This window comes from Micropterus dolomieu, linkage group LG07 (genome assembly GCF_021292245.1).
Source record: "Micropterus dolomieu isolate WLL.071019.BEF.003 ecotype Adirondacks linkage group LG07, ASM2129224v1, whole genome shotgun sequence".
NCBI classification, from domain to species: Eukaryota; Metazoa; Chordata; class Actinopteri; order Centrarchiformes; family Centrarchidae; genus Micropterus; species Micropterus dolomieu.
The window spans coordinates 9,001,786-9,073,874 of record NC_060156.1 but is presented as its reverse complement, the minus strand read 5'-3'; the positions used below and the strand labels follow the sequence as shown (position 1 = coordinate 9,073,874).

General features: G+C 40.3%; 4 protein-coding genes across 5 annotated transcripts; 3 read left to right on the top strand and 1 right to left on the bottom strand.

Annotated features, from left to right (window-relative positions):
- The first annotated feature begins 10,971 nt into the window (after positions 1–10,971).
- On the top strand, positions 10,972–17,268 carry htr1fa (5-hydroxytryptamine (serotonin) receptor 1Fa). Of its 2 annotated transcripts, none has more exons than XM_046054211.1 (2): positions 10,972–10,985; positions 16,113–17,268. In XM_046054211.1, the coding sequence occupies exons 1-2, from the start codon at positions 10,972–10,974 to the stop codon at positions 17,266–17,268; spliced, it is 1,170 nt and encodes a 389-aa protein (XP_045910167.1). The 2 variants fall into 2 exon arrangements, with proteins under 2 accessions (XP_045910167.1, XP_045910166.1); XM_046054210.1 differs by lacking the exon at positions 10,972–10,985 and adding an exon at positions 15,649–15,707 and having other exon boundaries at positions 16,068–17,268.
- A 4,673-nt stretch (positions 17,269–21,941) lies between these two features.
- On the top strand, positions 21,942–34,375 carry LOC123973883 (zinc finger protein 654-like). Its single transcript, XM_046054240.1, has 12 exons — positions 21,942–22,080; positions 23,814–23,959; positions 24,542–24,623; positions 24,907–25,042; positions 26,969–27,171; positions 27,567–27,703; positions 27,958–28,099; positions 28,281–28,565; positions 28,646–29,800; positions 30,075–30,865; positions 31,676–32,757; positions 32,870–34,375. Exons 1-12 carry the CDS (start codon positions 21,955–21,957, stop codon positions 32,872–32,874), a joined length of 4,290 nt encoding a protein of 1,429 aa, XP_045910196.1. The 5' UTR covers positions 21,942–21,954; the 3' UTR covers positions 32,875–34,375.
- A 122-nt stretch (positions 34,376–34,497) lies between these two features.
- Positions 34,498–46,531, bottom strand: zgc:152951 (uncharacterized protein LOC569013 homolog). The gene is made up of 11 exons (XM_046054572.1): positions 46,376–46,531; positions 44,661–44,900; positions 44,390–44,504; positions 42,587–42,748; positions 42,220–42,414; positions 40,822–40,895; positions 40,472–40,669; positions 39,860–39,997; positions 39,678–39,767; positions 39,075–39,218; positions 34,498–38,578 (listed from the first exon to the last, which is right to left on the bottom strand). The coding sequence occupies exons 2-11, from the start codon at positions 44,898–44,900 to the stop codon at positions 38,450–38,452; spliced, it is 1,485 nt and encodes a 494-aa protein (XP_045910528.1). The 5' UTR covers positions 46,376–46,531; the 3' UTR covers positions 34,498–38,449.
- Positions 46,532–47,497: 966 nt separating this feature from the next.
- On the top strand, positions 47,498–50,988 carry lg07h3orf38 (linkage group 07 C3orf38 homolog). Its single transcript, XM_046055119.1, has 4 exons — positions 47,498–47,693; positions 48,200–48,375; positions 48,962–49,197; positions 50,221–50,988. The coding sequence occupies exons 1-4, from the start codon at positions 47,567–47,569 to the stop codon at positions 50,582–50,584; spliced, it is 903 nt and encodes a 300-aa protein (XP_045911075.1). The 5' UTR covers positions 47,498–47,566; the 3' UTR covers positions 50,585–50,988.
- The last annotated feature ends 21,101 nt before the right edge of the window (positions 50,989–72,089 follow it).

The window sequence follows — 72,089 nt, the reverse complement described above, 5'->3', positions numbered from 1 at the left end:
AATATTAGTTTGGCCCTGTCCAACAGACACACAGACAGCGTTCCAGTGAAACTGACTGACAGACCGGCCGGCATTAATTTAATCCAAACTGTGCTACCATGTGAAGTGACTTGGGGGTGGGTTCATAATGCAGCCAGAACATAATATTAAAATAATTTTCCAGAACAACACAAGATTTTCCAGGACATTTTACTTTTTATCTTATTTTCCAGGTGTTATCCATGACTGGAAAATTGGTCAGCTGTTTTCCAGAACGCATGGGAACCATGATATTTCACCCAAGCTGGAAAGAGTCTTTGCAATGCAACCAAAACAGTAATTTAGAAGTTCACTACTCCCAAGAAGAGCGACAAGAGGGAAAAATGTGTATGATCTGACTGACTACAGCATTTTGTACAAAAAGCTCTGAAGGACATGGATGGGATGTGTACATTGTGAAATTGAACTCACAAAAGGAAACAGAACCACGTCTGAGGCTTGTCTTAATCACAAATCTAAATTCAGGCTATAATTTTGAGTGAAAAAAATCCAAAACTTTCTGAAATAAAATGTAATGTAAATGTAATGCTAATCCTTACTTTACATTTAAAAAAGAAAACAAAAACGTAATGTACATCATGAATCTGTATGCGTAATATAATATAATGCATGAGGCCCCCGGCCTGACCATGGCTTTTCATCTGCGTTAGGAACATTTTCAAGGTATATTATGAGCTGCCAGTGGTGAGCTGAAGAAAAGGGATTTGTTCCTGGACTAAATAAGATTTGAAAGCCGGTAATCTCAACACCTGATAACGTAACATCAATTGATCATTTGCAGTGTATTCAACCCCTGTGGCTATGTTAAAGTCATTCTCCAGCATATTTCAAGTCTAAACCTGCATGCTGGTGGACTCAAAGCCATTTCTCTCACCTCGCAGGTTTTAATCACTCATTATTATTATACACTATTAAACACTATTTCAGTGTTCAGTGGAGAGTCAACAGCATATGAGAAGAAAATTCTGTAATTTAATTTACCTTTCTGAGAATGTTTTATGTATTTTTTTCTAGAGATCCACCTAGATTAATGTGTGCCAAGAAACTGTTCATTTTATTTTTTATCGTCCAGGTCCTGTCCTGCATCAGTACATTTTCCGACATCACTTTAATTAAAACATTTCTTACCAGAATGAGGCTGTAACTTCTGCCAGTCTGACCTTTATATGCACCAAATAGCTGCAAGGAGTCTTACTGAAATGATTGTTCCATTTCCGAGCAAACTCTGATGTTGAACAATGCACCGTATTTGTGAAAAAGTGGTGCTATTACATGGCAATGGTGTTGTGAACAAGGACTGTTTTTCGTATAACTCTTCCTGTTGTTGCATTCAAGGACAACTGGACATCAGAGTTCAGTGTTGAGCAGCAACATTTTAATTTAAGAAAACATTTCAATTCACACCATCCTTCTCATAGTGATGATGTTGGCTTAATGTCGGTATGAAGTGCGTTGTAGTGTAATAGTGGGATTAAAGAGGGCATACCACTGAAAATTGCATTTCCTGAACAATGTTTTTCCACATGGACCTCCAATCAGTTTAGCCATTTGCTTCATTGCCTCCTCCCAGTCCATTTACACTAAGGTGCCCTCGTTACCAGGTGTAACTCTTGTGGAAATAAGTGAACACTTGCAGAGGATATTAGCTCATGCTGGTTTGAGGAACTATGCATGAGGTGCAATGAAATGAAATTCATGTGGCTAAGTATGTGTGTGTGTGTGTGTGTGTGTGTGTGTGTGTGTGTGTGTGTGTGTGTGTGTGTGTGTGTGTGTGTGTGTGTGTGTGTGTGTGTGTGTTTGGAGGTTGTTAATGTTATTTTCAAATAATGCATAAGGCATTTTTAAATTAAGCAAATATAAGTATGTGAGTGCATGTGAGTTACAGTTATATGTAATTCTGTTAACATACATCCACAGTGTCTTAATCTGACTGAGAGAATGGTTGAGCTAGGTGTTCAAAGTCAGTTTTCAGAGTAATGTGAAAGGGCGTGGTTTCTCATGAAATCCCAGAGAATTATGACTTACCTCTGCAGTTATTTGGACAATGTTTGCGCCTCTGTATCTCTCTTAAATATACATATATATATTTGTGATGTAAACAAATACACTGAACATATAGCTACCTTAAAACTTCAATTAAAAGCCTAGTCCCAATTTTTGCTTGTTTGCCCTTTTACTGGCCTGGGGTCTCATTTATAAACGGTGCGTACATACAAAACAGTTTTGGAAATGTGCGTACGCCACTTCCCAAACAAAGGTTGTGATCTACTGTATAAAAAACAAACTTGATGGGAGAATGTGTGGTCCTGTAAGTAAACTCTGAACCATGCGTACACACATAAAGAGGAGAAATGAGAAACGTCGACTCACATGGCAGAGGCCGTTTTATTGACTTTCCCTGAAGTGCACAAAAAAAACCCCAAAACACAATTTAAGATCATTTGCAGCGCACACAAAAATATCCAGATTTAGGATAATAACCACAAATGGAGATATCTGTTTCTGCAAAAGAATGCCTCAAATATGTTATACAGTTTTATCAGGAATCATATTAATTAATAGGCTACTTGCTTGCAGTGCAATTCATTCTCATAAATAAGGTGAACAGGAGGACAAATTACATTTAAATGGATGCAGTTTCCAGTGCGTCAGTCAAGCAAATAGGAGAGCATTGTTTCAAATATTGTTATCAGATGTTTGTTGCCTCATTGAGCCAAACGCTGTGCTCCAGCGTGTGTGGATGTGATACAACAAGTCATTTCTTTTAACTCATCGGCAGCCTCTTTAAGTGAGTGGACTGTTTGTGTAGCCTAAATAAATGTTTAAACACAAGTGGAATGCATTTGGTTTACTCTCTTTTCAAACGGGGGAATCCAAATTAGTACCTGGGTCATCCCATCTTGCTTGTGTGTGTCCCCCTCCAGCTAGCGACGTCACTACTCAGCGGGGATGCCTGTTCCTGCAGATCGGTTATAAAGGGGTGGAGCTCCGGTGCCCCCTTTCCTCCGGTGCACAAGCGTTGCATGAAAGTGCGTTTTTTACCCACCAAACAACATGTTTCAGCTTCACCAAAAGGAACGTCAGTGTCACACGGATTTAAATTTCGCTTTGTAGCTTTTCTGTCAGAATTAGCCTCCCTTTCTTCATGCAGTCAGTATGTATTAATATTAATGAGGGGTGTCAATGACGATTTATAGGCAACTATGTGTCATAATGCAAGAACTTAAGGACTCAAAGGCAGACTCGGAACAGTTCGAAGGGGTAACAAAGGGTTTTATTGAAAAGTGCAACGGGAGACTGGGTAGTTGGTTCCAACAGGGCAGAATGGAGAACACGGAGGAGGGGAGTTTGTCCAGGCAAGATGTGAGCTGAGCGGGGTGTGGCGTTCAGCAGAGTTCCCGGAGGTAGTGTGATCCTGGGCACAGAGAAAAACAGGTTAATCCAGGGAGAGACAGAAATTACACAGAATCTTACTGGAGTAGATAGTTGGCCTTGACACATGTACCACATGCAGTTAACTGACGATCTGGCGAAGAATGTGAGGAGGACTGGGGTTGAAATACTGCAAGAGCTTGATTAGTGGAATGAGGACCAGGTGCGCTGCTGGAGCCAGAGCGTGTAGCCACGCCCAGACAAACACAGACAGGGAGGACAGACAAAAAACACAGGGAAGGGGGGAACAAAAGAACACAAGGTAGTGGGGAGATTCTGCAGTACCACAACACTATGGGCGTTTGAAGGGTTGGACATGGAGCTCCCTCACATGCGCCACGTTTCAAGTTGATTGTGATTTATAAAGGGAACTTGCTTACAGACACTTGGTTTTATAAGTCTGAATATTTTTTGGCGTACACCATTTTTGGCTTTTGGGCGCACGTACACTTTTAGTGAGGATTCTACGCAGAGTTTCGTAAATGAGACCCCTGGTGTGGCTACATGTTTTGAGAAATAAATGCAGGTCTCAATTAGACGTCTCAGAAGTTCTTTGGATATATAAAACCTGCACAGGAATGCCGTACCGGGAATAAAAGTCGGGAGGAATGGAAAATCGATTCAGTGTTTTTTATGGGGGGAATAACTGTTTTACACTGTTTGTAAAGCAGTAAATCCAGCTACTATCCATACAGCCAGTAGGAAGGTGTGACATTGCCGGGATGCTGGAACCATTCCTCCAAGCATCGTTTCTGTGTCAGCGTTGTCATTGCTACCAGCTACAAGTGTGCTGGAAGCTGCATTGATGTTGATAAGTACATCTCTTGCGATGCAGTAAACTCACTATTGGCAGACGCTATTTTCCCCAGTGATTATGCTAACGCTACATTGTGAACAACAAATCTGTGTTGAAATTATAGAAATGTTGCCCTCTGTGAGCTCCAACACAAACACACACACAAAGCAAAGTCATTGGTCAGCAAAGAGGCCACGTTGGAGAAGTGAACCAGGGGAAGTGTAGATAACACCCAAGATAACTCGAATTGATGATGGATATGCATGTTACTGTAAGTAGCAATAAAACCTTCACAAGTAAAAAGCCAATATTTAATCAATACACCTGTTCAACAAGCATAAACATGTAGAAAGCATAGTATACATAGAGTATACAGTGCCTACTGTTGAGCAGTAGTATCGATATAATCCTTATGATACCCATCCCTGAACACCACTACAGTTTGTCACAAAACACATTTTAATGGGGACACACTTAATTTCCCGAGAATCCACTCAAATTACAAAATCGATGATGGCTTTCTAATTTCCTCAAACATTGCTGGAATCTAATCTATTTAATGTAACTTGAATCTGGAGTATTTGAAAAAGCATGTGTTTCTTGTTGATGTTGGACATGAGAGGAAAGAATGTAGTGGAGAGGAGAGCAGAGCAGGAGAGGAGAGGAGACTGCATGATAAGGCTCCTCGATTATGGCAAAAATCATTATTTTGGTCATAACTGAAATCACGATTAGTGACACGATTACTGATTGACTTTGTTCTCCTAAGTCAAACAGTAAGTCATTGTGCATTTGAACTTGCATTGAACTTTTCAAATTGTGTGCTTCAATTTTTTTTACAATGATTATGCATTATCTCAATTAGCCCATGAATTAAGAAATAGTAATCAAATAGTCTTTAAACAGCATTTCAGGGTTTCTGCGCATGTGTGTGTGTGTTTGTGTGGTTTGTGTACACACAACTTGTAGAAGTTAAAACCCCATCATGTTTTCTCGAGCTGAACTAAACATCGCAAGACCTGATGAAAGTGCGTTGTGAAGGAAAGGGTGCGCTGGATGTGTCATTGCAAAACAGCATGCTGCACAATATTCGTTTTATTTTCATTAACTTGCTTTTATAGTCGTTGAAAGCCAAAATCGAAATCGTGATTAAAATTCTATTAATTGCACAGCCATAGTTCTACGGTACACTACCAGGCTAGCAATAAAAAGCAGACAGAGACTAGCTGGTGAACTCACATCTAGCAAACTAAAGACCCAGATATTTCCCCCTAAGAGCTGTTGGAACAGATTTTAGACAGAACTAAAAGAAAATTGCTTATCACACTTTTGTAATCCAGTGGGCAGAAAACAACTCCAAATAAATGATTAGGATGATAATGTGCATCTGCATATTTTGCCAGCAATTTGCTCAATTAATATTTTTGGCCGCTGATATATAAATGTATCATCTCCTGTCATGCCCACCTAATTTACCATATTTAATATCTTCTTCATCTTAAATTTAAAGAAAAATGAAATAAAATATACCTTTAAGCTACATTATGTGATAAAGGCAAAACAATGCAGTACACTCACCTCTCCTTGGTTTTCCCTCAAGCTACAGACTTTATAATTACTCTTTTCTTAATAGTTTTCTGCTTCAACTCAGGTTGCTCAGTAATTAATAAATAGCTGTACCTTTCTATAATGGAAGAATTGGCTGCTGTCAAAACACATTTTAAAGTATAATGTATCAATATCTATGGTGGCTACAATTCAATAAATAACATATCACACTGTATTCATTCATGCAAACTGAATAAGCAGAGAAACAAAATTAGAAATGTGCCAGCGTTTTGTAATAAAAAAATAATTTATTGGAGTATATATTTTTCATTTTACTATAGCAACTTTTTCCATTTCATAGGAACAGTTTTGGGGCGGCTCTGGATCAGGAGGAATTGTGGGTTGTCCATTTACCAAAATGCAGTCTATTTTCCCATTGACATACAATTAAATGGGCACAATCTCAACAGCTAGGTCATGTGCACAATAAGGTAGTATGCAAGGGCACCAGCCTTTTGGTTGATTCATCAGCAGCACAATATGCATAAAAGATGTTATGCCCAGCTCGTGGAAGAACATAACAAAGAGGCAAGGTCCACGCAGAAAAACAGCTTAAATTAAGAGATTTATTAACGTTACCTTAACTTAGAATTAACTCAAAACACAATTAAACTCAAACTCATCATACTCAAAAACACAACCAAAAGAAAAAGGAGCTCCTGAAAGGCACCCGCCTTCCAGAAGAGAGATCATGAGGAAGAGAGCGCCATCTTGGTTCACCACAACTTTTAAAGACTTGAACAGGTGGCCGCAATCACTGCAAGGTGGGCGTGTCTGACCAAACAGGAAGAAAGACATGAAAGAAAAGGAGAGAAAACAGGCCAACACCACAGGCCCCAGGCCGTCACGAGTTGGGGTGACCCTTTAAGACTTAAAGTGGTCTAAATTTGTGATTTTGGGATATATAAATAGAAGTGACCTCACTGAGGGGTAGTGTAATGTTCTGAAATATCCAAGCATTTTTACAGACCTGTCCTGTCCTGCACACAACAACCAAGATGTCTTTAGCTGACAAGTTTTGCTTTAAAATAGGCCCTGTTGGTCTCCATTCACCTCCATTACACCTGGATGGCAGCAGAAGTCTATAGAATCTAAAATAAGGCACACAAAGCGGTTTCCCACATTAAACTGTTGATTAGGATGAGGACACACAGAGATGATTTGTGGAGCTTGGCAGTTATGATGTAAGGATGAGGAAGTCATTTTGCATGCAGCTGTGTGTTTCTAGTGCCTTCCCACAATGTCACCATCTCCTAAATAATGGTTTGCAATGTGAAAACTAGGAGAATACAGAGCATTAACTGAATAGTTTGCTGTGTTATGTTTTTGCTGTACCTTGATTTAAAGACACATATGTTTTACTGTGTGCCACAAAGTTAAACATGTTAAAATCCTGTAGGGGCTTTAATCAAGAGAAACAGTGGATCAATGTGTTCACTGACAATGTGCTTTGATGCAGTACTTTCAAATTAAAGACCGCATATGAAACATACTACGGGTCATACTGCCTTCAATGGGACTCAATCAGTTTAAAGGGAATGCCTTCATTAAGTCTGGAAGAAGTAGACAGATGACATAAATTACTCATTAATTTTAAACTCATTACAGACTGCTTTTGGCATTTATTGGTATAGTTGCATTAAACCCTGATGTGGATCCGAATACATGCAGTGGTTGGAAAATCTCTATAATTCACTGCTCAGATAAAGGTTTGAGCAGATGCTTTTTCCTATAATTATTGATAATGTCTAATCAATCAGTATCTATTGAGATAAGGAGGTCAATCCTATTACTTAGCATAACATTGGAGAAGTCATGCCAACCCTGAGCTGTCATTTGTGTCTGACAGACAGTGATTGTACATTACCTCCTCTTTGCAGCCTGATACAAGCCATATCAGTTATCCCTGTGTTACCGCTGCACAACTTAGTGAAAACTAACCTCATCCTGTTCAGCAGTGATTGAGGCATTCCCACCCCATCATCTGTAACAAGACAAGGTGCAATTCTGCCATCATGTTTTGCATCTACATAGAACACAAAGTGCTCTATCAAGTTTGCTTTCTGCAGACAAGCAGTTCTGATCAGGACTCAAATTTAATGGTGAAATGAATGTCTTCATGTTGACAAAATAATAAGCCTCTGCACTTATTAAAGCATTTATTCTGCTCTGTAAATGTGCTTTTTACTTTCTTTCTTCCCATACTCATGTATGATCAGACAGCAGCAGAGACAAGACTGACACATGATTATAGTTTCTATACTGTAAGCTATATTTTCACATGCCAGCAACATTCCAGAAACAAAATGTAATAGTCATTCACAGTGTAGAGTTTTATAACGGCTACATGTGGCTTCATTCAAATTAGTACATAATGCACTTTTCCATGTATTTTCAACATAGATATGCGACCTCAGTGTGTCTACAGACCTGCAAACTATGAGAAAAAACATCCTCTCCCCTTTTTTGCACCATCTTTCGGTAAATGTATGCAAATACGCCATTTGAATTTGGCCCCCTTCATGACATGGAATGGGAGTGGACATCAGAGGGAAAACCAGAAAATATTTTCTCTATAAAATTTGGTCCAGTTTTCTCTAAAATCAGTGAATAAAGTTATAAAATTGTGTTTTTGTACTTTTGACTGTGATGTCTGGCTACCAGAAGCACTCCAGCAGCATCTTATCTTTATTTATTTATTTATTTTTTGTATTATTCTTTACACTTGTTAAAGCACTTTGTAACTTGTTTTTGAAAAGTGCTCTACAAATAAGGATTATTATTATTATTATTATTTTTCCAACCTAATGTTTGGGTTTGATAAATGCTAAATTCATTAAATTCAGCTCCCCATATCGCTATTTCCCTAGCTAAGTTACTGTAGCTATCATAACCATTGAGCACACCAGGAAGAGAATGAGACGTTGCAGGCCACAAGCATTGGTTGCTGTCTTGTCTCGCAAAGCCAGACCTTTCTCCACCATGGATGTATAAGGAGAACTCTATCTGCTCAGTGGCACATGAAGCCAAAAAAGTTTGAGGTCCAAAATGCATACACACAACTGAATGACATACCAAGGTTCATAACCCGCACAGACAGACAAGCACGCAGATACCACAGACAAAGCAGACCAGTATAACTAAAACAGAACAGAACGATCATAATCAAATAAATACAAAACTGGCAGAGATTCAAACTAAAAGCCAAAACAAGGATCAAAATAGCAAAACTCAAAAGCAGACAGAATCGAGTTATTTCATGGGGGTTGTGGTGCTCAAAAAAAATGTATCCACCGGTTTACAGCTGCTTCTTTCACAATGTAAACCTTTGGGAAAATGTCTCTTGGGGCCAGTGTGCAGAAGTTGTAATTCCATGGTTTGGCCACTGTATCAAATTGTGTTCAAAGTATGGCACACTCGCTAGGGGCTTGATTTCTGCACATCGTTTCAGCGCTGTTCCAGCCAGTTGCTGCCCCTTGGGAGGCTATCCAGAAGTTGGTGAATTAAGAAAGTAAGCTTTTAGGGACGGGAACCTTAAAAAGACAGGAGCTAAAATGAAGTGTTCAGTCAAAAGGTGAATGGAGGAGCTAAAACAATGGACAGTACAAGAAAAATTATGTGTTTTTTGAACATTAAAGCATGTAAAACATTTTCTAGTAGATATCCCAAAAAAGTATGAACCTGAAAATCAGCATAACGTGGGACCCTTAATGTATGAATGTATATATCAACCTCAACCCAAAAGTATAGTGAATTCAAGTCTATACTGCATTAACTTCCAGTGAGTTTACGTCTTAAAAAATAATTCCCATCCAAGGTTGAGTGTAGGGGCACGCATTAAACCAACTGCACAACAGCTACATGACATAGAAATACAGACCTAGAACAAGGACCAATAGACCCTGTTCAGCACAATAGGCTACTGATAGATAATTAAAGGTTTCAGCCTAAACAAACATTAGGCTTTTTATCATAAAACAGCTCTTATCAAAGTAATCAATGACTTTACAGTCAACAATGATGCAAACAAACTAATCTAATCTACTATTGTTAGACCTGAATTCCGCTTTTAACACTTTTGATCATGATATTCAACTGAATAGACTGGGAAATTGTTTTGACTTATCTGGAACTGTTCTTCAATAGTTTTCAACATATTTAAAAGGAAGGACTTCCTCCGTATCTATTGGCATCTTCACTTCTGAAGAAGTCAACATTTTCTGTGGGGTCCCACAAGGGACATTTTTTTGTTTCACTGCTATTCAATCTGTACAATTTCCACTTGGTACCATCATATGGTGTCACACCAGGGGTCAGCAAATAAGTCTGGCATTGGGCCAAATTTTTTTCAAGCCGTTATATGGCAGGCCATTGACAAAGTCAAATTATTTCAAATCATGCGTAGCCTATGTTTAGCTCAGTCTGTACTGTGCGGGGCTCCAGTTAAGTATGTAGTAGGATTGATTCCATCTTACAGTGGATATTATTTCTCCCTTGTTAAACAAAAAACAAAAATAAAAGGACACTTCTGCACATGCTCACAATAAAGCATGTGCTGCAGTGATGTGTTTGATCAGCATTCATAAACCTATGGACACTTATTTTCATTTCCCTGAGAAAATTCAGGGGAATCCGATCACACGATTACTGAAAGCTTTTTCAGAGGTGTGTCAAGCAGGCCAGAGACTCTTTTGAATGTCCTTCAGAACTCTTCAAAGTAAAAGGTCTTAATAAACTCGACATTAAGCATTGCTGCAAAAGAGGCATAATCACTTAAGAGGAAGTGATTGTGAGTAACTCTAGCTGTCATGACTGAGATCTATTTCAGCACCAGCCGTTATCAATTTATCTATTTTTTATTTTTCTGCTATCAAAGCAATATGGCCACAGGCCAGATATTATTGCTGGCGAGCTGGTTCTGGCCCGCGGGCCGCCTATTGCCGACCACTGATGTACACTACCGATGCCAGTGATACACAGCGGTGTGTCTGACTTTCCTTAAAAAACCTCAGTCCTGCAAATGAGCTTGCCAAATGCATTGATGACATCAACCACTGGATGTCTCAAAATATTCTACAACTTAACAAATAAAAAAAATGAAATTCTTAAAGTAAACCCAAAAGTAAAAAGGCAAGAGATTGTATCCATATTATAATGTTATTCTCTAAAGGACAGTGAGCATGTCAGAAACCTGGGTGTTATTGTTGATGCCAATCTTATCTTCCTTCACATCACATCTATTTTGATGACAGCTTTCTACCATTTGAAAAAAAAAACATTTCCAAATTTAGGAGCTTCCTGCTTCAGTCTCACTCCGATAAACTGGTCCATCTGTGGAACAACCTGCCATTCCATATCAGAACCGCCCCCACTCTTAAACACTTTAAATTGTTGTTAAAAACACATCTCTTTTCTTTGGCATTTCCAAGTTATTATGTTAGGTGATTTTATTATCATTATATATCATGTAGTCTATGATATACTGTATATCCTAATTAATGTCTTATTGCTGTACTTTTACTTTGTAATCCTTGTTTTATTGCCTTTTACCCTGTGAAGCACCTTGGTCAACCTTGGTTGTTTTACAGTAAGTGTGCTAAGTTGATATTGATGTTGATTGAAATTGCTGCTGCCGCCACCATGTGGCACTCGGGTAGCTTCACGTAATTCACTTGGTGTCTTGTGTTTGATGCACTGATGTGTCTTAACACCATATCATTCAACTCTAGATATCACTAAAAACGACACAACAAAACAGGTAACTATAAAAACAAATGTGTTCAATATACTGCACATATCATCTACAGCAATTGAAGCACTGAAACACTAACAGCATTAAAATAATTAACATTATCTGTCATTCATATTCAGTATATTCTTTGGTGAGTGAGCAGCGAGATATCCACTTTATGATACCTATCATACCAGCGGGTACCTGTATATTCTGTACCCAGTACCTGTAGTAGTAGCGAATAGAATGAAACACACAAATAAACAACGCGCCACCTGTGCCCCATTTGGATCTGGTTGAGTGCTTGAACCAGTTCCATCAAATTGGGTCCTCAGGGGACATCTCACCAGCTAATACTTCTATCTGCATGAAGCAGGTAGAGAGAGCTGATGGTGACATGGTGTGCATCTACTTGTGCAGTGAAACCCCAGCTGTGATACGCATGAAGTGATCCAGTCGTGCCTGAAACGAGGACACAGGCCAATGAGTGACAAATACTGACTGCTGCACAGTGGACATGGCAGTACTTTAGCCCACTCAGGGTAATTGGAACTATATCAGCCTTTTATGAAATGCAGGTCAGTGAGTGTGAGTCACTATAAATTAGACACACATTAGTTTTGTTTTGTTTGTCACTTGTCTTTATAATCTCATTTTTAAAATGAATCCTTGATACAGGGTAACATTTTCTTGCTAGTGGTCTTATCTAAAATCAAAATGTAATTAAGAATGAATAACAGTTGAATAATAATACATTTTTAGTAAAAGAAGTCAGCCCTACACTGAGTCCTTTACTTATTCATATCATCCCATTACCATTCGCCCCAAAATACAGTTTATTATGTTACGTTATCATGATTGTGTTTTAATGTGGGATGTAGAATGGCAGAATTCATCTTTGCTTTCACTTATGTATGACATTTAATTTCAAGAGAAAAAACAAACATTTCATCACCTTAAAGGGAGCCCTTTGCAGTATTCCCTCTAGCCAGTTTTGCCATTTACCCCCACCTCGAAATCAGATATTGTACATATAGTTGATGAAAATAGATAAACAGACAGGCAAATGAATTAGAGTTTCCCTGGCCCTATTATGGTGCTACAGTTAATCATCTATTGTGCATCTTTTCAGAGCAGTCAGTCACACAATCAGCTTTGTCACAACTCCCTCAGCCCCCCCCCCCCCCCCCCCCCCCCCCCCCCCCCCCCCCCCCCCTCCTCACAACAACACTTGGCAGCTTGACGACCTGCCTGGGCCCAAACTGTTTGTGTTTCAGATGTTGTACTCCAAGTGACAGATGCAGCTTCCCTGTTCTTGTAAGAGGAGAGGGAGAGAGAGATTGAATGTCAGAGGGTCAACACTCTTTTCTGTGACTGCAAACCTTTTGGAAATACAGTATCTGTGTGTGTGACAGTATCTGTGTGTGTGTGTGTGTGTGTGTGTATGTGTTTACAGAAGACATGTGCTTGTCAAAGGTTGCTTTCTAATTTGCATTTGCATATATGTGTGAGAGATGCTGGCTGTGGATGGATTAAACTAATCTCTACATCTTCATCTTTGAAAGCCGCGGAAACATTTTAAACATGTTGCAGTTTTGTCAGCCTCCTTGTTATCAGCACAACCTAAATCTGTTTTTTTGTAGACTGCAGAAGCATTATCATGCAGTATTTCTTTTGAGTGCTGAATAAAACTGCTAATATTGCTGATCATGGAGCCTATTAAAAGTTACTGAACAGTATTCGGGTGTGCTGCTTCTTATCTCTTATCACCCTATCCATAATGAGTAGATAATTAATAATGTCACAATACCATAAAAAACCAAATTGAAAGTTGCTGTATAATTTTAAAACAATGTGGATATCAGTCAGTAAATGAAGCTGTATCCCTGTTCGCTGAATTGCCTGCAAGGGAACTGGATTTTGTTCTGAATATAAGCAGAGAGCAGACTCACAACGGCTCACTGGAGCTTATCTGCAGATGGCCTTGAACAGAAAGCCTGTGTTTTAGAGCATTTCAATACAAAAGCAGATGATTTCTTTGTTGCGCATAATGACAGGCTGACACTGTTAATGCATAGTGTCAAACACCGCATATACATACAAGCATGCACAGACACAATCTCCAAAAATATGCCCCACTATACCCTATGCATGTCCTATTTGTCCACAAACATTGGGAAAAAAACAATTTTCAGATGCACAGCTCAGAAAAACACCAGTTCAGTGCAGTGACATAGAGCACAAGTGCAGCAGTAATTTCTATCTGTGCAAAGTAATCTGCATGCAATATAATAATAAAGTATTGTTGGGTTTTCTTGCAAATTTATCTGGGATGGGAGTGTAGAATTTCATCATAACACAGAGGACTACAGATTACTCGTCATTGGTCTTCTTCACAGTGGCAAAGCAATTTGTTCTGGAATAGCTGTGAAACCATTAGTATTTTAAATGTATTTTGCAGCCAGTGCAGCATAATGAACTGTACCCGACTCTTCTCAGCAAAGAGCTTTATTAGAGTGTACGGTGAAACTTCACTTTAGGAAGTAATTTTCTTGTACCGAGCCTGAAAATCAATTTAAAAACCTTTGCTAGTTTTCAACACTAGGTCTGGCACTATTAACAGTGAGGTAGAAAAGCAAACACGACTTTTATCTCGTACAAACTATGTGTACAGGAAAAAATACAAAGTAAACATAATTTGTAGTTAAAGAAATACAATTTAGAAACATGTTGCTATGTTTCTTCATTAATCCAAAGCTTTTTTTTTGACAGAATGTTTTATAAACAGAAATAATATGTTTGTATTTTTATTTTAATACAGTAAAACCATCATACTAAGCAAAGAGCACCAGGTGACTCGTTCTGGCTAAGGTATGGCCAGTGCCCACACCTTGAATGAAGCAGTGAACATATACTCATTTTATGCCTCTGCACTGCTCTCTGTGAGTTTCACTTACATTTATACTGCAAGGTGCTCAACATTGTAATGATGATCAAAAGAGATTTCAAATTGTGTGCGTCCTGGAGCTTTTATAAAAGGGTACTATAGCATACCAGTAGGAGTTAGTTATGGTCCAACAATAAAAAACACTTTTGGTTCTATGCAGTACCCTTTTAGTGAAAGGGGGCTTTGGAAGTTTTCATGGCAAATTATATTAGCAGGCACTTTGCCATGTGTTAGGGTTAAGTGAACTGTAATCTCTTATCTCATTCAGTTGTCATGTAGCCTTGCCACCTCGCTCACCCACCCACCTACTCCCAGACATACCGCCAGGGAATCGAACACTCTCAGTAGAGAGACAGTCAGAGTTTGGCTGATTTTGCTCCATCCCCACATAAAGTAAAAGTACTGTACTTCTTGTGTTTCTATAGCAACAGTTCCCACTCATGTCTTCAGGATACTGAGCAATGCGGGGAATGAAGAAGAGCTGCAATGATGGCATTCCTGAGCATTTTGATTTAACCATATGGCTGTTGGCAAATTAATGGTTGATCAATATAAAATAGCCCCAACATAACTGATGTTTTTGGAAAGGAGCAGCCGAAACAGAATATTTCTGTTTGATTTTGTATGACTTTAAATATAAGTACAATCATGCCAATAATTCCAAAAAAGTTCACCACCAAATTTTCATCTTCGAGTTTGAAAAGCCTCTGAAACATCATTTATCAAGTTATAATGAAAAGAACTCAGAATGATCATAATAATAACCAAACCAGCTCTCAGAGAAATCATCAATTCATTCAGTCATTTAAATTCAGACAGACATGTAAACATTAGCTTCTGAAAAACCATTCACTGCGTCTGCAGTGATTTGTACTGTTGCGTAGGTGTACTCGTCCTTGGCTGTAGCTACCTTGACACTTTCTTGTTTCTTTTAAGTGCATCTGTTTTCTCAACTCAATCCTCTGTCCCGCCCTATGTTGCTTTATCTTTTTCTCACAATCTGTCTCTCTCTTGTCCCCTTTCCCTCTCTCTCTCCCAGGTGTTGATGAGTGACCAAGGTGATGTGATGGCTGAGCTAGCAGGCGGGACAGATCACAGCAGACTGTCTGCCACACACTGAGCCAACTGGATGCAACGCATTAGAGCCTAGACAGGTAGGACTGAGTTACAAAATTTTTTCTTTGGCAAACTTTTGTGGGCAAGTTGAAATGAAGGCTGTCAAAGCATTAATATTTCAAGACCTTGAACAAGTCCAGTATCTTTGAAAGCACATTTTGAATGGAGACGGTATGTCTGAAATGCAGAAAGCAAAATCAGTGGCCATAAATGTTTGAAAGTAGTAAAGTGAATTTTATTGCACAAAAATGCTGACTGACAGATTATAATGAGACTGAATAACAAATTATAGCCTTTACACAGAAGTCTCAAAAAATATTGACATGACTCAATTAACTACATTTATCCTAACCTTGCTTTTTGTCTAATGCATAACTCTCTTTCCATTCTGCTTGCAGAATGGATTTCCCCAATTGCACTGAAGGGGTGTTTGCCACAAGCAGCAGTGGCAATGAGTCACTGGAGACCACTAAACTTCCTCCCAGTAAAGTCCTGCTTACGGTGACCCTGTCTGTACTGGCTATCCTGACTACATTCTTCAACTGCCTGGTGATCACAGCTATTGCCGTCACCCGCAAGTTGCACCACCCCGCCAACTACCTCATCTGCTCATTAGCAGTGACGGACTTGCTGGTGGCTGTGCTGGTCATGCCCTTCAGTATCATGTACATCCAGAAAGAGAGCTGGGTCATGGGCGAGGTGGTGTGTACCATATGGTTAAGTGTGGATATCACCTGTTGCACATGCTCCATCTTGCACCTTGCTGCAATCGCCATCGACCGTTACAGGGCCATTACTGATGCAGTGGAGTACTCTCGCAAACGCACCGGGGCCAGAGCTGGGGCGATGGTGGCAGTGGTGTGGCTCCTGTCCATCCTCATCTCACTTCCTCCTCTACTGTGGCGGCACTACAGCGGAGATGCAGAGCATGAAGGCCAGTGCATCATCATCCACCATCACATGGCCTTCACCTTGTACTCCACTCTTGGAGCATTTTACATCCCCCTGCTGCTCATCCTCATCCTCTACTACAAAATCTATCGGGCCGCTCAGACCCTCTACATGCGCAGAGAGGCCAGCCGGGCTAGCCGTCACTCATGTATGACCAATGGGAGCATGATCCCGTCGTCCTACCCTGCCGGAGAGGGCGACGCCGATGGGGGACCACGAAGTCCGGAGCCCATAAGCCCACCAGAAAAGTCTTTCTCTGAACCCTCAACTGAGGAACCTCCACCCCGTGAACGGGTGCGCGTATCGGTAAAGGCTTTCAAGTGCAAGTCGCGCAGGCATGACTCACGTAGTGAGTCACGTCGGAGCCAATTATACCAAGGACCACGGATCTCAGGCTCACGGGAGCGCAAAGCAGCATCCACATTGGGCTTGATAATAGGGGCCTTTGTCATCTGTTGGTTGCCATTTTTTGTCAAGGAGGTGATCGTCAACACCTGTGGTTCTTGCAGTACTTCAATGGAGATGGCTGACTTTCTGACATGGTTGGGCTACCTCAACTCACTGATCAACCCCCTCATCTACACCATATTTAATGAAGACTTCAAAAAAGCTTTCCAAAGACTCATTAGATGCAGTCATTATCTCTGATGGTTACAGTTATGCATGACCACACCCATACAACACCATACACATAACACGTAACAAGGAAGGGATAAACTAAAGGCACGAGGTCAGAGAATATTGACTGGATACTGACTCAATGTGCCTGAGACAGAATAATCGCAAAGAGGAAAAGGATTGACACCCGTTTATAGACATTTCACCGGGCACTCCAACAGCCTAAATGGCACCAGTTCAGCAATGAGCTTTGCAGCAAAGTTCCACGTTGAAATCCAAGTCCTGCTATTAATAGGACAGCCTGAGATTTCCTTGATGTTAATTGGTGTGTTTCAAGGGACACTGACATGTTGGTTGTTAGAAAATGGGCCATCGCTGACCTTTTTGAAGTCTGGGTTCTGAGCATAAGTGATCAACCCCATTTGAAGGTCCTGATATAGCTGGCCATTATGTCTTTTCCATCTAATGACCTCCCCTCTATCCAGTCCAAGCTGCTGGCTAAAATACAGAACATAAAGTAAAATACCACAGCATACCAAGTTGTGACTTTCTGCAGCCATGACATTATGGAAGGCTTGATGACTTTTATCTGATTAACTGTCACAGTGATTGTTGATAGAAATAGTTGTTGAATGGGGTATGTCTTCAGCTCCATAAAACATTACAACAAATATAAAACATAAAGATGGTAGACTATTGCAGGGTCTTGTCAGGTTATGACAATGATATTGGCTTAATTCATTTCACATCCGAAAGCATGGAGTTATAGCCATTTCATGATCTGGGACCACATCATACTATTAATTCCTAATTCTAAAACAAATAACTTTGGGGACCAATATAATATTTGAGCTTGTTTTAACTTTCACTACAAAAGGTTACCTTTTGGAGAAGATATTAGAGTTACAGGTTCTATAAGACACTGCCACTTTAAATTATATTTTTCATAACCTTTTATGTAAAGTATTTATTTATTTATCTATGTATCCAGCGGCCATTAAACACCCAATCCCATCCCACTCCCACGCCATAGTGAGCAGTAGGTTAATGAATGTGAGAACCACCGATGGAGAAATCCTCATTACATTAATCCCACTCAAGTACTTGGAATAGAACTACTATTTCTTTACTGCCTCCAAGAGGGCACATGATATGTTGATGGAAATGTTGTGGATGAGTCAAGTGCGAAGGTGTACTGTATGCTAGAGAGATAATACAAGGTTGGTCATGTGCTTACATACATTCCTGACAGTATGACCAGTATTTGTATATTGTTTCTTTTTTGTCATCTCACTGTCTCAATAATTAATAATAAACAATCCACATATGAATTATGTTCCTCTGTATTTCTCTGACTTAATAATACTTTTCTGAGTAAATATATGGTAAGTGAATGACATACATAAAGTATATCCCCAATGATAACTCACTGATGATACATTTACAATTTGTATTTGTAAATGAATTTTGATATGATTTAGCCTACTGCAATCCCATATTTCAGTCTAAATGTGAACGGGACATTTTCATTATTCTGATGTGATGGCGCCACCTTGTGGCTAGCAGAAAGACTGCAGACTTTCCAGTTGGTTTTGATAAACTACATCACTCTGTCACAGACACAACAGAGAGATTCATGAATCTGGAAATATGGTATTGTTCATTTGGCTTCACCAATCAAACAAATAAAAGCAATAAAATGAAAAAAAAAATGGGTTAATATTCAAGTCATCTCTGTCTCACAGGCTATGATTCATGGAAAACAAATGTTTGCTCATAAACAAAATACACAAGAAGAATTTCAAAAGAAAGCATTACACCAAAGCACTGAAAGCCTGAATTCACTCTAGCTTATATGTGAATGTTTTACATTGCATCCACATTTTACCCAGTCCGTTAAAAGCTGTAGTAAGCCTTCATCAACACAGACAACTTTTACTTTTTCTAATAGAATCAGAATCAGAAGAATCAGAAGGAGCTTTATTGCCAAGTAGTGTTTTACACATATGAGGAATTTTCTGTGATGATAAGGTGCTACACGTAGACAAACATACAGCTGACACAAATAAATGTAGAAATATATAAATATGGAATGGAAGAACAACGTTGCAGATATATACATGTGCATACATATGAATGTACATGAGGATCATTTTCAAATACTGTTGTCTAGTTTGAAAATGAGGGAAGAAAAATGGCACTTTTACTCCCTTTCTCATCAGTTTGAAATTTCCAGTTCCGGCACACAGTTATTGTGGAGCAGGGGCAGACAGCAAAGTTCTTTCTTTGGTACACATGCTGTGGCCAGCCGTTTTATACCTGTCGGTCAGGAGCTTCACTAAGGGAAGCTGTATGGGTGGAAGTTCATTAAGGTCCACCATGCAGGAAAACTGTACAACCAGCCGGCCTCACTAACAATGAGTAAGAAAACCAACTACCGTGGAGGTAGCCTAGTTACAAGAATAGAGCCTGGGTCTCAGCTGTGGTTTGCAAGTGTTTTGCCCCTGCACCACCCATCAAGGCCAAAACCTAAATGGCAATTTGTTTTAAAAGTTTTCACAGAGTTTGAAATATAAAGTGTATAGGGTATAATAGCATTTGGTCTATGTCCATGAACACACAGGCTTGTGAAGTTCTTTCACAAAACCCCTGAGCTCACATCTGTTATGAAAGGGGTTTACTGCCCAGTCTGTCTGCGTAGCACACAAACAACTGAGCAGCATAGCTTCATGTACACCCCCAAGGGAACATCGGTGCAGGCATCAGGCACAAACAAGGCAAAGAGTTGTCTCTTTTTCCTGCATGGTGTGGAGATAGGTTACCTCTAGCTGAATCACCCAGGCCCTAAAAGATGTTCTCAGAGGTAAAGAGTTTTTGCCCCCAATCCCTAGCCACCAATAGTAAACAACTACAAGGTACAAAAAATATACATACATAAATAAAATATACTTGCCCGTCAGATCCACAGACCCTGGAATGCTGAGTTCACTTAACAACTGCCTTTGTGAAGTTAAAAAATGGATGTCAAATAATTTCCTCCAACTGAACTCAGACAAAACAGAAAACCTGGTCATTGGGTCCCAGCAGATGGCAAAACAAATACTGCCATCTGCTGGTTTCCTAGTAAATCACATTAAGCCTGTGGCAAAGAACCTCGGTGTTTGGTTGGATAGTAATTTAAATTTCGAGCAGCACAACCCCAAAAAAGCTTGTTCAATCATGTTTTTATCAACTTAGAAATATAGCAAAAATTCGATCTATGTTAACTTTTAAGTACACCGAGACCATTTTACACGCCTTCATCACGCCTGGATTATTGCAACAGCCTTTTCACCTGTTTAACCCAAAAATCTATTGATCGACTCCAGACTGTCCAGAACTCAGCTGCCAGGCTTTTAACCAGAACAAAGAAATATGACCACATTACTCCTATTTTAGCTTCATTACACTGGCTCCCAGTATGTTTTAGAATTGGCTTTAAAATTCTATTGATTACTTTTAAAGCTCTTCATGGCCTCTCGCCTTGTTATATTTCTGAACTTTTAGTCCCATACGCACCAGCACGTACCTTGAGATCCTCGGGCAGAGGTCTGCTGTCTGTTCCAGAGTCTCGACTGAAAACTAAAGGGGACAGAGCGTTTGCTGTCAGGGCCCCGAGGCTCTGGAACAGCCTGCCCGAGGAAATCAGGTCAGCTGAGTCAGTGAACTCTTTTAAGTCCCTTCTTAAAACATACTTTTATAGGAGAGCCTTTCCCGATCTTTTTTGACTTTATTTTATCCCTTTATTTAAATTGTATTTTACTAATTTTATATTTATCTTAAACGTGTATTTTAGTCTTTTCAATGTTTTCATGCTTTTATCTTGTATTGTTTTTGTATTATTGTCTCTTGGGTATTATTGTCTTTACACTTGTTAAAGCACTTTGTAACTTGTTTTTGAAAAGTGCTCTACAAATAAAGATTATTATTGTTATTATTACAGCGATGATGCGCACAGATAGGGCACTCATGCTGATGTTGGTGTTACCAGTAGTAGGCTATTTTAACTGACAGCAATTAAAGATACATTTGCTTATTATGTATAAATGACTCTTTGGAGAGGGATTTAGAAACTGAAGGCAAGAGACTCTTTCAAAGAGGTAATTTTTACATGTCACAGTAGGAAAAGCACAGATGTTATCAGCCTAATACAAATAACAGTTATTATTATTAATAGGGTAAACAAATAGTTCACTCTGTGATCACTGTGAAGAAACAACTAGGCTATCTCAAGTTTCAGATCTCAGCAAGTTGATTTTCAAAGGGAACACAAAGCTTAAACAGTGTCTGCAAGGTAGGGAATCAACTAACGTAACTTGCTTTTTTTTGTTGTTTTTTTTTACGGTGGATACTCAAGTTATTTACAGGTTTCTCTCAAGATTATTTCTGCTATGTCGGTGTTCACGTCAACTAGTAGGCTATCTAAGTTATCTATTCGATTATTTACTTATCTGTGGAGGTAAATAGTTTTATTTTTATCATCCAACCCTCGAGTTTTTAAGCTTCGAGGGGCATTCAACATTAGAGGTTACTGTTTGTTATATTTTGTTAATAACCTTAAAAAACTAATTATCAGTTACGGTGTTGCCAGGTTGGGAGTTTTTTGCCGTGGGGGATAGGAACATACTACGTTACAGACCTGGCAACTGTGACTATGCGCTGGATACAGGGGACAGTATGGCGGACAGCGAAAGTGATTTGGAAACAGACGGGCTTGAATTAGCTCTGGACACGTTGTGTAATAGACACTGCAGCAATCAGTCGTCTCTGAGCAGCAAAGGCTATTGCTCTGAGTTTTGTGAGGTATGTTACACTTCATTTTGTTAAATGGTCTACCAAGTCTGTGTGTGTTTGTGGCTAACGCTACTAGCTTCACTAGCTAACGTTAGCCCCAGACTAGCTCTATTTATGCAGTTGTGTAGCTAAGACTGTTGCATAGCCCGTCAGAAATACAACACACGGTCAACAAAATGTAGTTGGACACAAACTGTGCCTCTTGCTTAGTAATGTCATGTACTAACAGTGTTTTTAGAGATATTTGCCTGACATTTGATAATGCTTAGCTTGATAGCTAGTCAGGTAAGCTAAGCTAATTAACGATAACGTTAACGTTATCAGGTTAACATAAGTTAGCTGTTTGTTTCAGTAAACTGTTGGTCAACACTGTGTTTTAACAATTAGGGAAAGCACACTATAGCCTGCTCTCAGATTCCACTAGTTGAAATGAAATGCCAGGTTAATAGTTAGGTAAATAGAAGATTTAACTGTAACGTTAGTTACCAATCATAACACCAACACTCTGTTTCCATCAAAATTTACTACTATACAATATACAATTGTTACATCGGTAAGTTAGTTTGTCCCACCTTCCCGAGAGGTCTCTGTTATCACGGAGAAGTCACTCATAACAGAGTTATAGCATGAGAAACTATAAAACATTACAATATATCCCACCAAAGTAAAATGAAGCTCTACAGCCTTAACACCTGTTAAGACTCTGAGAGTATGAAAGTTAGTGAAATGTTTTGATAAATTAGTTTGTGTCATCATTAGAGATGAAACGGTATGAAAATTACATATCACGATTTTAGTGAGGTTATCAGTATTATCACGGTATTGTTCAAATGTGCTAAAAAAGATTAAAATGTACTGACACACACACTGAAACCATTTCAACAAGTTTTCTATTGAAAACCACAAATAAAGTAAACATTTTGTTTACATAAACATTAAAATAATAACAGCCAATACCTCATGTAAACATATGAAAACCATCAAAGTGTGAATTATCATTAAAGATTTTATATTATATAAGTAATGCAATGACCCACCCAGGCAATTTTCTTCAATCATGTTTCCCTCAGCACTCTTATAAAATCCCAAACAAACCCAAGTTTCATACTGCAAATTTGCGCCTGCTTCTGGGGGACTGTCATGACTTTTGGTTGATTCTGGACAGTGTTTTCTTTGTTTCAGTTTGTCAAAGCATAGTAACCGAACACAGTTATCATGGTAATGTGTATGGTAATAATAACCGTCGGGAATTTTTACCATGGTCATTCAACCGGTAACCATTTCATCCCTACTCGTCTTGTTGTGCACAGGGGGAGTTGTAACAATAAACAATCATTTTGAATACTTCTTCAGCATGGACACATTTTGAACACTATTTGCAGTCAGTGTGCATTAGGGTTTAAAAAAGGGTGTTCAGTTTCCTTGGTCATGGCATTGGTTAAACTAAATTAGACTGACATAACAGTTATTGTCAGCATAAAGGTCCAATGTCATCAGAGTTGATAACTACAAATATGTTTCCACTGAAAATCTCTGTACACTCAAGTAACATTCACATTCTCTAGCAAACTGAAACAAGCCATGTCTAAATATGCAGAATTTTTTAAAATCAGATGTTTAATAAAAAAAATGTAGTGAGCAACTGCAGCCTGTTTCTTTTAAGAATAAATGTAGTGTTTGGTTATAATACTCTTATTTTACTGATGTTAACAGATATTTGAATGTTTTTGTGGTATGTTCAGTTAGTAGAGGAGTACACGGGGCAATGGCAAGTTCCTCTCCCTCAGCTGAAAGTGCTGCGGACTGCACTGAGCAGTTTCACCAAAGCCACTGCTGCCTTCCCTGATGACTGTCAGCACATTCACTATGTTCTCAGCAGTCTGGCCTTGTAAGTAGTTTGTTACTTGGAATCTGAATGTTGTTATGGCATTTTGTATTCAGGTTGTCTGTTCAGTGAATATATATTGTTGAACTGATCAACAAACTCGAGTGACTCCTGTTAACAACATGTTGTTAATATGCATGTTTTTGTTGGCCAGTTATCTGTTGGTCTGTTATCATTTTGATTGGAATATCAGATGCTTTTATTTAAAAACTAGTTTTTTTTTTAATGTCCCATCATTGATTATTTTATAGCCATACTGCATAGATTTGTCTTTGTAACTTTGTAGCTGCTTACGAGAAAATGAAAAGGGTCAGTGTAAATTATTAGCGTTTACGTTGGGAGAAAATTTTTGTTGATGTTTTAGAGGGGTAAATAAACCTTAAGGTATGAGTTTTCCTGGGGAATTTGTAGGCTGCACCTTGAATATGAGTAACTTAAAATTTTGTTAAGTGAAATGCTGGAGATTACCATTTTAGGTACAGTGTTGGCCAGCAATAGCATACTAGTATTATCTTTTGATTCAAGTAAAAAGCAAAAAGCTTTTTGTTTGCTAAGCAAACTAATGTTCCTCTCATTGTCTTGCAGGAGCTTCTTTGAACTGATGCTGTTTTTCAGCAAAGAAGAATTTGTGGAGAAGCCTTTAAAAGACATCCTTGATTCCTTTCAGGTGACAAATACCGACCCCGTCTCAATCCCAGCTGCCATACCTGCCATTAGTTAGCTGTTGAGTGCAAAGGAAAAGTTACCAGCACCTCACAGCCAGTCTTACCCCAATGTTTAATGGTCTAAATAACAACTACTTCAGTGATTCCTCATGTTACTTTATCTGTTGTAATTTCTGTTGTTTTAGTTGGCAATTATGAACCAGCTTTTTAATGTCTTAAAAGTCCTGGTTGAGATTAGTCAAAAGTCTTATGTTCCGAACCCGTTTTTTTTGCCTCTCTTTGCAGGTGTGCCACTCTCAGCTCCTGAGGCACAGGAACATCTACCTTCAGCATGTGAAGCAGATCGTCAAAGTAGGAGGCCCGTGGGAGAATCCAGTGTTGCAAGGAATCCTGAAGGAGGCAGACTTGCCACTAAAAGAGGGTAGACTTATGACCATATTTGATAGCTGATACTGCATACACACAGAGAACATTTCATTGTGTTGTGGGTCACCCCACTCCTGTGACCAGACTCGCTATTGATAAGACCTACTGATTTTGTGTCATCAGCAAACGTCATCAGTTTAAAGGTACAGGTAGAAGAGGAGCAGTGAGAGCTAGGGTTGGGCCGATAGACGATGCCGTCGTCCATCGGCGATGCCTGACAGACATTACGACGTTGAGCCGGCATCGTGATTGTGAAAAACCCCGCCCCCCCTGCAAAAAAATCTCAAATTTTCACATTATACCACCCTGTGAAAGCAGGTTTTAATGACCACGAACATTCTTATTATTGTTTTTAAGTATGCTTTGCACCTACCTCGGAATTCTCTTCTCCCCACACTCTTAACACACTCACACACACCTACACCTCAGGTAAACACCCTGGCTTGCCCCGCCTCTCTCTCCCCCCGTCTGCTCCATTTTTTCCATCAGCAGTATGTTTTATAAAGTCACCTAAAAGACTGAGAACTCGTCTGTTTTCCCGCGATCCGTTATCACGGCATCAGGTGAGCTGCACTTCGGCTTATTAATGACGTAGCCTATCAAACAACGGAAACCAACATCTGCACCCTGTGTGTTCACTGTTGCTTTACCTGGTCTGTGTGTAAAATATCCACCATGACTTGTAATGTAAGTTAATAGTCTACCACTTTTTTTTTACCGAGTGAAGTCTGAACACATGAACATAAGACGACTAATTCATATAGATTCACCGGCGATACCGCCATGGTACAAGAGTTTCATGGCTAAAAGTTATCAGAATATTTTTGGTTCCTTAAATAATTTGACTACCAGTCATATAATATACAGTGTTTGGTCAAATCTACAGTAACTCCAGTAAAGTCCAGTGTCCCTTTAAAAATGTATCGACCTCATCAGCAGTTGACAAAATGTTTTCACCAAAACTAGTAAAAAAGATACAGATTGTATGCTGTTTATTGAAATGATGTTTATGTTATCCCTAAATAATAAAAAATCTAAGATTTTACAAACCATCAAATCAGAGATCAACAGAACTCACGGATGAGTGTAGAATTGTCACGACATCAACACTGTCATTGATGCTTGGACTTGTCGGGAGAGAGTGGCGTTATATCACACAGTAGTAAGTAGAGTAGCTAATATTACTTTTTTAAGGGAAAGTAACTAGTAGGTAATAGCTATATTATTTCTGAGTAACTTGCTCAACACTGAGTTGACAAAAAGATTGTTGCTTGATTATTAGATTATTGCTTGTTATAGGCTATGTCTAATGTTTACTTTGACTTTGTTGTCGATTGATCAATCATATAGGCTAAATAGGCTACACACATGGTTGTGATGAGGTTTATAGGGCCTTTTCAGACGGCTTTGATCCGTGGGGTCGCTCTGCGCTCCTCATCAACAGACAGGCAAACAAACGCTCTGCGAGGTAATCGTGACAACGGCTTCTGTTCTCGTCTCACGCACACGCCCGGCCGCTGCCAGAGTTGAAATGTCAAACTTTATCCTACAGTTTATCAACAGACAGAGACTGATCTGCTGTTTGATACCAATAATATAACTGTTTCTTTAACAGTTAGGCCACCAGGTCTTAAACAGGCAACGACCTTTGCTGCTGTCTCTTATTCATTAAAAATAATCTATTAACTTCTACTGAACTAATTTGAAGTTAGTAGTTATATTATTTAGTTATAGACTCAGCTTTTTCATGATTCATGTTGCACATTTAGCTGGTGAAGTAGGAAAAAAAAAAAGGAATACAAACTAATAAATATTATAGAGAGGTTGCGATTTGATCGGGGGGGGGGGGGTATATTTTCAGGCTTTTTTGCCCTTTGCCAATCACATGCCTGATTAACACATGTAATTCCCTCCCATGCAGTTGAGGACTACTTAAGCTCAGAGTTGCCAGTATTCTTTGAGCTGCGGGTTCGCTATCTGCAGGCCTGTGAACGAATGCAAGAGGCCAAGGCCCTGGCTAAAAGCTTCCTGGAGAATCGCGAGTCTGGAAAGCATCTGTACTTCCATCAGGCCTACCTGACCTGCCTCTACAAGGCCTCACTGCATGAACACCTTCACAAGGAGGTAAGGGACAAAGAGTGGCAAGGTTTAGTAAGATTGTGGGGCTGTGTAGACGAATATGTTAAGAAGTATTCACACAAGTCAAAATGGGAAACGGACAAATTGCATTCATTGCTCTTTCTAAAAAGTTGGACTATGATGTCAGTGGTCGACTGTATAAATCAACCATTTATAATTTATATAACGATTAAAACTCAACTCATTATTAGTGATGCTATATTAAAATAAAAACAAAATTTATTAGGACTGTGCGATTTAGGTGAACGGACCCTGAAATTATGAGCATATGATTCTTATATTCCTGGTATCCCTCGTTGATTGTAATGCATTTTGTTTGACTTTGTATTTGCTGTATTTTTATATTGCATGTGTTTGCTTCTACATGTCTTATTCCACAGATGGCAGAGATCAATGGCCGTGATGCAGTGGAGATCATCTGCAACACGGAGAGTGTTGAAAAAGATGAACTTCTATTGTCACTGTGTAAAGCTTTCCTTACCCAGCAGCTACACAATGGAGACATGTATTACATCTGGTAAGAATGACCATCAGGCATGTACATCACACTAATACTACATCAGCCTATCATCCTTCGTGTTTGTAGGTTCTGTAAATTACCCAGTGTTTGTTACAAGCTGTGTATGATCAATTTTGTTGTAAAGGGAGATGTTGGCAGGGTGTTTGTTTCAAACCCCTCTGTTTACTGACGTAGAAATCAGAACAGTTGTTGCTTAATTAACACGTAACTGAGCTAGATGTCTTTAACTTGACATTCACTGCCTCCTGCAGGGACCTGGTTTTTATCTGGAGCAGGTTGCATCTTAGGGCCCATCCCTCCCGACAAGGCTTCTTGGCTGAGTGTTTCCAGTTGGCGTCCTCCGCCACTAACGTCCGAGCTATCTTCCCCTTCATCAAACTGGTCACCACAGAGGTGCGACTGACATCACGCCGTCATCTTTTTCCTTGTTGTGTTCCCCAGGACAAACAATAAGAAAAGTTGAAACATAAATTACTATTTTGTTTTTAAATATTGCTAAATTTATGGTTCCCTTATGTAAGAGTTTCATATTTTGACTGTGTTATAATCACTTGTTTGTTTGTGTTTTGGTCAGCTGGGGAGTGAAGGAGTCCAAGTCTGTGTGGAGCTTTGTGCCAGGGCCTTGCAGCTATGTGACATGGCGGCTGACAGTGTAACCCGGTCCTTGGTCTGCAAGACAATTGCCTTCCTGCTGCCTCATGACCTAGAGATCTGTCGAGCATGTGCCCTGCTGGTCTTCTGCCAGGAACGCAGCCTGGAAGCTTACAGAACAGTCTGCCTGCTTTACATGCATCCTGACCAGGAGCCGCATCCCCACAACAGCCCTGTCCGAACCAATGTTCGCTTCCATATTCTGCAGGTCGGAGGGGGTGAAGAGGGAAAAATATACAATATTAGCATTTTATTTGAGCCTAACATTTTTACATGTTTATTTCCCAGATGCTCAAGGAGCGCCTGTGTTTTGACCCTGAGTTTTGGAACCTCCTGACCCTCAGGACCCATTGCTTGGAGTTAATGAGTGACAAGGTCATGAAAGCTGCTGTTCTCAGTGAGATGGAGGAGGAAGAGGAGAAAGAACACAGTGAAGAGCTGTTAATGAATAATTGTGTAAATGACTTATGCACTCAAGGTTTCAATTCCTGCCAGTGCACTGAAGCTGCATTTGTGAACCTTCCAGAAAAGCAGAGTACAGAGGGAAAGACAGAAAAGTGTGTTCCCCCATCAGATAATCCTCTTCAGAAGAGGAGGAAATGGAGTAGGAGGCTGCGAAGGAGAAAACAATCTATGTCTGATGATGAGGCCGACCTTGGTGATGATCCAGAGATCAAATACAATCTCAAATCCACCTCTTTAGCCAATAACCCTATGTATTCACTAAGACGCAATCACACTAACATGGAAAATTCTGCTTCTGTAAAGCTCCCTCTAAACCGCAAGAGAGAATACTTGTCTAGATGTGTGAAGAGCCAGATTTTGAAAAGGAAAGGTCAGAAGAAAAGATGGTTGCAGGGTCTTCCACGGCTGGAGCAGGCGCAGACGGTTAAGGAGAAGAAGATCAAAGTTAAAGGGAAAAAACGGGGAAGGAAGCCTTTATCGAAACTGGAACTCTCCTTCCCTGATAATGAAATATTACTAACAGAGGAGGAGTCTGGTTTTGAGGAGATAACTGACACAGAAGACAAAGAGCAGGATATGCCTCACCTGGAAAATGAACTTGAACAAACAAGGGAACTTCATGAGAACCAGCATGAGCTGATGGATGATCTTGTGAAGGAAAATGGACTTGAGGAACATACTGACATGGTCTGTGGTAGTAGTCTCAGTGAAGAAACCCGAGGGGAATCTCAAACACTGTTAGGTCCCAAGCTTTGTGAAGGTCTACCTAGCGGTCCTCAAGCTGCTGTTCCTGCTGTTGAAGCTGACCCTGAACTTGATGGTCCACCTTTAGAGTTATTGGATTGTCCGATAAAACGGTTACACAGCTACTCCAAAAAGCCTGACGGACCTCCAGAATCTACAGCATCAGATGAGCTTAATGGCAGCACTGAAGAGGAGCCCAAACTCACAGTGGAAACAGAAGTGTCAAACACAGAGGTCAGTTTGTAATTACCCTCCCATTACTGGGCATATATATTTCAAATACATTTAGCTTTATTGTCTCTTACTTGCTAGATGGTCCACTTGTTGACTTTTGCTTTAAATAAAAAAAATATTCAGGAAGAATACTTTGACACTGCATAGCAATAAAAATAAATAATAGAAAGACATGAGGGTGTTCCAGTTTCCTTTTCTTGGAATCCTCTGATATTCTGCTGACTTTTTGTGTTCAACTTGTAGCACTGATTTCACTGGTTTGTCTTTTCTCCAGGTGATAGCCAAGAGAACGTGGAAGGACAAAGTACTCCGTACTCAACAATATGCTCACTTGATGTACCACTGCAAGTTCTGCCACAAAGACTATAAAGGCTTAAATGTTATGAGGCACGCTCTCTCACACCTTAAGAGTAGGAAACTAAGATGTATACTCTGTGGAAAACGCTTTAAACAGTTCCCTTTTGCCAAAAAGCATATCCTGGACCACATTGATGAAATGTGCAAGCAGAAACTGCCTGATAAGGAGCCATGCACTGAGGACACTCCAGCTGCTAATGGAATAGTAGATAATGTGGAAAATCAGAGCCAGCCTCAGGATGAAAAGCAGACTTCCATCGTCAATGAGGAAATTCCTGAACAGAAACCCGGAGGCAAAATTAAATTGTCAAGCCTCAAGAGGGAAGATCGAATTATCAGGAACCTCCGCACCCTCATCAAAAAGACATCAGTGGTTCACAAAAAGTGCAAGAACCCTAACGCAAATATATTCAAACAGCTAGACTTTAAGGATGAGCAGGTAGTCATTAAAGATGGCCTGGTGATGGTAAGAGATCCATCTGTGCTGGAGGAGGAGGGAGAAGGAGAGGGGAAGGAGAAGCCAGCAGGAGAAAATGGCTATGGTGTGGACATCATGTATCACTTGTGCCCCTCAGAGTCCTGTGATAGAGTATTCTTGAGGATCAGCACCACACTAACAAAGCATGCTATCAAATGCCATATTAGCGAAGAGAAGGTGCTGGAGAAGACGTTTGTTTGGGCCAAACACAAGTGCTCCGTATGCCTCAGGTAATGCGTACAGTATGTCTGGCATGTAGAGTTGAACATGACCACCTTCACATGTTTATTATTTAAAAAGTATTTGACTGTGTACATCAGCAACACACATCTTTCTTCTCATATCTTACACGTGAGGCAGATAAATTAAATCACAACACACCAGAAGAGATTAAAGCAGCTGATTCCAACATTTGTTGGATTCCAGACTAACTAGTGGTTGTAAATTGGCAAAGTCACGCAATACGAATACAGGATCACAATTAGAACATGTCTGCTTGTTGGGGGAAATAAGAGAACATGATTAACCTGCCATGTAGAGGTCTAATGATGGTTAGTTGATACACTCACTGGCCACTTTATTAGGTACACCTTGCTAGTACCATTTTGGACCCCCTTTTGCCTTCAGAACTGCCTTAATTCTTTGTGGCATACTTTCAACGTGGTGTTGGTATCATTCCTCAGAGACTTTAGTCCATTTTGACACGATAGCATCGCGCAGTTGCTGCACTTAAATCCCCTTCTGGATTCTGATGCCCAACCCTAACCCCTAACCCTAACTTCAGCAAGTCTACATGCCGAAATGCATTGAGTTGCTGCCATGTGATTGACTGATTAGCTATTTGTGTTAACAAGCAATTGAACAGGTGTACCTAATAAAGTGGCTGGTAAGTGTACAATACAGTGTTCAGCCTTTGATGTGCTGAGTTTTAACAAATTCAAAACCAGTTATTTTTATTATTCTGTCTTGCTAAAGATTTTTTGCTGGAAACTATGTTTTTGAGGAGAGCTTATTATGCTGACTGTGCTTTCCCCCAACAGGCAGATACAGTTTCTCCAGCAATATAAGGACCACATGAAGCTCCACGATACTTCTCTCCAGCACTTCTGCTACCATGTAGAGTGTAACCAGCGCTTCTTGACACAGCAGGAATTAAAGGACCATGTCAATACACACCAGCCATTCAGACCTCAATGTTCGTTCACAGACTGCGAGAAGCTATTCTCAAACCTTCAAGGTCTGTATGACCACGAATGGAGACACTATGTCCCAGCGCCTCAAAGAGAAGAGCTGGAATCGGGACCCAGCAGACAGAAGCAGCAAAATGCTGAAGCTCCGTGGAAGCAGAGAGTCAAGGTGGAGGAGATATGGCTGCAGGGTAAAAAGGGGCAAAGGGAGAGTCCCAGCCTTGATCATGATGAGGCCTCTAATCTTGAGGATTTCAGGGAAATTAACAAAACTGAAGATTGGCCTGGTGAAGCAAATGTCAGCAGCCAAGACCTGTTAAAATCGGATAATTGTTCAGAGAAAACAGTCAGTTATGAGCCCACGGACGACAGCAAAACCGCCATCAACGGATATGAGAATGAGACAACAAACCAAGTGTCAGAGGGAAAGATCTTCTCTGCCCATATTAGTGCTGCCGCAGCAACTCCAAGTAAGAGCTGTCGAAGGAAAAGGACACCCATCGAGTGGGACCCCTTGAATGTCCGAGACCTTGAGGATTTGTCCACGATGGCTGAGGGAGTCCAGCAGAAACTGGGAGAGCCACACATCACTGAGCACAAAACCTTCAAACCTGAAGACCCCGTCTATGCGACTTTTGTCAAAGCCCCGTTCATCCGGCCGCCACCCTCCACCTACCTGGATGAATCTGTGCTCTCAATGCGCAAGAGGAGGACCACAGTTGACGCTGCTCCGAAGCATAATGTTTACTGGGCCAATAAAAAAAAGAAAGAGCCGGCCCCAGAAAAAGAGGAGGTGGAAGTTGTGTCACCTGAGCAGAAGATCAGGCATCGCTGTGACAAATGTCTTTCCTCCTTCAGCAGCTTGGAAGAATTACAGAAACACCAAGCCCTTAACACCTGCTCTGCACTCTTTGGCTTCGATTCTGACGATGAAAGTAAGTATGCTTGATTCAGTGATTATGAAGTGTATTGAGCCTTCATTGTATGACTGTTTCTAATACACTTGAAACAATGTATTATCAATTTTGTTTTTAATTTTATTTTTAGGTTAGTGCTAAGGAAGAGGATCTGTAACTGGAGTGACCATTGTACTCTGCCACCTGGCTCAGGACAAGCATTCAAGACAAAGGAACACTGGAACCCTTTCTTAATACTCAGATACAGTACTTATTTAATTGTTGAATACCAGTTTGTAAACAAAGAGGAAATATGTGCCAAAATGGTTAATTGGAGGACTTTTTGTCTCCTAATTTCATTGATAGAAGCAATAAACAATCATTTTGACAGCTAAAACTAGTTCCACATCATCAGTGTGTGCTTAGTCACGTAGGTAAGTCCCATGACCCCCCCCTGTCCTTTCAGCTGAACTTGGTACAGCTACAAATATGAATGACTTGTCTAGAAGCCATTTTTTTTCAATTAAGTTTGACATTGACAATTGCATAACCATTTCAAATACAGTCAGGTAAAGAGCCTGAATGAACCCATTTAAAAAAAAAAATCAGATATGAACAAAATCTTTTTTGTGGATCAGTTGGATTTAAATAATTTCACTGTCATCTGTTTTAAGCCTCATTTTTACAAAAATTTATAATTATTTTTATAACGAATTTCTTTCATGGGCAACAATAACTTATTTTACACTCTAAATAATCTGTTTTGGGGAGAAAATGGGTTTGCATAAAGGATCTTACTAGTTTTTGCTCATTCCTTGGTGGCAGAGGGTGTCTCATCACACATTAATGGCTTCAGCTTATGATTTCAAAATCCTATCCTATTAGAGTATGGATTTTACACGCAGTATATTGTAAGCAGTGTTTGCTGTATGAAATACATACCATGTTAACTGGTGGAAAAGAGCTCATTGCCCTTTCTCTTTAGCACATTTCCATTATTGTAGTCTTCCAAATGAGTCATGTTGGGTTTTGGTCTTTGTCGAGAGGATGTATACAGAGCTAGAGGTGACAGTAGGCAGCAGACATGTGGTGGTTGTGTCCTCTTTCTACATCTCTAAGTTAAATTATGTGTTTTCAACATAATCTGTGTGAGCTGCTGTTTTTGTAGGCATTCAGGATTGGGTTTGCCTTTTGTTAACTAGTCTTCTACTCATGTTATGACAACATGAATCAGTCTGCCTTCACACTGTAACACTATTATTCTGTACAGTATATGAATTATGCACAATTTTAGTAGTGCCAAAACAGAATCAGTGTTAGACTGTAGGTAAAGATAAACATTGGAACCAGTAACACAGTACCAGTTTGCGTTGAATTTCAAGATGTTAGCGTTTTCATTCTTGGGCCGTTTAACTCCACGACCATACATTTCAGTATGTAGAATATTTCACATTGGTTGTTTATGTATATACTTTTCAGATGGTTGATTTGTTTAATAACTTTTTAATGTAATGTTTTTATGGGACTGTGCCCTCAAACTTGCTTATTTATTTGTAAAAATGTTAATAGACTGGATTTGTAAAGGTGATGATTCCCTATCTATTTTTCTTAAATAAAAATTGATTCAATTTGTTTGAATAAACAAATCAAACTAAAAGTCTGTGGTTATGTAATTGGTTTGTAATGTTTGCACATTATTCACAAATGAACCACCAAAGAATAATCTGCTTCAAAGCAGAGATTTCATGCAGTAGGATTATACAGTAACAGAAACAGCAGCCAAACTCATATTTTATTTTTAGTTCAGCATTGCATATTTACTATACATAAACATATTGCTTCATTGTTAACCCCAAGAAAGAGGAAAACAGAATATTAGTTGCTTGTTTAAAAAAGTTTTTGCATCACATTTTCCTGATACACGAGGTAATTTGACAGCGGACAGGGATCTAAAACCCCTTTATGTTCATTTTAGCCCACAAACTGTCTTCCCCTTTAGTTTTACTCTGTCAATGAATGATGGAGTTTGTAAGTGTAGTAAAGCCAAGGGTGCACTTGTCACTGAAGGCATGTATTCATAGAAAAAGTGCAGTGTATTGTTTAATACTGAGTTATGTTTTAAATCTGACCAAACTTGGGCTTGCACTATCGTATTCCAATATTAAATAACACATGGTCTAATTGGGGGAGTAAGTGTTAAGGTCCAACTACTTCTTATGGCTGAGCTTACAGGCTAGAAACAAAGCAGCAACAGAGGGTGTGCTGCTTGAGGCCTGCATTCAAGATTGGAGGGTTGTCCAGTATCTCATGCAGCAAATTGCATTCCAGTTTTAATGCATGCTAATTTAACCATATGCTTTGGTGCTCTTTATAGCTGAAAGACAAAGTTATAGTAATGTGCATGACACAGTGTTTTTGCAAAGGAATGAAACTGTCAAAGACTATACACAACATGCCGCATGACATCAAACAACTTAATATTGTTTCCACTAACATTTTCCTTTGACCTGAGATAAGAAAATCTTTGAATTATGGAAATAGACCCTTAAATAGAGGTTTTTCTAAGTCGCACACTACCCATAATCATATACAGTATTATATGTGTGGCACATCACACTAAAAAATGTATCAGGTTCAAAATAAAGAAGTCTTACAAAGTAAAATGGAAAACCAAGCTGAACTACAGTTTTGAAAGGGAATAGTAAAAGGATACTATAGAGTTTTGTAGGCAGAACCTCAACACACCAAAAAGCTGCAAAGTCTAATCAAAACCTTAACTGCTACATTGAATTGTATTTATGACTACCTCTTTGGGGTAACGAAAAATATTTTCAAAACAGGTTTTTTTTCCAGTTCTTGCAGACACCCTGGAAATATTAGAAATAGAGGGATAAACACAGCCCGTTTTTATGTCTTTGTCAAAAAAGTACAAATCTGTCTCAACAGCATTCAGAGGTGGCGATAAACATGCAAAGTGTCAAGAGTGCATCCAAATATATAGTTTTAATTGATAGTTCAATAATTCACAATATTCCTATATCTTTTACTAAATAACTGTGCCAAAACACAGCAGTAGCACTTTTCTGATTTCAAATGGAAGACCTGGATCAAAAAGTGGGGTGAACAACCATGTGGGATCACATGGAGAAAGGAAGAAACAAAATACCGCCAGGGGTTATAAATAAAAATTTAAAATACTGATCAATACATGCAAAAGTCATGCTGCATCTGTTTGTGTGCTCTAAACAAGGACACCGTTTTTATTCAGGGACTGGATCCTACTGAGGCTGTTGTCTGCAAAGATGAGGACATCAGAGGATACAGCCCCCTCACAGCTCCTGCTCCAAGCTACAGTCCCTGTCCAACATGTGCCAATGCTTTGAGGAGATAAGTGGCAGTAGCAGCATCAAACCAGATGTTGTTTGTCCAATGAAAAAGATCTTGATACCTGGGTCATAGATGCTCAGAAAAGGAAATGTTCATACTTTTCTTTACAAAATCTTTAAAAGGCAAACATCTGGTGATTTACAGCCACAAGCAGAGTTGTGTTTATATTTTAGCATTTAATATCCCCTGGGCGCGGTGTTAAAACTGCAACAGCTATTACTTTCTTCCCCTGTAGAAAACCTCAACTTGTTTACATCTGCGGGTTAAAAAATTATGACTATAAATGACGGAGCAGCTTTGTTGAAAAGCTGCAGCCCGCTTAACGTGAATTACTAGGTTCTGTAAGTTCAAAGGGTTTTGATATGGCTTGTCAAGGCAGTGTGTTTGAATCAGCCAAATTATCATCTCCAGCAGCTCTGATTAAATTCTCCACATAAATAGCCCAATGAGTGTTGTGTTGGACAGACACGATTGTGATAATCTGTGACTCCTGAGTGGCTGACACGGTGTTTAAAGACTAGGACTGGTGAACATTGAAGCCATACTGATGATTGTTGTTGTTATTATACAATATGCTTTCCGTTAGCATTCTCTGATAATTTACTCAAAATTAATTTGGGAAATATGTCAATTTTCAGGCTGTGACATTTTACATAGGGCATTAATAATGTGCATTTCATCTTACTACAACCCCAATTCCAATGAAGTTGGGACATTGTGTAAAACACAAATACAAACAGAATACATTCATTTGCAAATCCTTTTCGACCTATATTCAATTTAATACACTACAAAGACAAGATATTCCATGTTCAAACTGATAAACTTTATTGTTTTTTGCAAATATTCACTCACTTTGAATTTGATGCCTGCAACATGTTCCAAAAAAGCTGGGACAGGGGCAACAAAAGACTGGGAAAGCTGAGGAATGCTCAAAATACACCTGTTTGGAACATTCCACAGGTAAACAGGTTAATTGGAAACAGGTGAGTGTCATAATTGGATATAAAAGGAGCATCCCCGAAAGGCTCAGTCATTTACAAGCAAGGATGGGGGCGAGGTTCACCACTTTGTGAACAACTGCGTGAGCAAATAGCCCAACAGTTTAAGAACAATGTTTCTCAACGTACAATTGCAAGGAATTTAGGGATTTCATCATCTACGGTCCATAATATCATCAAAAGATTCAGAGAATCTGGAGAAATCTCTGCACATAAGTTGCAAGGCCAAAAACCAACATTGAATTCCCATGACCTTCGATCCCTCAGGCGGCACTGCATTAAAAACCAACATCAATGTGTATAGGATATTACCACATGGGCTCAGGAACACTTCAGAAAACCATTGTCAGTTAACACAGTTCGTCGCTACATCAACAAGTGCAAGTTAAAACTCTACAATGCAAAGCGAAAGCCATATATCAACAACACCCAGAAACGCCGCTGACTTCTCTGGGCCCGAGCTCATCTGAGATGGACTGACACAAAGTGGAAAAGTGTGCTGTGGTCTGACATTCTGCACGTGTTACAACAGCATGGCTTCGTAGTAAGAGTGCGGGTACTAGACTGGCCTGCCTGCAGTCCAGACCTGTTTCCCATTGAAAATGTGTGGCGCATTATGAAGCGCAAAATATGACAACGGAGACCCCGGACTGTTGAGCATCTGAAGTTGTACAGTTCCCAAACGCTTATTGAGTGTGGTTAAAAGGAAAGGTGATGTAACACAGCGGTAAACATGCCCCTGTCCCAGCTTTTTTGGAACGTGTTGCAGGCATCAAATTCAAAGTGAGTGAATATTTGCAAAAAACAAAGTCTATCAGTTTGAACATTAAATATCTTGTCTTCATGGTGTATTAAATTGAACATAGGTTGAAAAGGATTTGCAAATCATTGTATTCTGTTTGTATTTACGTTTTACACAACGTCCCAACTTCATTGGAATTGGGGTTGTAATTATGCTGCTGCAGTACACAGTCTGTGTGCAACTTGATTTCTGAAATAGGAACTCTGTTATTACGTCAAACCAATAAAAACTTGAATATAAAACTCAATACATGACTTCCAAACACAGGGTGTAGGAGCTTCCAATAGGACCTTAAAGCTAGGATGAGCCTACAAGAGAAGTATGATTCAGTGGTACAGTGCAAACGCGCCCCTCTCGCCACATGGATATACAGTTTGTTTTGCATAAAAAACATTTGCATGGCTGAAGACAAGTGGGTCGAGTTTGGCGAGCACCAGATCACCAATTCCTGGTTTTTCAGTAGACGCAGCTCGGCAGAAAGTGGATGATGCAAAGACACGTAGCACGTAGCGGGGGCGTGTGCGTATTTGTGTGGGCATGCTCAGTGGGCGCTGTTGGTACTCCAGTCGTAAGGGAGGAAGCTGACTTTGATCTTCCCAGCAGAAAGGACACCCTGCAGGCTTGTCTTCTTCGGAGAGTCCCCCATGTGCTCCAAAACCCACTTCAGCAACTACAAGAGAGGCAAGCAAGAAGAGAAAGCACATTGCAATCATTGTGACAGATTTGTGATGTGATTCACGTTTTTTTGCATTGCAATTTTCATTTTCCCTGAAAAAACGATCAAAATCATGATGATGTGACATTTGTTGGGGTCTGCCCCAAATACCATGTTTTCTTACATCTGGAGAGCCACTTTTGTAGGCAGGGGCATCTCTGCAGCACTACGGTACTTCATTATAATTCTGTTTTGGCATATATTTTACCTTTATCTAAAAAGCTGCAGCTTCTGTGATTTGGGTATTTAATAATATTTAGATTAATTGTGTAGACCTAGTGTAAACACTGCATTAAAAATAAATAAAAACCAAAATGGTGACCAACTTTACTTCAGCCATCAGTGTCCACATTTCCATCAGCAGCCTTGAATAGCATCACATTACACAGTACTTGTGTGTAAAGTACAGAACGATGATTCATACATACAGTATATATGTGTGTCAAACTACCTTTTCATCAGTGCCTCCAAAGTCAGTTTTGTACCACTTGAATATCTGACTGAGTCGCACTTCTCTTTTCCCAGAATCCACCACGCAGCCGTCGTCATTCTCCAGGAAGGACTCAGCCGCTAAGCGGAGCTGAATGTCAATGTCCTGACACGGACAAGGGGATCGGAAGTGATTTTTCATTCAAGTGATCATTTGGGCTCTTAATATGTACTAGATATGTTGTACAGAGTAATTAAATTTTGTCTTCAGGGATGATTAGCTCTGATTAGAATGAAATTAGCTGTGTAATGTATGTAAGATGACATTCTAGTTCATCAATTCCAAGTCACAAACTTATTACACTTAACTCAACTGAATATAAACATTACAGTAATCATGACAGGTAAAGTTTTCTTAATCTATCTATATTGTATAATGTGATATTATTTTTATGGCTATTGTGGTTAACTGCATTGTTCAATATATTCAGTAGCTTTATCTTTGAAAAATCATTACACAGCTGAGACACAATGGAATAGAGAAAATAGTATTAGAAACAATAGGTACATATTGTCTGCCAAGAAAACCAACAAATTTAGTAAAGTATTTTTTAAATCTGCTTACCTGTGGAGTGTATGTTTTAATTGGCGGGCAGCCCTTTGCGCCGCAGTTCAAGGCAAAGTGAATGAGGGGCTCAGCATCCGGAAGAGCCACCTAGTGGTCAACATGGGAAGTTAAATTCATTAGTCATTCCACATTAAAACTGCCACTGGTGTATCAGTGAAATGTTCAGCTGTTTTTAATACTTGTAGTCGTGGGTCTGTTTTAGAGAACGGCCTTAGGAGCTGTGCGACACCTTTTCTGTTCCCTCTCAGAACTCCATTCTCAATGTCCTGTAACGTGAACACTTCTCCTCCAATCAGGTAGCTCACATAGTTGAAGAACTGCAAAATGGGACAGAAACAAAATATTTTATTAATAATAAAGTCCATCTTGAAATGTTAACCCTTTTGCCTAATGGATGTGAAAATACAACAAGAAAACGTTCAACAAAACATTCATTCATGCAGTTTAGTATGCATATGTTTTTATCTTTGTATATTTTAGTCTGGATGTAAAAATAATGTTATAATCAGTGTAAATTAATCAGAATGAAAAACCTTCAATCTAGAATTTTCTGCCCAGCCTTATTGTTTTCTTTATAGACTTTTTGCAGCACAAGTATTTCCAACCAAGCTTAATGATTTTTCTAAAATGATACCCTTTCTGATAACAACAGCTATACATAAAGATACCAGGAAATGCTGTACACCTGTAAAGAAACTCTACGGGGACTCTCTTGGGATGTGGTAAGGACAAGGGATATGTTGGTTTTGGGAAAAACCGTAGCATTTTTAAGTGCAGCTATATGATCCTACTCTGTATCTTTGCCACATGTTGGTGGGGGCCCCCATGCGTAGGTACCCATGGATGACCAAGGCATTGTAGATGTTGATGAAGAAGGCCAGCTTCTCCTCCCGACTCAGCGAAAGCAGCTCTACCCTCTGCAGCTGGATGGCTAGCTCACAGTACCGCTCAAAGGCAGGGTTCACAGACATGCCTTTGTAGTCCACAGACTGTGGGAGCAACGACAACACACACACATACACACACACTCATTTTACAGTCACAAAGTGAACAAATTTGTTATTTGGTTTAGCCATAGCAAGGTCGAGTATGAAAGACCTCAAACCTAAAAGCACACATGGCGAGTTAATGGGGACATTACCTTGCCATCAGCAGAGAGATGCTCGGAGAACAATTTCAGAATCATCTCTCGTAAAAGCAAAGACAGCTCAGCAGCTGAGAGAGAGAGAGCGAGAGAGAGAGAGAGTTTATGTTCGATATGTTCAATAGCGTTTTCTGGCGAGACAAACCAGAATCTTGACAATTACTGGAGCTTTTTAAAAGACATACTGCATGTTGTACTGTAAAATCTATCAATCAATCAATCGCATTTCAAAACATTAAAAACATGCTGGGACAAAATGTGAAGGTTGTTACTGGGCACTATAACATGTTAAGTAAGTGTATATTTAAAGTAGTAGTGAAACAAACCCATAGGGGGGAGAAATTAACAAACTGCTTAAAGATCAGGCCAACCCCGACGTTGTACAAGTGAGATTATTATTAGGAAACATTACCTGTGAGAAAAAACAGCTTTGCAGATAAATTCAAGAGCGAAGCATAAGAACACCAACACTTAGAAGAGGAGTGATTATAATCACCTCTGTGCTGTACAGCGCGGATTACCTTGTTAGTTAGCCTCTAGAGGTGTGCAACATTTAGTTATTAATACAACAATACAGAGCCAGGCAATATTTCTTACCACAGCCACAGAACAATAGACATCTCAGAAGAAAGGAAAACCGTGTCAAAAGATGACACCAAACCCGCAGAAAACCAGAACATGGTTTTGAAATAGGGTTTCAATGATATATATTATCACACCAATTTTTTTTCTCATCATTTCTTATCAGGCGTTCATAGGCTATTGATAAACTTTACAACAGAATTATAGGATTGAATTTATTAAAATAAGCCTATATATTATACAATGTTATCAAACATAGTGAATCATGTTTGTCCCCCCCCCAAAAAAACCTTCAAGATCAACTTATTAGCGTTTTTTGAGCTTTCAACCTTATCACTTTGCCTTCATACACTGATGGAGTTTGCTCAGTTGTCATGTCACAACTACAACACCGTCACAACAGAGCAAACGCCATTGCACTGATTAAGACAGTGAATTGCTGTAGAAAACTCTGCAAAAAAGGGAGTAAGTAGACCTTGAGTTTTAAATTTGACAGGTTATTTCTCTAAGGTCTAAGGTTTCGTGTTCATGCTACACTGTAGCCATCATACAGGTGGTGGAAGTCATACATGATGAATGAACGATGTCACTCTTTTTATGAGGCCATTATCAGATATATCATTAACCCCTAATTCAGTTGCCACTACAAAGCTCACTGACATCTTACACAAACCCAAGCCAACCCAAACAGATCATATACCAAGCCAGCAGCAAAGAAAGGACAGCGGTTAGAGAGCGTTAAAGGACAACAGTCAGCTTGAACCTGGAATGCTGTGTTTGTATGCCCCACAGCCTGGTCCAGTCCTGACCTACCCTGGATGGGACTGCAGGCTGCCGTCTGTCCTGCGTTGAGGGCTGAATGAGGGTCGTCCTCCAGCAGCCTATACAGCGTGTCCATGGCGTCTTTCCCATCTCCAAAACTGCCATCCTGCTGCCCACTGCCACGCACACTGACCATGTACTTCTTCTGCAACAAAGCTTGGCCAGTTTTACAGGCCTCAGCCCTGGCTGGCACACACGTGGCCAAAGTCAAGGGCTGATACATGGGGATTTGACTATACTTTGCATGAATCAGCACACTTTTGAGACAGTTCAATGATTTTTCCAGATTGTTCTAATAACTTCAACAAAACTGAACGGACACAACACTGAAAGCCTGTTTCACTGCAGCCTCACTTACCCATCCCCTTCTCTTTTTGCAGCCAGTCAACCAGTTGATCCCCTGAGAAGCTCTTTTTGTATAATGTCAGTCCCCTCCTATGATGGCCAATCACACTGCCATGTTTGAGGTCCTCTACCAGGTCTGCCAACTCATCTCTCTCACACTTAAACTCTGCGAGGGCTGGAATATGCCAAGCCACACACGTACAAACACACAAAAAACATGCATGTTCACACACCCACATGTATGAATAGGTTTCAACTATGTAGTCCAACTTGTGTGCAGAAAACATATCTGATTGGTGGAAAGAAAGCGCCTGAATTAAGCCAGATTATATAGGTCCTCCTTATCCAGCATGGCTGAGTCATATTTTTCAGAAACAAGAACCAAAGCAACAAATTGCTTACCTTACACGTAAAGACATTTTAACAGAAATATCTTCTTTTTTTTTTTTAAGATTCACATGCTCCTATGTAGTCCCATTTGGGAAGTCATTCTTCCGACTTCGGTGTGTTCACAAGCTTCGGTGTGTTCACGACCTAATCATGAACAGAACCAGGATGCTACAAAGAAGATGTGTTGTATTTTATTGCTTTATTGCTGGATTTTATTAGCCACTTCAGGGGTGTGTGATTCATATGATTCATGTGGTGACATAAAACAAACAAAAATGCCCTGATGCTAGCAAGGATATTTTGCTAACCTGAATCTTGTTTTTTTTCAATCGCCTGTATTGTCAATGATTGATAAAAATTAAATCTACTTTTGCTGGGGTTAACATCAAGTAGGTTTGAAAAAACTATTATTTTTATGGTCAATTAATCTGTAGATTATTATTTCGATTACTCAATTAGTTGTTTGGTCTCTAAAGTGTCAGAAAATGGTAGAAAAATATTGAATAATGTTGAAAAATGTCGATCAGTGTTTCACCCAAGATGGCGTCCTCAAATGTCTTCTTTTGTCCACCTAAAAATATTCAGTTAACTGTCATACAGGAGTAAAGAAACCTGAAAATATTCTTTAGAAGCTGGAATCAGAGAATTGTGACTTTTATTCCTTAAAAAATTACACAAACTGATTAATCGATTATGAAAATAGTTGCCGATTCATTTAATTGTTCATTAATCTTACAGCCCAACTGTCAAGGGGCAAAGAACCAATGGAATGAAAGCTTCACTAAGATATAAATTTGAAGGAATATATTCAGTATTTGTCAGGACCTCTGTACCCAAAACATATCTGCCAACCTGCTGCTTGCTAACTAGTGGTGATGTTGCTACCACAGCATCAAAGCTCACAGTGAATTCAAATATTTCTCCACAAAAGGCCGTGTAAGCACCCTTGTGGATAGACTTTGTCTATACTGTAGGGAGCTTAATAATCACATATAATGAGGTACAGTGAGGCAGCCTGATGCTGCGGAGCTCATCCAGAGTATCATGTTTCCTGTATCAACTGTCCGTGTTGGCATTAGTGACAGTAGATGAGCGCACACACACGCACACCTGCTGTTATCCAAACATACCACTGTGTCCACATATGCCAGCACCATGTTATTAACTATACTTCTAACTGTAGTTCATCTGAGTCAGTACCTCAGTGTAAGGACATTTTCCCCTCAGTGTGGGTCATCTCACTATTTGACAACCCATTTCGGAAAAGACCAAACCAATCTGAAACGGAACATGTTTTCAAACAGATCCTTCAACATTAAGCAATTAACCCATAATCTGTGATATTATGGCTGTTCCCACGTTTGGAGGCAACAAAGTGATCTGTAAAAATCATTAACTCTTTTTGTCAGACCAATAAATCCCTCACCTCCATCGGTGTCCACAGTCGTCTCCTCTGATTTAGTCTCTGGTAGTGGTGGAGCATCTGCTGGAAGAGGCTCATCCTTGACCATATTTACCAACCTCTGAAGCTCCTCAGGAGCCTGAGGAAGTGAAACAGATCAACACATACATACAATTTTAAAACACAATTTTGAATAACAGATGCAAATAGGACTTTTTGACCCTGTTCAAAAATATACATTAAAGTTCACTAGTCAAATGGGGAAATAGTATCTTTTGGTATTTCCACTCCTCACCAATTTCTGTAGGTCATCGTTGCCCCCTACATGAATGTTGTTGAAGAAGATCTGAGGGACTGAGCTGCGTCCTGTCAGTTCCTTCACCCTGGCTCTTAGCTCTGGATGCCTCCCCACATCCACGTCACATACCGGTACTCCCAAACGCCCCAGGGTGGCCTTCGCCTGCACACAGTGTGGGCAGCCCTGGATGGAGTACACCGTTACCCGGCCCAGAGCACTGCTCTCAAACTCCCCCATCTGCAACAATAATGGAAAGACAGCAGAGCAAAGAGTATGAAGCTTTAGCTGGCCAGAGAAAATTGGCTGTGCTCCATGATTTTCTGTTTTACATGCATACACATTTAACAGTTCATTCCATGTCTTCCTCTTTCTCTAAGCTACTGAGTGGGGATTGCACAGTAGCTTTATCCAACATATCATGTCCCTATTTAAACTTAAAGCATACTGGATGCACCTTTTGGCCTGAATGAAGCCTTAAACTATTGCCCTTTTTTGGGTCAGTGCGAGGTTTCACATGTTGATTTTTGCAACAGATGTTGATCTCCTTGAGTATAAAGTTTTGTTCTTCCTGTGAATGTGTGCAGCTGTGCAAGTGTGTCAATGTTGTATAATGTGCATACATGCATGTGCACATGTAGGTTTATGTGCATACATGAGATTAGTTTTGTGCATATGTGCACACACATGTGAAAACATTTCTCTACATATAGATGGGAAGATATGAAAAGGTAAAATCTGTGGGTGAACACAGTTTTATGAGGAAATAAGAAACTCTTATTGCCTGACTTGATGACTGGCGCAATTTTCTCCATGCTCATTTCTGAACATTTTGTTGTGTTGAAAACAGACCAGTGTGATGTGTATTTTCAACTATGTGAAATACTGACTGATTTTGTATGAAGTTAGCCAACGACACAGTTCCTCATTCATTGTGACACAACCATAGACTGTATAAACAACAACGTTAGGCAAGCAGCAAGTCAATATTAGTCTAAGCTAATCAAAAGCTAGATCAAACCACACCACCTCACTTGATTTCAGTTTGAAAAAATAGGTCAAGGTCCAAGGTCTGTCCTGATCTCTAAACAGATTTAATGCAATTATATATGGAATATAGATATATGAGACCTTGCAATTCGCATATTAATATTTCCCGGGCAGTGACTTCACAACAAAATCTTCCTATCTAATTTTAGAACTGGCTTAGTACTGTTTTCCCACGTGGAATTCTATTACCACATTCCCCTGTAAGTCTGTTACATATATATATCATCATAATAAACAGCTTTGCAGATTTTTGACAGCAGATAAATTGCAACGCTGGAGTTTTTTTAACTGACATTTAACGCAAATGTAAGGTTGAATCAGAATCCCGAATTATAGTATGGCATTTCATAGTTTTAGAGAAAATACGTTTAATTTTAAGCGGTGTAAACAACCTTTACCAACAAGCAAGGCTTATTAAATTCCACAACTATTTTATGGAGTTCGGCATTGGGGACATGTTTGTTGAACTGAACAGCAATATAACCAACAAACCTAACAATGATTAAATCATTAACGGTACACAGCTCTGTCAGTCACATATGAGTAAAACTATTTAACGCTGAATATAGCGTAAACCGTACAACCAAACGTTACTGGCTAAACATTGGAGTGACGTTAACAAGCTAATGTGGATCTATGAGCAAATGATAACAACAGTACGTTACCTTTCAGCGACCGACTCTCTTGATTTAGTCGGGAGTACAATTTTAAATCTGGCAGTTGATCGCTTTAGTCCTGTTTTAGTTAATACACGTTATGTGAAACGCCCGCTGAAACATCGCTTATCTCGCAGGTGAATTACCCAGCAGCACTGACAGTACATCACCACTACGCAGGCTAACAGCTAGCCTATTAGCTGCTTTGGTTAAGCCAATGATGTACTAGCTAGCTTGTTTTATGATGCCTTCAGGTGCTCCTTGAAAAACATAAATATTCCAGCGCTGATTACTATAAACAAAGTGCTTATAGGAAATCTTGAAGGTGCGTGTGATCTCTTGAAACTTCTCTGCTCTAAATCACAATAATCTCAGTTTCCATTACAAACCAGAATGACATGTTTTGACATGACAGCAGATAATTGCCTCTGTAAACTCCATTCTGACTTGTCTGGCATGAAATCGCCTATTTGGCCAATAAAAACATACACAATTGTAATTATCATATGACCATATAATTACCTTAAATGGTATCCGTAGACAATACTAGGTTATAAAAGGGACATGCTGTATTTATGCTGTCTGTGCCCTCCCCCGAGACTGGTCCTGCCCATAGACTGTATATAAAAAGGTCCTGCCCTAGTGCCCTTCCATTCAGCTCTGGATCTCTGCCACCAGTTTCAACTTGAAGAGATATTTGAGCATTGAACAGACTGCTGGTCTGTTGACAAGCCAGGGTTTTTCTTTTCAGTGTAATGTATCTCAACTGATTATGTCAGGACACATAATGACAATTTACATAAATGATTATTTCACCTATAAAGTAGTCATTTAGAAAACCAATTAACATGGGCTTAATGTAGAGGTCTGTGTAAGAATCAGTTCAAGGTATTTAATTTTCAAAAATCAGTTTAAATAAAGAAAAAAAAAACACGACAAGCCTTAAACTTCATAATCCCGTTTATCAAGCTTAGTGAGCAGAAGAAAGTAAAGAGGAAGAACTGAGTAGTTTCAACATGAGACGCCAATAATTCCTACAGCCAAAAAGGCAGCAAAGATCGTTTGCTGAACGTACTGTTGTCGTACCGTAGGAACCAAGTCTTTGTGTTCCGTCTGATACTTGTTCCGCTACGGACAATTTTGTAGTCAGACCACGAATGGAGGAAGAAGAGCTTAAATTTTGGTTTTGAGGTGTCGAAGATGTCAGGACTGTCAGAAACAGAGCGCGCTGGGTGTAAAAATATACTGAAGTTGATGTCAAAAGGCGACTTACTTTCTCTGAGCGACACGGTCACGAATAAGATGATAGTTGTGGAAAATGTCACAGGTATGTTTTCAATCTGTGCCAGATGGCAACGAGAAAGTTAGCTAGGAAACAATTAACGTACATTTCACTTTCTCATGGACAGACGTAACAAGTTGAAGTCTCATACAACACCGTATTTAATAAAGGCACCGTTGGTACCAGCAGTTGTTAAAATATCCACCACTGTAGAAACCCTCGTCCCCCTCGTCTTGTTCCACTAAAATAGGCGTGGTTGGCAGTAACGTTAACTGTTAATGTTAGAAAACTGCGTGAAATAATTTTGCCCGGAAGATTTAAGGATGTGAAGCGAAAGGCACAACGGCACCTCAGTGTTAACCAAAGATATTTGTTGTAACGTTTACCAACAAGCAAAAAATGAATTGCCCGTTTTCAAAACGGAGGTTGGCATGAGCTGACACCAGGGATACTAAAACCGGTTTGTTATTTCACTTAAGCAGGGAGGGTGTTATGTTCACACAATAAAACCATCACATTGCCATGCACCTTATGTCCATGTGTTCATACAGAGGCTATGGAAGCAATTCTGTCCTTCACTTTAAATGCCGAGGAGCTCCTGAGAAGGAAAAAGGTTCTTCGCGACCTCATATTCAAGTACCTGGTCACAGAGGGCGTAGCGATGCCCCCGAACAGCGAGAAACACCAGCTGGTGAAAAGGACGCTCGAGCTCTGGTCGTCTGGGAAGGTAAGTACAGGAGGTCAGGTCAGCCACCATCAATATGTAGATATGATTGTAGCTATATATAGAGGCAGCTTCAGGTAAGATGGTGAAACATAGATTGGCAGAAACACCAGAGATTAAGTGCTAACTTTAAATAGAATCCCTCTTAAACTTACCTGCAGAGGGTTTCAACGGCTGGAAATTGGGTAACTGTAAAGTTTTCAAAGGCTAGAGATGACTCAATTAAATGCCAAGATATTTTAGTCTTGAAATAAGAAAGAATCAGTTGGCTCAGTTGCCTCATCAGGGTTTTGGAAAAATCATTTTACCCGATAAAGTTGTTGATTTGTAGAATTGGTAGAAAAGGTAGCTAAGTTTAGTTGATTATGAATGGGGTATATGAAAAATCAATCTCAGATTAAGCTGCTTTCTGGAGATCATTTGTAGATTTTCAAAATGTATTACAACAAGCTAGTGTGATTAAGAAAATATCTTGAGGAAGGAAATGTCAGTTATTAGAGGTAGGCAGCATGTGTTATTAGTACTTGTCTACCAAAAAGGACTCCAGGCACAACTCGGCAGTGTTTTAAGAAAGTCTCATTCCTTTAAGGCCAACGAAACCCGTCTAAGAGAGGAAGAGACCAGAGAGAGACCTCCTACAGAGACAGCTTCTGATTCCACAAACATGAAGGCTGAGGTGGGCTTTGACCCACTGGTCCTCGGCCAGCAGTTCTGCCAGTGGTTCTTCCAACTCTTAAACAGTCAGAACCTCTCGCTGGGCCAGCAGCCCCAGGACTGGGGACCACAGCACTTCTGGCCAGATGTGAAGCTACACCTCCTCTCCAGGTAAATATGCGTAACAGTAAAAGTTTGTTACCTTCTTAGTGTTCACAGCAGTTATGTATTTTGAGCAGAACGTGCTTTGTTTTTTGTTCATTACAAATTAGCTTGATGAGAGACTTCGGAGAACCATGGGAACTGGGTTGAGGATTTTCTATATAAGCTTTTAATTTAAGAATATTCATTTTAATTTTAAGCCCCTTTTCCACCTCATGATACCAGCTCAACTTGCTTCGACTCTACTCGCCTTTTTTTGGTTTTCCATTGTGGAAAAGTTGCACTTGTACCTGCTACCAGGTACTTTTTTTCGTATCGCCTCCGTTAAGGTTCCAAGCGAGCTGAGGCAATACTAAAATGTTATGTGAAAACACAGCAGACTACTGATTGGTCAGAGAGAATTGTCAGTAATCACTGCATCATCATTGCGCGCGCCAGACAGAGGCCTGAAAGTTTTATATTTTACATTTTTCATACGTTATTTCATCACTTGCATCATTCATCACACACATTCTTAGTAATGTTGAAACGTTTTAACTTAAATCAAGAGACAGCTGTTTGTGGGTCGCTGGTGTGTGTGTCGCACTGAACATTACGTCGTGGCAGTGTGTGGTGTTGCTATGCCGACCAGCTACATTGAGGGGTACTATCTCTGGGTACTATCTGCAATGGAAAGCGGAGGACGGCGGGCCAAAACCGAATAAAGGCGAGTTGAGCTGGTACTGATAATGGAAAAACGGCATTATTCGGTTGTATCATTTTCCATTTTCAGTTTCAATAAAGCTGAATTAAAAATTGAAAGTTTAAGATTCTGACTCTGGTGAACCCTTACCCTAACCCTGACCCTTTTAAGGAAAAACACTGTGGCATACGTCAGTCCACTCCATTGTCTGACCCAAGGACACTGAGCAACACATGGACTGCACCAGTGGTCTCATTTTTCTACAAATAAAACACATGCCAACAGAATAATTTAATTTGGTTAACTTGGGGAAAATAGACCAAAATTAAACGGTTGTGTCTCTTTCTCAGAGCTGGCAGCGAGCAGATTGAGGAGTTCCTGGGTGCTGAACTGGTCAGCCTTCGTCTCCTGGCTTTGACCAGAGAAGAGCGCCTCCTCCTCAGCCCCAACCTGGAGCCTCATGGCCTCAGGGCCCTGGCTTCCCCGCATGGCCTGGTACTGGTGGCTGTAGCTGGGACCATCCACAGAGATGAAGCCTGTTTGGGCGTCTTTGAGCAAATATTTGGCCTCATCCGCTCCCCGCTGGAGAACAACAGCTGGAAAATCAAGTTTGTCAACCTAAAGATAAGAGGGCAGGATGCTCTTGGTGGAACAGAGATGGCAGCGCCTGCCTTGAGTTACAACTCTACTGAATTGCAGCTTCTCTGCAGTTGATGGCACTCTTTGTTTGACATTATTTACCCGGTGAAGGTTTGACTGGACACGCTCCCTCTTTACTCTTTACTCCAATTTCACCAAATCTTACCCAGAGTCGTCAGAGATCCAAACTGGCAAGTATATAGACACAAACCCCTCCTAACCTAAGTTTAGCTGTCATGTCAGGATGTACAGGTAGGTGGACACTGTTGCATCAAAATGTACTTGTTAGGTAGATCATTGACGTAACATAAAAAATGACATGGCTGCTACATCTTGTTGTGGAAACATTTTGCTTCAAATATACTGTACCTTGATGCAAAACGTGTGTGCCTTATGTAAGCTAAAATATAAATACAGACATGGACCTGCTCTTGTAAATATGTATCATATCAAATATAAAGATTATGTTAACAATTGTGTACACTTGTGCTCTATGATGACCAGTACTCCAGGTTGTGTGTGTTCATATGATAATACAATGTCAGTTGTAATAGGTTTTTTACATAGTCTAAGATGACTGCTTTCTGGGATGAGTAAAGGTCAGCCCACAATGTTTATACACATATTTGATTAGCAGTATATCAAACAAGCTAACAAAGTGAGTGTAACCATGCAAAGATTTGCTGTGGATATATTTAAGTGTCTAATATTTAGGCAGTGACCAGATGTAGTTTGTAAATGTAGAAGTTCCTGGCCTTGACCAGGGAAGAATACCTCCTCAGCCCTGGCCTTGACCCATGGCCCCATCATAGATCCGAATATCTAAAATATTATAAATCCTTTCTGTACTACATGCAGCATTTAAAATTTAGTTGTTCTTTTTGGTTTTGCAGCTTTATACCAGTTTATAGTTATACATTTAATTCATGGGGCTAAACATAGCTATAATAAAAGGTCTCAAACCTGCGCAATTTGGTACATAAATTTGCCTTTTTATTTATCTCTTCGGTTACAACAACAAATGTGTAATGTTTCATCGATGATGATAATTGTATTGTCATTTGCTGAACCACGTGTTGTAGCATTGCTATTGTTGTGTGCAAAGTATTGTGACATGAATGCATAGGGAGTTATCCTGTAATTTCCAGTAGTAGTGTGGAATAGCTGCCTCAATATAGAGTAGTATTCTCATACCATTTTACATTTTAATAGCATAGCACACAGCTGTGGGGAGAATGGCAGCCTAGTTGTTAAGTGTTTGATTTCTGTGTGCTCCAATTTTTTTTCCTGGGGCACAGTGTAATTTGGCACAAAATGTACGTGATGGATGTAAGTCTCTTTCGGCCCAAGACAGAACAAGGAGTACTTTGAATTACTTGACTTATTCATACAGAGTCCAGATGCTGTGCAGTCCCAGCTAAGCATGCAATATCAACTGATGCTGTATTGTAGGCCCAAGAAAATCTGCGTCTCCCTTTTTCCATCCAAGCTTTTCTTACAGATGTGATGCTGTATGCATCTCTGCAGAGAGAGATGTTTCTCTGATTTCCATAGTCAGAATGTATGAGCAGATTGCATTTTGTCACATTTATATTTCTTCTTTAATTTTTGTGACATCGGCCCCTCATACACCAGCAGAAGGAAAAGTACGTAACGTAGCCTGGAACCTCTGTCAGGCTCTAAAACATGCATGAAGCCCAAATGTTGAACAACAAAGTTGATGTTTTTGGATTGACTATAAATTGGACAGTTTGCTTGCTGGTGTCATTGCAGACTGACATCTTCCAACACTGCACTGGAGTGGATTTTCTGGGTGGTCAGACATCTAATATATAGATATTCGCTAGCTGTTGTCAAGAAGAAAAAATCCATCATATTTGAATATTTATTTTATTGGCCAAAATGGCACATGACATGCAAATGCATTTGGTCTGGAAACAGCTAAAATTCAGGATTTTGCTATTAGAAATGATGACAACAGCAGGTCTCTCCTCCTCTCTGCACGCCTCAAAGCAGTACAGGAGTTTCAGCCTCATATGCTGAACGAGACAAGTATCAGGAGATCAGAGTAATGAGGTTGAGAGTCAAAAGGCAGGAGAGGACCCAGCCTTTTCATCATTAACACAGGACCTCTGTGTACTATAAAACAGCTGAGCAACAACCGAAGAGCGACTCCCATCAGCTTTAAACATAGAGGATTTATCCCCATAGTAGCTTTTCCTTTCTCACTAACTGGTATTTTTAGCCACATTTCAGCAGCACAATGCAATATTTCCACTGATATACCATTTATTATATGCCCCATTAAGTGGACAAAACAAAATGACTAATTTACACTGAACAAAATTATAAACACAACACTTTTGTTTTTTCATCCAACCGGCCTCACAACCACAGACCACATGTAACCACACCAGCCAAGGACCTCCACATCCAGAATCTCCAAGTTCATCTGAGACCAGCCATCCGGACAGCTGCTGCAACAATCGGTTTGCATAACCAAAGATTTTCTGCACCAACTGTCAGGAACTGTCTCAGGGTAGCTTGTCTCTGCCTCATCAAAAATGTTCCTGTGTGCCTTTTTCTCTTTATTCTCCTTGAAATTATCAAGGTTCAAACACTGTTTTGGAAGGAATCAAGGAAGGAATGGAGGAGGGAATCAAGAGAGGAACGAAAGAAGCAAGGAGGGATCAAGGGAGGAAGGAAGGAATCAAGGATCCCTCACTACACGTCTCAGAGCAGTACAGGAGGTTCAGTCTCATGCTGGACAGGACAAATATCACGAGATTAGAGTGATAAGGGTGAGAGTGAAAAGGCAGGAGAGGGTCCAGCCTTTTCATCATTAACACAGGACAGTACTATAAGCAATCAAGGAAAGAATCAAGGAATCAAGAAAGGAAGGAAAGAATCAAGGAAGGAGTGAAGGAAAGAAGGAAGGAATCAAAGAAGAATTGAAGGAAGGATGGAAACGAGGAAGGAAAGAATCAAGGAAGAATTGAAGGAAGAAAGGAAGCAATCAAGGAAGGAATCAGGTAATCAAGGAACAGAGGAAGGAAGGAAGGAATCAAGGAGTCAAGGAAGGAAAGAATGAATAAAGGAAGGAGTGAAGGAAGGCAGGAAGGGATCAAGGGAGGAATCAAGGAAGGAATAAAGGGAGGAAGGAAGGAATAAAGGGAGAAATTTGGACCAGAGGAATAGGAAGAAATGGGGAGGAAGAGGCAGAAGAAGAGGAGGAATTCAGACCAGAAGAAGAGGGGGAGGGAGAAAAAGAGTAGGAAAAGGGAGAAGAACAAGAGGAGGAAAAGGAAGAAGAACAGGAAGAGGAAGAAGAAGAGGGGGAATTCAGACCAGAAGAAAAAGGAATAGGAGGAATTCAGACCAGAAGAAGAGGAAGGGGAGGAAGAGGGAGAAGAGGAGGAAGATGAAGAGGAAGAAAGGAAATTCAGACCAGGGGAGGAAGAAGGTGGGGAGGAAGGGGAAGAAGATGAAGAATAGGAAGAGGCGGAGGAAGAGGACTAGGAAGAAAAGAAATTAGGACCAGAAGAGGGAGGAAGGATGGAAAGAAGGAATAAAGGAAGGTAGGAATCAAGAAAGTAATCAAGGAATAAGGAAGCAATCAAGGAAGGAAGTAATCAAGGAAGGCAAGAAGGAATCGAGGAAGGAAGGAATGCCCAGGTGCCTTGCCTGCCACTCGGCTTGCACACCCCCACAGGTCTGGCTCCAGGAAGTCTCAAAATTATACTTATAAACGCAACACAGGGTCCACAAATACTTCTTAGTTTGGCCCCTCCTCTGGAACTAATTTGCTTTGGGAGACCCTACCACAGGCGACTGCCCCAGGCAACGCAGCTCCCAGGATCACAGGGACACACAAACCCCTCCACCACCATAAGGGTGGATTATTTGAGGGGAGTAATCAATATTTCATATTTCACACCTTTTTATATTATTGATTATCTGTAGATTATAGGCCTCAAAACAGCAGTATATCTGAGCGTGAATTGTCAGTGTTTTATACCCTTATCTGGGCAACGTATCCTCCAGGAAACAGACTTTCAATGCCCGATTATCTAAGTTGTGAAAATGAAATTTATTATTTTTCAACAAGAACAATTACAGTTATCCTTGAAAAACACTATTTTGTAAAACAAAATCTCCTCAACAAACAATAAACATGAAAAAATAACAACACTTACCACGTGGCCAGGGTCTTTGTCCACGTACACCACCATTATGGATATTGATACAAATGATGAGTATAGTTTTCAATGTGGCATGAAGTCACATGACCTGAGTACTTGACCCATCTCCCCTAGTGTTTTTCATGATATAACAGGTACCCACTTAATGCCGTCCCCCCCCCCACAGCCTGTCAAATATTCCCCAAGATACAGAAACCATTTAAGGGTTAAATTTGCAAAGTGAATCTGGTTTTCCATTGATTCAACTCGTCATCCTAGTTGGGTCATACAGGGTCTGGTGGGGCACAGAATATGCCAGTATGACTCTGTGGCTTTCGTGGGAAATGTTACATGTGGGAAATTATTCTTGGCAGCTGTTTTCAAAGTCCCCTGGAATAGTTAATATCTGTGACTGTATGGGTCGGAGCCGCATGGCCCTTTGTGCTTTACTGGTCCATAGTTGTGGTGAGGGGAAACCGCTCCAGCCATTGATCTCAGCCTGTTCACCTCTCAGAAAGAATAATAACAAGCTGCTCGCCTTCTGTCTTTATGGCACTTGGCTTTTCTGCGTTTTAATAAGCGGTTTGGCCACGGGCGCTGCTCTGACGCATGGGTTCAAAAATACCGCTGCAGTGGCGTCTGCTGATGGTTTTGACTCAGAAAGCTTTTTTTCCACCGTTTTTTTTCTATTCCCTTCTCTAATAGGGACGGTGTTTCTCATAAAGAAACATGCTAAAACTTAGATCCATGGCTGTTGAAATAGCTTATGGGTGGTGAACCATGGAGACTGCTGCTTTAATTGTCTATCCATTTTTTCCCACCTTTTAGTTTGATTGTGACTGATTGGATGTTAGGTTTGCTCTTAGAAACAACCTCATTACTTTCAAAGATTACTTTATTAAATGCTTCATGCTACCGCCATTTTTCACTCTCTGACAGTCTGATGGTTTTACAGATCCATTAATGCCAAAGTGTATTTTTTAAAATGCCTTCAGCAGTAATTCTTAAAGTGGGGCCCGAGGACACCCAGGGTTTTCTCAGGGAGTTCAAGGAGTCCTTGAAGTGGTTCTGGGCATTTTGTTCAAAATGAGGAATAAGTCTCATCTTGATGGTGTTTCTAATTTAATGATCCAAAAGAGAAAGAATAAGCCATGTGTGTCTCACTTTCACTGTTGGCTCATAGCTTATAAAATGTACATTTAATCAATACCTTATCACACATTTCCCTATGTGGGTTTATATTTATTTTCTTTTGGTCAGTGATAAGTGAATATGACTTGACCTTATGACAACATGAGGCCAGAAGAGGGCAGGCAAGCTACACCAGAGAGAAGAAAGACTTTGATCCCTAGCCAAGTGAAGGGTGGGGGGGAAATCCTTTTAACACTATTATGAGAGGAAACTCATCAATTCCTAAGAGCAATCTGAGTGAGCTGATGTTACCAGGCAATTTCTGTCTGGCCACAGCTATGAAGAAAACTGTAAATTTTTCGAGTTTGAATTGTCCTCCATTAAAGTAATGGGGTTCTAAAAGAGAGACACGTTAAACTGTTGCCGTTCATAGGCACAAGAGCACATATTTCACAAGTTATTGAAGTGTCAGTAATTTATCGGTACCCGTGAAGGTGTCAGAGACAGCGTTAACACAATACTCTCTGCAGTCTGCACTCTGGACAATAAAGAATGGGATTTATGAAAGGTAAGATAATCAATCAATAGGCAATGATATTTATCCTGCTGACAAAACATGTCGGTGGAGAATTCAATCAAAGTTTGACAGAGTTGTTTTGTCATATTGTTGGACTTACCCTCCCAACCTAGCAGTGTTTCATAAACCAGCACACACTAAAACAGCACAGAAACAACCACATAACTGAAGGAGGGAGGTAATGAGGTCAACAGTGTTTGGCATTGGTGTTAAAGCCACAATCCACAGTTCTCCAACCTTATACTTTTGCTGAGGAGGGGTTACATTTTTACTTTTTGTTTGGTTTGTGGAGAGGAAAGACTGTTGTGTCCTATTGCAAGCTTATTATTAAGTTATTTGTTCTATTGCTGTACTTACACAAGTTAATTGTCCTTACATTTTGAGACGATCTTAACAACATTATTGGTGCTTTGTTCATCCCCACGTGTTCTTTGTCATTACCTAAAGTGAAACACATGACATCACAAAATCTTGTCCAGTCACTTCTTGCCACAAAGTAGCAGTAATTTCCTGGAAAGCTCTACTTAAGGCTCCAGATGCAAGCCTAGTAATAACATTTAAATTTTAAGGACATTACACAAAGAGGGAATGAGTTCAACAACATTGTGGCATCTGTAAAATCAGGTTTGGCCTCATGTTTGTTTGACCTCGGGTGACCTTTAAGTCCTTGTTGGGAATTCGCCTGTGCCTTTCTTTTCTTCGTGCATCAGAGATTGCCCCTATGGCATCTCTGTTCATTACATTCCCCTATGTCTGATCTGACATCATTCTTCCGTTTCAACGCAAAGTGGTTTGGACCGACGAGGCAGCCGTCACAGTTCATATCAGCCCCTCTCTTGGCCTGCTGGTGTATCCTTACACATGCATCATTATCTCACGTAAACAGTGGAAATGCGAGACCGCCGGGGGAACGAACGCCATTCAAGGCAACAAAGCGAGGGCTGAGTGAAAAGATCCTGGGCGGTGACACTCTCATTTAGTGTCAATTAAAGAAAACAACAAGCAGAGCCGTTTCCGAAGGCAGCTGGGTCCAATGTGTTTATTTGTACTGAAGCAAATATGTATGCTTGAAGGAACACATGCAGCCAAAGATGTTTCAATCAGAAAAACACGGAGGGAACACGGGGGTAACAAAAATGTCCCTCACATTGAGATGTACTTGAGTTGAGCTTGTACACAATGCCCTTCCCCCTTCTATCTCTCTCTCTCTTTATCTCTTTATGTTCTTGTCTTTCTCCCTCTCTCACACATAGTAGTACCACTGTGCAGTCCCTTTCGAATGCAGTGCAGGGGCCCCGGTGAGGGCCTTCCCTTGGCTCTCGAACTAAACAGAGAAGATGGTGTTATCAGAGCGCTGCCAGGAGTTTGTCAGCTCGTATTGGGCCGGGCTGACCGAGTGGCCGGTTGGCGGATGTGTGTCGATGCCAGGCTCCCAGCGCCTTCCCTCCGTGGACATCTGCTGTGTGTGGAAAAGCTGTGGAGTTTGTCTGTGGTTGCATCTTAATCCTCCATCTCTTTGGCTCCAGCCATGCCTGGCCGAGCAAACCAGCAGCTCTGCTCGCCTTGCTTGTATTAATTGCCCTTGCCTGGCTCGCTGTTTGCTTCTGATTACAGTCATTAATTTCAATTCCCCAGGAAGCCACCACCACCGTAGCTGCCTTTAGACAGGCACACACACACACACATACACATGCACTCACCCTACACATGCACTCACTCCCACAAACAAGCATGGACAAGCATACAAGCATATTTGTATGGACACAACCTTGCATTTCATGTGTGAAATATTCAACATCCTTTAAACTGATTTTTGTTGTCTCATCATGTTCTTTTTATTTGGCACACTCACATAATACAAAATAAATGGGAGGCAGCTATATAATAACTACGTATGGGTGGGTGGGAAAGTGTGTATGGTCAGTGATCTAAATTTTTTAACTCCATACCATCATATGAAATATTTTTTAAATTAGTTTAGTATTTTTCAATTGCTAAAACTACATTATTGGTAATTGATTCATTGATTCATATCATTAGCATACAATGGAAGGTCAGATGTCTCTCTCTATGTAAGTGAATCAAGTGAGTCATTATGTACATGCTGACAATCATTAGTTTCATGTAACCAATTCCCTGTGATCATATGCACAGATGCAAACACACCCGCTGTGTCATCAGTGGCTGGCCATTTGTATGTCATTTGTAGCTGTGAGCTGTGTCTGCTTTCTACCTGGGCTGGTCTCTCTCTCTGTAAGACAGGGCACAACAAGAAAGTTTCTCTGTCCTGCTGGTGATAAGTCAGTGTCCTCGTCCCAGCAGGAGGACCACATCTGGTAAAACCCCAACATCTGGACGGACAGGGTGGCCTCGTTATTATAGCAGTGCTACAGACTTTGAAATTGCTAGTGAAAATCAATGTCAGACCATATTATTACCTGTGACTCGTTAAATTTTCAAGCTCATACGCAAACACTTTCCTCAGAAGCTAGCATATTCAGCTGAAGCACAGCAGCTTAGTGCCAATGCTGATGAGAGAGTCATATTTTAAAACATATCCTTAATGAACATGAAACTAACTGTGTGTGTGTTTATTTAAAATACACAATATATGAGGCAATTTTAGTATTCAAAATCCACAGAGTGCATTATCCACAGTACCATCAATAGCTTTTAGTTTTTTTAACTTTAAAGTTGAGAATGATGTACCAAGTGTGGCTGCTGCTCCTCCTCAGCAGCCACTAAGCCGACCTAAGGAGCAGTAAAACCCTCCCATAATACCAAGCTCCGTGGCCTTTTGCCTTCTGTCAGCCTATCACTTCAGAACCTAGGATTTTCTGTAAAAGTGGGGCTTCTGGACTGACTCATCAGACAGCTGTACCTTAAAGGGCCTCATGGGGGCGTCACCCTGAGGGTCACTACCCTGGGCTGTGATTTGACAGCCAGGCACAAATAAAAACCCCTGAAGCTTGACAACTTCCTCACTGAGCATACGTAACCCAATTAGCGAACCAGTCCTCAGTCGGAGAAAATGAAAACATTCCGGACTCATATTCCCAAGATGGCTATAGTCGTTTATTAAATCCATTTCTTGTTTCACCCTCTTCCTGAGATTTTCTGGGGCTAATTTTAATGGCTCACCAAGGAATGACCCAACCATTCAGTGCAAGTTGCAAATATACTGAACTCCTGGCTGCGCTGAATCCTGCAGACAAGCCAGAGTACTTCACATCATTATGTTGACCCACTGCTATCTTTTTAAAGGACACCCAGATAATGAGCACAGATTGCCTCAGCTCTGTGGGTGTTAAAATACTACATTACCCAGTGGGCAGTGCAGGCTGTGCGGCTAAAGATGCTGGAGGGTGAAGGCAAAGACGAAGGGAAGAATCAGTGCTCTAGCAGAAGGTCATATTGATTGATAAAGCAGCCAGTGGATTGGGCTGTGGATTGCTCACCCCCCATAGTGTGTTTGTTGTGGGATCCCAGACTGCTGCCCTGAAGGCCCGAAACAACAGAGACAGGCAGAGAAAGACAGCGAAATCAATGACCGTCTCACACAAGACTGTTATAGATTCTTCCCAATCATCTAAAGTGGCTCCCTTGGCACCTCTACTTGCACCTACCGCCACTGAAAAAATAGCATGATTTGTTAAAGACACTAGAGTTCGGGGAATAATAGCAAGTGCACTGAAGCAGCGATCGATGACTGGAGAAGGACTCATTTCTCTTAAATTAAGGCATCCTAACATTATAAAGCAATACCACGCATTCCAGCCTGGGAAAGATGAGGATGATGAGGAATGCATGTGAGAAAGGCTACATATGCCTATTGAGACTAGGCCCCTAGTGCCTTCTCTCTCCCATGTGGACTTCTGACAGAGCCAGATAGGCCTCCTCACTGCTGACAGCCAAATGTCCTCATCCATCCTCATCCAAGAGGCCCGCAAGCGTCATCAACCCCGTCTAGATTTCCCCCGACGAAACCCCAAAGCAGAAATCTCCTGCCCCAAGCCCAGCAAAGCAATGGAGCTGGGAGTGTCCCCGTGGAGCCTCTGTCAATATGTCATCATCGTCATAGCTGCCAGTTGGCAGCATAGTAAGCCGCTGCAGATGTGTCAGCAAAACAGTCTCCATTTTATTAATATTTTTTTCCACTGACTATCCATTGCAGGACACACACTTCTTCTCTGTATACACAGGAAGGGTCATAACTCAAGCAGCCCATGATGTGCCTCCCATTCCTGTGATGGAGAGGTATATGTGATGATGAAGAGACACATGGGGGAGCATTTGTTTCGTGCGGGGGGACTCTTGGCTGGGTGGAGTCATAAAAGCAGGCGTAAGCACTTGTGGTCCAGCCTGGCTGTGCTGACAACACAATTTTAGCCCGTTTGGAGAACAAACCGACCGTTTTATATGATGATACACCTTCAGTAAAAATGTATCATATGAATTATTTAGTTTTATCTTTTGTGTGTGGAGCTACAATGGAAAATTGGAGGCTTTGGCTGTAAAGAGATACTATATACGTCTCATCTTTGCTACAGAAAAGACGGTGTTCATAAAAAAGCTTTAAATATTGAAGAACAAGTGTAGAGTTATCTAGCCCAAACATGCCTTTGAACTCTGTTTTCACCGTGCTTCCTGTAGGGTCCAGCACCCCCATTGCAATCTACTGCGATTTGCAATAATAGTCCACAACAGAGTAATCATGCAGAATTTAACAAAATTCTTCCATTTAGACTAGAAAGTGCACTGTAAATATGAAGCACTTCGCTGAGAGCCAGGGAATCACAGCAATATCACGGCCATTTGGAGAACAGAATCATACACAGTGGAACATTTCTGGGCTTCATATCACCAGGCTTGAGATGGTAATTGTCTATACGGCATTTAGCGAGGGTCATAGAGAAAGCGACAGAGGGAAACAAAAGGGACAAATAAAGAAATAGGAGAAGCAGAAGGAGAACAAGTGAAGGCTTACTTTTCCCTACAGAGCCCCATAGGAGCATGTCCCTTCCTAGCAAATTACAGGAAATTGCAACTTTGCAGCTATTGCCATGCGTTAATTCTGCGTGTCAAGGAGGAGAGCAGAACAAGTCTACACATGTTACCTTGACCTTCCCTAGACTGTAATGTAATGCCCAGCTAATAGGGGACAAGATGACTCTGAGATTTCATTTCAGGAGCAGTAGCGGTAATGGCAGAGATGATGATCATGACTGCATTACATGCAATTGGATTTAAAACATTTGAGATATTTTGTTTTCTTCCCCTGAGATGTCAATAAAAGAAGCTTTCCTCTGGCTTTGGGGCGACATTGAATATGTGCATGTTTGACAGTGACTCGTCCTGTGCAGTGCTGTATTTTTGGTTAACACTCATCAAAGCTAAACACTGTTTAACATTGACTTGTATGGGATGGTGTTTGTATTGAGTCTAGTTCACTGGAGAGTCAGAGGCTGCATGTGAGGTGATGTGGGACCTTTGACCAAGGAATGTTTTTTCATAGCCGGGTCATCAATCTTCATTTTCTCCTAGTGGTTACTGTGCTGTACAGCATTCATTCAAACAAGTCGGGGTGTTTGGATTGCTCGCTCTCTCAGGCTAAACACACCCGAACTGTCTGAAATGACATCCATCAGTCTAAATTAGTTTCAACAAAGGATCAGGTTAACTTCATGTTATTACTTACTGTAATTTAACTCTCAGGGACCACATTCTTCAGCTGTGGACAATATAGAAACAGGCTTTTCAGGAATGTATGGCATTAAAAACAAAACAAAAATACAAAATACAAAAAAATTAAATTCTTTACAATTGAATAAAAGATCAAATAAAAAGACAGAGATAAAAGTTGTTAAAATGACCGTAGAAAGAGATAAATATATACTGAATTAACTAAATGCCTGCGTATATAAGTAGGTCTTCAGTTGCAAATGTCAAGAGAGCATGTAGATCAAATGTAACTGGGCAGGGTATTCCAATTCTTGGAGCGTAGTAGCTGAAAAGTGTTTGCCCACTCAGTTTGTGGACTACGTTAGGAAATACCAGCTTCAAAGGACCTAAGGGCTCTTGATGTCTGATACGGGGTTTTAAAGTCTAAAATGTAAGAAGGTGCTATATCTTTTAGAGCTTTGTATAAAGAACCTTAAAATCATTCCTAAAAGAAATGGGGAGCCAGTGCAGGTTAGCTAACAGGAGTAATGTGCTCTCTTTTCTTAGTCTTTGTTAAAAGTCTGAGTCGGCGGAGTTCTGAACAAGCTCAAAAGTTTCCCAGTCAACTTTTTTGGTGGTGCTGGCTGATAGTGCATCACAACAATCCAACCTACTGGAAACAAAGCCATGCCTCAGGATCTTGCTTTGTTAAGAAGGGCCTTACTTTGGCAACATTTCTCAGCTGGAAGAATGCTGTCATGGTCACTTTGCTAATATGGGCTTCAAAGCTCCAAGTCCAAGATGACAACAAGACTTTTAACTTCTAATAATTTTGTCTCGTATGCCAGGATCCCATGTCATTTAAAAAGTGAGAGCAGAGCATCCATAAAAGTAGAAGAAATGATCTAACTTTTCATTCTTCTATTTTTTACATTTTACAGCTAGAGAAGACAGAGCTCCTGCACACTGTCCTTTTACTTGCAAAAATGCATTAGAGATATTGTACAAGGTTTCGATCCTTAGGCCTTCATCTGATGAGAGTCTTTACAGTCAAGATTTGAACATTTTACAGCTATATGTTATGAGAGATGTTGCAGTCTGCATCAGCAAAGCCAGCTACAACTAAGACTAAGAATGGATGTAAAATATGACATGTGTATAAATGTCTCTGCTGGTAGAAGAGATGAACCATTATTTGCAGCGTTTTTTCTTTCAATTTGTCTGAGATAAAGTCAACGGCCCTTCCTGCCTCTATAAATTCTGAGACACTAACAAAGTGAAGGAGCATTCAAATCAGCTCATTTCAGCAGCAGTCGATGGCCAGCCTCTCAAGGACGCTGATTGACATTTTATACAGCGCCTGCAGTTTAGTGGTATTGATGGCATTCAATTTAACTGTATATTCTTTTAATAAGAGTGCTGCCAGATGCCTGTTGCTTTCAAAGTGCTCTTTAAGAGACAGTGAGTTGCAGAGGAAGGGAGCAAGACACAAAGAAGGTCAGAGTTAAGTGATGTGCTTTCTCTGAAGCAATTATTTTAAGATACCAGCTTTTTCACTAGGCTGGGTAAACACAGTGTTCGGACATTGACATTTTTATTATTTGGCTCTGTACTCCAGGACATTAGATTTATAATGAAACAATGGCTATGGGGTTAAAGTGCTTACTTCCATGACATAACTGGAAGATAACATAATTCTGTTGTACATCATTTGCATTAATGAAAGCCTCAATTAAACAGAAATCAGCAAACACATGGTCCCCAACCCAACTGATGCTCTGCCAGGCCTTCACATCTTTTTGCTTGTTTCAAGGACTGTTTGTCTTCAGTTTGGTTTCCAACAGGTACAAAATACACTGAGATTAAGGTCAAGTGGTGGATTTGACCAGTCAGGAATATTGCTGTCCAGGGACACTGAATACAAAGGGATCCTACTCAAGGAGAAACAACAGACATTTCAACGCAAAGACTGGCTCTCACTCAGAGACATTAACTGCTCTGTGAAAAAATAAATAAAAAAGGCTAAACTAACATACAAGGACAAATTAGAACAGGATTTCAGCAGCATGAACACCAGACAGGCATTCCAGAAAGTCAAAACACTAACTGGCACCACATCAAAAGCTAGCACTCCAGCACCCACTGACCCCAACTCATTCACCAGTGACCTAAACAACTTTTATGCCAGGATTGATAACATGAACTACACCACTGAGTGTGAAAGACTGCTCAGGTGCCTACCCACCACCCGAGCAGCTACACACCACCAGCAGCTCAGGAGGTGCAAAAGTGGTAAGGCCCCTGACCCTGATGGGATCACTGGAAGGCTGCTCAACAACTGTGCCCAGGAACTCTCTCCTGTTCTGCACTCACAACTAACTGCAACTGTCCCCACCCTCTGGAAAACAGCCACCATCATCCCTGTCCCCAAGAAACCCTGCCCTTTTGAACTGAATCATTACAGGCCAGTAGCATTCACTTCCATAATAGCTAAATGTCTTGAGAAACTGATACTGAACATCATCCTTCTGGCTGTCTGCCCATAGCTGGACCACTACCAGTTTGCCTACCAAAAGAGGAACAGAGGATGCTGTAGCATGCCTCCTTCACACTCTACTTCAACACTTGGACTCCCCTGCCCTTTATGCCAGAATTCTCTTTGTAGACTTCAGTTCTGCCTTCAACACAATGACAACTAAACTCCACCACCTCCGTGTGCCACCTCTCCTCATTTTCTTAAGTGACAAATCACAGGCAGTGAGGGTGGGAAGCACCACATCCACCACCATTACTGTCAACACCGGAGCACCCCGGTCACTCCCATTAGAAAATACCCTCAAATACTCTAATGACACAGCCATACTCGCCCTCCTCTCTGACACAGAATCAGTTACAGAATGTCACCTGTCCATTGCCCTCTTCACCCAATGGTGTAAAGACAGTCACCTCCTCCTCAACGTCATCAAGACAAAGGAACTCATCCTGGACACACGCTGTAAACTCTCCACCCCTCACTGCCCCATGTCCACAAACAGCCAGTCAGAAGACATTTTTGACAGCTTCAGGTACCTTGGCATCACTATGGACAACTGGTTTTGATCACCACATCACAGACATTCACAGATGCTGTCAACAGAGACTTTTTGTCATATGTAAACTCAGGACTCTCTCAGTCAAACCTCACCTCCTGTTTCTCCTAGTATCGTTCCTTCACCATGCTCTCTCTCACCAATAGGAATAAGTTTCTTAAAATCACTTACACTTCCTCCAAAATAATAGGTCTTCCCACTCCCAACCTGCCAACCCTCATTAATACTACCACTGCTCACAGAGCAACTACCATAGTGCAAAATCTCTGCCACCCTCTCAACTCATGCTTCACCCTTCTCCCATCTGGGCGTGGATACAGACAGCTGCTCTACAAAAAGGCACACTTTGGAAACAGTTTTGTACCCTGCCCTGTAAGAGCGCTATACTCACAGACAAGTTAATATGTGCACTATATGTAATTTGTGTTTAGAATTCATGCTGTTCACCAAATATAAAAGTGAACACCTAAAACAACCGTAAAGCTGAAAGTCAGCACTTAACCGTCCTAGTCACTGTTTCATATGAATTATATTGAGTAAAGCCAAAACTAAACAAAAAATGTCACTATATAATAATTATTATGTTTATGGTACATTTGGAAACAAAAGGTTACACATTTACAGAGATTTAAAGATACCACATATCAGCAAGTCTATAACAAGTAAACATTTGAAGAAGCAATTTATTTGATGTTACAATGCCTATTGAGCCAGGGTGCTTTAAAACTTTAATCTGTGTTTACATTGGATGGAGGTACCATGCCAAATGCCAAAACATTTAAAGTGTTGAAAGGTGACTTTGTTCTCCTCTGGCTCTCCAATCAGGTCTGGGGTACAATATCTATTCCCAGCCATGTTTTATTAATCTATCTGCATCCCCAAAAACTAGGCCAGTCACACAGAGCCCAGACTATCCACTTGTCCTTTGTACTGACGGCGTTATTGTCTTTTTCAAATACACAGAACAGTACTTATTTCATTTATGGAACAAGAACGGTCTATCTTGGGGGAACAGAGCAGCAAAGAAAGGGCTACAGATGCACAATATGTGATTGAACGCCTCTGCTGTACAAATACACATTCTATCACTATGAACATGCACTTGCAGTTTTGGACACAGTAATGAGCAAAACACTTTGCAATGAGTTTGACAGGCTCTTGTGTCCAAATAACGGTGAAAGGCTGCTTTAATTCATAAGACGCTTCATTGCCCTCTCCCCAGCCATCCCCTTTATAAATGCCATCGGGCATCCACTTAGTCTAGACGTGCGACCACACAAGGCGACACTGGTTGCCCCCAGTCTTAGACACTGCCATCTGTGTGCGTGCGCTTCTGAGACTGTGTATACCAAGCTACTTACACGAAAGGAAAAAGAGATTCATGTGGCACACATGTGCACCAAGTGGCTGTGACAGAAAGAGAATGAGTGTGAGACACCCCCCAACACTCCCCATGGGTACAAGGAATCTGTGGCAGACAGTGTCATCCGCCGTGGCTACTGCTTTAATTAAAGCCATAATGATAGGCTTTCAACTGAGAAGCAACTTATCATCACACATAATCGCTGGGCGCTAGTTAGCGCTGGCAGAATTGCAACCATCTGCTCTGCTAAGAACACATTCTGATCATTCTTTATATAGCACTAGTAGTTCCCGTACATTTATATTGGGAGAACCCCATTATGTGAAAGTCTGTTTAAACATCGGACATTAATGGGACTCATCTGTGTTAGAGGCACTTGGATCAGCAATGCAGATGAATAGCCCAAATAATATTACTGGAATAATTGGATAATTGGAATATACTGTAGGTAATTGATGATTAGGCGATACTGGTTACTGGCTTTGGATTTCTTTCTTTATGTAAGATTTTCATCACTTTTTTATTTGTTTATATTCTTCAACCCTCTGCTGCTATAGAGGGAAAACAGGCTGTTTTCACACTTGACTTTTTATGCACACGTAAATGTAATTTTCTGAGGTCAAATAAGGAGCACTTAGGGATTAGTTGCTAGCTCTGAGACACAGTCATATTCTTGCTGACAGAAAAACTGCACTCTTAAGAGCTGATGTAATTCTCCTCCATGTTGGGTGCCTCAAATGCTCCGCAGATAGAAAAATTTTGGCACAGTAAAGTGATGAGAGCAGCTTGCCTCTACTGATGTAAATCCTGCCTGTGTTTACCAACTTCTCCTGATCAAAGGAAGGAGGGAGAGATGGAGGGTCGCAGGGAGAGACACGAAATAAAGAGCAGGGCTGAGTCACTGTAGGTGTATGTCTGGAGTGTGCTGTTAATAGTGGGAGTGTGTGTAGGGGTTTAATGTGGTGGTCTAATGGCCCGCATTAAGCTGAGAAGATTACAATGTTTTGGTTTTTCATGCCCTTCTGAATTCATGTTAGAGCAGGTCACTTGCATGCCCGTACAATTAATCAGGTGCTAATTCTGCTCCAAACCTCCTGCATTAAAGTTCTTTTATGGTGAGATAAACCTTCCTTTTATGCAGTCTCTTTGTTTGTTTTCCTTCAAGTTCACCTATACATATGTATAAAGGTTTACTGTCTGCTGTGTTTGACAACCTCTCCCTGTGGGGCTCTTTAATCATTCATGCTTCATTAACTGACTATCTGTTATCATTTTGCATCTCTCCTTTGAAAAGGATGAGAAAGGTGGAGGGCTATGTGGCAATAATCAATTTTCCTGTAACACAACAGTGGCATTTTTATCAATCTGAGCAGAATAACATTCAATAAAGCAAACTTTTGGACCTCAAAGCAGGTCAGCGGATCCCAGTACTTTGAAAGGGTGCCTGTCACGCACAGATGTACACTCTTTATGACAGTGTATGAATGAAAATTGTGCTACAGAATATTTCTGGTGCTTTAAGGAAACAAGTAAAGTGCTAACCACCACCAAGTCTCACATTGACAGATCTATGCCTACAAAATGATTCAGCGCTGGTCGAGGGCATCACAGAGAGAAAATCAAGTTGAAAAAACATACATTGTTTCAATCTGCACCTTTAACCACACCTAGACTTTGAACTGAGTGATTTTGAATATCCCAGGTGAGGACCGGCATTTTTATGGGTCAAACACCGCAAAAAAACAAAACCAAAAACAATAACTTCCAGATCAAGTTTCCAAGTATTTAGAGCTTGTAAAAATACACATAAAGTAGTATTCCACTGATGTAGTTTCACAGTTTAAGAATGTTCAGGCTGACTTATGTTTTTCATTAAGCCCACTGAGCTTTAATCACTTTCTGATGCCATGACTCTGCTGTTTGACTGAGCTGTAGGAAACTCATATATCATGTACTGCCTTTCATTTGATTAATTCAGTAAACTCCGTGATAATAAGGTGCCTAATGGTGAAACCTGCAACCTCAGCTCATCCACTCACTTGACACATGCTCTCGCCTGCTTACTATATAACACATTTAGTTTACCTTCTCTTTACCTTGGGCTTTATCGTAACTCACTTTACTTAGTTTACCGCTACTTTACTTTTTGCCACACTTTTGTTTTAATGTCTTATTTACATTAAAAGCCCTTAGGTATCGGTGTTGCAAATTAGCATTTGCTATAAACACTGTGATACTTGCATTGGATAGGTGTTCTCAGTTTGTCTACGTGCATTGTATCTGTCCCTATCAAAAAAAGTATAAAAATATATATTTATCTCATAATATTAGGCCTTCACCTTTTTTTCTGAAAATATTATGATGCTAACTTTGTAAATTTATTTATTGTCTAAATAATTTGACGTCTTTCTTTAAATCTCTGCATGCCGAAATACTACATTACAAAGAGCTGTGCCAAAGGTACTGTAACATTTTTAAATGTTGTGTTGTCTTTGCTTGTTTAAGGACACATCTTACATGTATGAATTGCAAGAATGTTTATGGCTTCCTTGCAAACTGTTGAGATATCCGTGAGATGAGATGACCGTTTACCCCTGCGATGCTCAGATTCAAATGCATGCTGATTATGGGCCATGACGTACATTACAACCATTGGTCTTCAAGGCTGGCTTCTAACCAATGTATCATGACAGGCAATTGACTCTGTGTGATCTCTCCTGTTCCTCCTGCTGAACTGTAGAGATATGATCAGAGCTGGGGTGCAGATGCTAGGCTGGGAAATGGTGGCAGTTCACTGGAGTTGAATTGTGCCCCGGAGAGGAGGAAGTATAGTTTTTCTATCAGATGGAAAGATCAGAGGAGACGGATAATTCAGTTATCACATCTGCAATGATTAGTAGGACAGGACGCGGTTTGCAGATAAAGATCTGCGGGGTTCTTGGAGACTCTGTTCGGTTATTAGGAGACTGAAAGACTGTTGCAACAGTGTCTTCTTTTTGCTGTCATCTGTCTCTTTTTATCTCACCTTGGTTAATTTCATTCATTTGCATCTTTTCTTTGCTCACTGTCCTTTTTTCATGGTTATTTCATCTCATTGTGACTTATTTTGAGTTGCCTCCTCTCATCTTGTCTCATTCTGTGTTCACTTGACTTTGCATTTTGACCCTTTTGTGTCCTCAAATCTTGTTTCATTCATAAGGTGTCTGAGGTAAACATAGAGCGGGGCTGCATCCTAATAGACAAGTCAACTGTTTGCTGTTTCATCATCATCATCATCATCATCATCATCATCATCATCATTTTTTTCTCATCTACCATTTAGTCTCATCTACACTTGGTTTGTATAGGAGAAACACATTTCATGCAAAAAAGGGCCTAACCCAGACTCAATCTCAGGATGTTATGATACATGATATGCTCTTTAGCCAAGCAAGCCACGTAGATTTTATTTTTGCCCTCTTGTCTCATTTAGTGTAGTCTCACCTTGTGTTATCTCAACGTATTTAAAACGTTACTCACATCTCATTCTGGCTTGTTGACCAGTCTCATTTCATTATAGATAAATATATTATATATGGTCTTGTCTGAACATTTCTCATTGTTATGCTGTCTCATCTTATTTCATCTCATCCCACACATTTTGCTTTGTCTCATCTTTCATCTCTTCTTGTATCATCATGATTCCTGATTTCTCAATTCATCTTGTCTCATTTTGTCAGCATATTTTTTTTTTGTCTCATTTACAGTCCTTTATTCTGTTATCTAAGTAATCTGTTCTGATCTTGTTTTGTCTGATGTCAGATAATTTCTAAATGTGTCATCTTGTCTCATTCCATCTGATCTCCTCTTCTTGTCTGATCTCATCTCATTGACGATGGCTGGACGGATGGATGGTTTAAACCATACAGACATAGAAAGACATACAGACAGACAGCAACTATATTTTGGATGCTTTTACAAACCAGTTATTTATTTTGTGTTTTCTGAAAAGTTTTCTTATGTGGAGACTTTCAGTCAGACCTTAGAAGTTTCCACTAAATAGCGTTTGAAACACTCATCTCATTAATATTCTTCAGAACTTGAACTGGCTCTCTCTGTATAGTTTAATTTTGTTTCATGGTTTTGCTTGATAACATTCCAAATTAAAATGCAAGCAGTTTTAGTCCATGTTCATCATAATGAAGTGTTAGTAGAAACTGAGACACCAATATAAAGACAGGGTAACATTAAGCAGCACACACACACACACACACACACACACACACACAAACACACACAAACACACACACTACTTTTCAAGGCAGAATCATCTTTTTCTACCTGATGAGCCCTCCATTCCATCCATCGTATCCTTCATGTAAATCACCTTCTATTGTCAACCCCACCTGGGGGCTAAGGTGACAAACCTTCTCACTCTCACTATCACAGTAATTAACAACCTTCTCTTCTGCCTGTTCTCTCTCTCACATACACACACACACACACACACACACACACACACACACAAACACACAAACACACACACACACACACACACAAACACACACACACACACACACACACACAAAGACACACACACACACACACACAAACACACGCACACACACGCACACACACACACACACACACACACACACACACACACACACACACACACACACACACAAACAGACCCTGAAAAGATAATCCTCCCCAAAATCCTCTTCTTTTTTTTCTTTGTTTTTACCCATTTCTGTTTCTTGTACTGCTCATACTTGTCAGCCTAGTCATTATCCTGTCATGTTGGCCCTGCCAGATCTCATCACAGACTGCTAAATTACTGCTGAGAGCAGATGACACAATGTGAGTGTGTGTTCATACAGTACACCCCTGTGTGTGTGTCTGTGTGTGTGTTTGTGGCAGGGTGGGTGGTGGGGGTGGAGTTATGCATTGCTACATAATTTCTTAGATTATTTAGTGTCTGCTGAACTTGGTCTCAAGGCCAGTTGAGTCTAATAGTAATGAATTGTAATGCATGAAGATTAATTGCCAAGCAAACAAATACATTGTATATTATTAAGATTATATTATATTATAACCTTTTTGGTTTAATTTGCAAATAACCAAATCTCTTGCATACAGTGATTTATTTTTTACATCAATATCAAAAGTTTTCCCTCTTTTAAATAAAAGCACTTTACATGTGTTAACCATTATTAATTTTCACAAATCAGGTTTTTTGTGTGATACACGTGTGACTAGAGTCTCCGTCTTCAATATAGTATATACTGGGGGTTTAACTGAATGACTTGTACTTTACTTATGACTTTACTTTATGGAAACTAGCAAGAGACAGCTAGAGTTTGAAAGTATCCAACTAAAAAATTGCAACCCCTTCCTTCAGGCCTCCCTCCAAAGCCACTCCCCTAAAAACACATGTTCATACACAGTAAGTGCACGGGCAGCGTCATCCTGCAGGTAGGCAGGTAGGCAGACACATAGGTCTATGTAGGTAGGCCAACCAAATGATTGGAAATTCTTACTAAAGTCGTGTGACAGCCACACATACCAGATTTTTTTCTTTTTTGTGTCAGAACAT

What these genes read in the sequence shown, in the direction of transcription:
- htr1fa (XM_046054210.1), top strand. Translation starts at nt 16,069, where the DNA reads ATGGATTTCCCCAATTGCACTGAAGGGGTGTTTGCCACAAGCAGCAGT.
- LOC123973883 (XM_046054240.1), top strand. Translation starts at nt 21,955, where the DNA reads ATGGCGGACAGCGAAAGTGATTTGGAAACAGACGGGCTTGAATTAGCT. An exon ending in ACATCCTTGATTCCTTTCAG is followed by an intron (nt 24,624 to 24,906) that starts GTGACAAATACC and finishes CTCTCTTTGCAG; the next exon opens with GTGTGCCACTCTCAGCTCCT. An exon ending in ATGAACACCTTCACAAGGAG is followed by an intron (nt 27,172 to 27,566) that starts GTAAGGGACAAA and finishes CTTATTCCACAG; the next exon opens with ATGGCAGAGATCAATGGCCG.
- zgc:152951 (XM_046054572.1), bottom strand. Translation starts at nt 44,900, where the DNA reads ATGGGGGAGTTTGAGAGCAGTGCTCTGGGCCGGGTAACGGTGTACTCC. An exon ending in AGCCTGCAGTCCCATCCAGG is followed by an intron (nt 40,896 to 42,219) that starts GTAGGTCAGGAC and finishes TCTCTCTCTCAG; the next exon opens with CTGCTGAGCTGTCTTTGCTT. An exon ending in TTGGAGGCACTGATGAAAAG is followed by an intron (nt 38,579 to 39,074) that starts GTAGTTTGACAC and finishes CCTCTCTTGTAG; the next exon opens with TTGCTGAAGTGGGTTTTGGA.
- lg07h3orf38 (XM_046055119.1), top strand. Translation starts at nt 47,567, where the DNA reads ATGTCAGGACTGTCAGAAACAGAGCGCGCTGGGTGTAAAAATATACTG. An exon ending in AGCTCTGGTCGTCTGGGAAG is followed by an intron (nt 48,376 to 48,961) that starts GTAAGTACAGGA and finishes CATTCCTTTAAG; the next exon opens with GCCAACGAAACCCGTCTAAG. An exon ending in AAGCTACACCTCCTCTCCAG is followed by an intron (nt 49,198 to 50,220) that starts GTAAATATGCGT and finishes TCTCTTTCTCAG; the next exon opens with AGCTGGCAGCGAGCAGATTG.